The sequence below is a fragment of the Benincasa hispida genome, chromosome 7, assembly GCF_009727055.1.
Source record: "Benincasa hispida cultivar B227 chromosome 7, ASM972705v1, whole genome shotgun sequence".
NCBI lineage: Eukaryota > Viridiplantae > Streptophyta > Magnoliopsida > Cucurbitales > Cucurbitaceae > Benincasa > Benincasa hispida.
Window position 1 is genome coordinate 27,648,827 of NC_052355.1, and position 72,089 is coordinate 27,720,915.

Sequence of the window (72,089 nt, forward strand, 5' to 3'; positions counted from 1 at the left end):
ATTTTGTGTAGGTTTACTTACAACCAACGAATGAAGCATTTGAGAAGAAATTTGCAGACCCAAATAAAAAGCAATTTTCAATGCGGAACATGGCGCCGAGGTTGATATCACGGTCGTTATCAGTGGTGATTGCGACCATATTGGCAGCCATGTTGCCTTTCTTTGGGGATCTAATGGCATTAATTGGAGCATTTGGATTCATTCCTCTTGACTTTATAATGCCAATGCTTTTCTACAATGCCACTTTCAAACCTTCAAAGCGTGGCTTTGTTTTTTGGATAAACACTTTGATTATCGCAATTTCATCCGTCTTGGCTATAATTGGGGCTGTTGCATCCATTCGACAAATCGTTTTGGATGCCAAATATTATCGTTTATTTGCTAATGTGTGAAACTTGTTTTTTTTAGCATAATATGTAACATATATTTTTTTTTATATATATATATATATAACTATAGATTGATATAAGTATGTGTGTACGTATTTGATGAAATATGTGATATCTCACACCGGGTAAATCCTTAACTCTTCCCCCTCTTACTCAAACTATAGAATATTCTTGTAAATTATGGCCAATATCAGGTATATAAGCAGTGATTTCAAATCCTAAGGTTAAGCGTACTCTGTCAACGTTACGTAAGGCAGAGTTTGGTTTTTTGGGGGTGATAGTGGAAAAGTTGACAGTAAATCATCCTTACTGCCATTCAACAGAATCGTACGTGAGATTTTCACCTCATATGGCTCCTCGTTCAATTCTTTCGAAGTCATTGGATCCTTTTCCTCGTTTGAGAATCTCCCCCCTTCTTCCATTCCGTCCCGAAGAGCGATTGGGACCAATTCAGTCACGTTTTCATTCATTTGGAATCTAGGCTCTTCTATGTCATTTCAGGAACAAGCTCGATTCCATAGCATCGTCCTTTGTAATGATCAAGACGGGTAAGCCCATTGGCCCACACAGTAGCCTAACAAAAAGTTTGATCCGAATTGAGTGCCCCATTTAAGCACTAAAAAAAATCCATCATTGATTTGAGATATTGATAAGGTGAATATCCAGACTATTCAATGCTTTTTAAATCATCGATTAACCCAAAAATTTAGGTCAGGTGAAGGTAAATTTAATTTAATTTAAGATTGCAAGAATTTGAACATAGGACCTCTTGTATTGGTATCATGTTAAATTATTGATTGACTCAAAAACTTAAACTGACAGGTGAATGTAAATTTGATGATGTATTATTAACAATGTGAATTAAATATGCAATAGTGATTAAAAGTGTGATATTTAAAATTCATATACTAAGGATCAGTTTGGATTCTTTTTAAGTGTTTAAAAACCTTTTCTTACCCTTAGAAACACTATAAAAATACTTAAATCAATCCAAACAAACTCTAAAGCACACCATCAAAATAAGGTAAAATGTTTACTCCCCATTTGGTTTTAAGTTTTTTAAAAATTGTATTTACGTAACAATCCATATTTTTCCAATACAACTATTATAACGAAAATGCGGAAGATATAGCCAAAACTAGAAAAAAAGAACCTCACTACCAACGAAACTCTAAGGCTCGAAACCACAAGCCAAAATTCAACATCCAAATGTAAAGTACTTTACCAATATCTGAAGAAGAAATAATTAATAATCAATAAAAATAACAACTAAAAACATCTATATCTATCAAAGATTTAATGGAAACTTATACTCATAGTCTATGTATGTTATGTCAGAATGTTAATCCTTCAATCACCATCAAAACTATTACTTGCACTTTCATCTGAAAAATATTTTGAAAGACAAAGATGACTACAAAAATACTCAATAAACAACTTCCACGTCAAGTTCACAATATATTTTGAAAAACAACACATATTGAGAGGATCAATCTGCAAAACGTTTCTTGCTCTTTTGAATCCATTGTTGGACAAAAGTCAAACTTTCAAATAATTGGCTTTTCAATTTTGTAGTCTTTTAGTAAAAAAATCTATCAACACTTTCAAACAGTTTTTCAAGAAAACCAAAGCGTTTTAACAAATTTTCAACACCTTTAAAAACAAAACTTCCATACTTTTAAAACACAAATCTTTCAATGCTTTCAAATGAAAAGCTTTCTTGCAATCAAACAAAATTTTCAATCAGTCAATACTTTACAGCTTTTAATCTTTCAAAACTTTCAGATAAAGAGTAGGAAAGACGTATAATTGAAGTAGCCTAACAGATGTGGTTACCGTTATCAACAAAACAGCAAAAACGTCGATTATCGAGCAACCAAAATAATAGAAACATTGGTTAACAACCAACCAGAACAATAGAAATGTCGGTTACATCCAACCAGAACAAAAATTACTTAAGTGTCAAGCCATGTGGGTGCAACAGACACATGAATCTTCATTCCGAATAATGTCAAACCAAATGTGCCTTCTCACAAATAAGCCTCAATTAGAAACTGAAACCGTTAATTTCAAGTTGGCTACAACAAAACATCATACAATCTCCAAAAACACAAAAACTTGCATATCTGGATAGCCCCAGTCAAATCATTCAAAAACATTTGAAACACAAATATGTAGTTTCAAATAATAATTTCAGCAGCAGAACTCATCAGATCAAATCATTCAAATCTTTCCAAAATTCTAAAAAATAACTAAAACTAAAACAGAAACACTTTCCCTTCAAAATCAGTCAAAACACTTCCAATATTCATTCAAATCAATCATATACTTTTATTTGCAAAATTAACTAAAAATCAACCAAATACATCCACTCAATTCTCAAATCACATAAAAAGTTCTTTAAAAAAGAAAACCACTTAAAACATGTAAACAATTTCAAACAATACGAATTTTCAAACATATCTCAAATTCATCTGACTACAACCATCAAAATTTATATTTTGCAAGAGATGTGCAAACTACTTACCACAGTGACCAATTCCACAATCTCACCCTCAAACTTTCAAATTCAGCTCCTGGATGTTAACTTCCTAGAAACCTATGCACATCCCAAATTTACCAATAAAAAAACCAACATTAAACTTTTATGGGTTTAAAAACTAACCCCAATTTAACCAATCTTAACTACCCAATATTCTCCCAAATTTAACCAATTTTCTGCATAAAGAATTTTGAAAAATAGGGCTTTTGACCCAAAACACAATAGTGAAAAATCTATTAGTAAAGTAAACCCCTTTAAACCTCAAAAAGCACACCCAATTATGTAAATTGTAATGTGAATATAAAAATTATGTAAAAAAAAATGAACGATACCTTTTTAATCTAATGCTTTTGAGATTGAAAAATGAATTTTGAAAAGAAGGAAAAAAAGTCTATCAATTGTCTAGTCTTGTTGCTAATAAAATTGTTTAATTATTTATTAAAAAGGTATATTATTATATTCTAAATGTTACATTATTTATTAAAAAAAGTACATTAGTATATTCTAAATGTCATATTGTCTTATATGTTTTCCTTTATTATTCTTTACATGACTTGGGCTTTAAAACCCTATTAGAGATGAAACATCTGGATAAAAACTCATACAAAAATGTTGTAGATAGTAAGAATCAAACTCCTATTTGCTACATCCAAATAACATTAGACACCGACAAGCTAATTCCATTTTCATTACTCGACTTGAACTTATATATATATATATATATATTAAAAATACAAAAAATAGATAAATTGATGAAGGGCACATGTCTCCGTTGGGCTTGAGTTGAGATAAATGGGCTGAAAGAACAGACTTACTGATCCTTTTGGGCTTTGACAATGCGATGGCCCTTAAACAATACTAGAAACCATCTTATTTCTTCACACAAACACAAAACAACATGCTGGAAGCATAATCCATGTAATGAAGGATCTCGACCTTACACTTTGATGGTTGAGATTAGAACTTTACACTTCTGCTGGTTATGCACTTCGAAAGACTAAATTTTCTTTTCTTTTTGCAAAGAAAGAACGAGAGAAAAGAAAAGAGAGAAGGCTGCAGGAAATCGCAGAGGGCGATGAGTCTTTGGTCGTCTAGGTGATGGGAGGTAAAGCTGGAGGTCGTCTAGACGATAAGGGATAAATCGTCTAGACGATGAAGGCTTTACTGAAGATCGTCTAGACGAAAGCGTCTAAACAATGGTCGTCTACACGATGAGGTTTGCAGAAGTAAACGATCGATGGCTAAAAGCTAGATGATCGTTTGCTAAAAGTTACACGATCAGTGGGTCAGAGGTATACGATAGAGGAAGACGACGAGAAAAAGAAGAACACGATAGTTTTACGTGGTTCGTCCAAGGAAGGCTTACGTCCACGGAGAAGCTGACGAGAGTTTTATTTAAGATTGCTTTAAGATAAGTTTGATCACTCAATTACAATTTGCACTCTTTCACTTTACAATTAGTTACACAATGTATTTAAAGGTAGTTTGATTTGTAACAAATTTTGTAACTGAATGAAGTTATTTTCACCTTTCTGTATAACAATCTCCACCTTGAAATGAACTTCATACTTTCTTTAGCTTCTCTGATCTGACTGTCTCTTTCCTTTAACCTTTGTCTCTCAGCTCAAACCCTATTATATCAAGGAACTTCTGGAGTTTGAGTTGAGTGATTGTTTTTGTCAACATGTCGGAGGCATTCTCTGAAGTATGAACTTTCAGAACTTCAATCTGTTTAGCTTCTATTTGCTGTCGAATAAAATGATATTTAACATCTATATGTTTAGTTCTGTTATGGTACTGAGGATGCTTAAATAAATGAATTGTACTCTGATTATCACAAAAAATCTTCACTATGTTCTATTTAATTCCAAAGTCACTTAGGAGACCCTTTAGCATAGGCCTTCCTTCACTGCTTCTGATAGTGCTATGAACTATGCTTCAATAGTAGAAAGGGCTACTACTGATTGTAAGGTAACCTTCCAGCTTAGGACACACCTTCCAAATAGGAAGATATACCCTGATAATGACCTCATCTTGTCTAGATCTCTAGCATAATCTGAGTCTACATACCCAATTAGCTCTGGTTCACTGTCTGGTAGCTGTTGGTACATTAGTTTAGCATTAGTAGTACCCTTTAGATACTTCATAATCCACTTTTTAGCCTCCCAGTACCTCTTACTCGGATTAGCCATGTATCTACTCACCAGGCTAGTAGCATAGGTAATGTCAGGTCTTGTAGACACCATTAGATACATCAAACTTCCCACAACTTGGGAATAGGGAACTGTTGACATGATTTGTTGATGCTCAATATCTGATTCTTTGGGTGAATTCTCTGCCGAGAGTTTGAAATGGTTAGCAATAGGAGCAGTTACTGCTTTAGCCTCTGTCATCTGATACTTCTTTAACAATTTACTACAGTATTGTGACTGATCAATGCTTAGAATACTAGTTTTTCTGTTTCTAATAATGTCAATGCCTAGTATTCTTGTTGCATTTTCTATGTCTTTCATTTCGAACTCTGATTTCAGTAGATCTTTTACTTTATTCAGATTTTTCATAGTTGCTCCTACTAGAAGCATGTCATCCACATATAGTAACAAGTAGATAGGATGAGTATAGGACTCTGTATTTATGTAAACACAACTGTCATAGGAGCTTTTATAGAAAACATTCTTCTGAACAAAGTCACTAAACCTTCTGTTTCAGCATCTAGGGGACTGTTTGAGGCCATAGATAGATTTTTTAAGTAGGCACACATAATCTTACTTTCCTTTGACCTCATACCCCTTCGGTTGGCTCATGTAGATAACTTCCTCTAAGAAGCCATGTAGAAAAGCTGTTTTGACATCTAGTTGCTCCAGTTTTAGGTTATTTTGAGCCATAATAGACAACAATAATCTGATAGAAGTCTGTTTTACCACTGGAGAAAAAATCTCATTAAAATCAACACCTAGCCTCTGTGTAAAGCCCTTAGCAACCAGCCTAGCTTTAAATCTAGGTCCTTGATCATTAAAGAAACCTTCCTTCAACTTGTATACCCATTTGGATGCAATTGGTTTGCATCCTTTATGCAAAGGTGTCAACTCCCATGTGTTGTTTCTCACTAGTGAATAAACCTCTTCATTCATAGCTTCTATCCACATCTTAGCTTTAGAACAACTCACTGCTTCCTCAAAGGTTGAAGGTTCTGCATCATTAGTTAAATCAGAAGCATTCAAAGCTAAATAGTCTTCATACCTTGAAGGTGGCACAATGTTTCTTCTCTGTCTATCTCTAGCTAGGCTGTAACTTCTCAACTCTGGTGCTTCTTGCTCAAGATCAATAGTAGCATCTTCTACTTCTTCTTCTAGATGAGGTAGTTGATCAAAATATGATTCAGAGCTTGAAGGATCAGAAGTAGGAATTAAAACTTGCTCCACCTCAATTTTATCATTCTTCTCTTGAGGTATTGAAACATTAAGGTTAGATTTCTATATATAAATCTCATCTTCTCTAAAAACCACATCTCTACTAGTTATGCATCTTTTCTCAGTAGGGTGCCACATTTTAAACCCCTTAACACCTTTTGTGAAGCTAAAAAACATACACTTCACAGCTCTAGCAGCTAATTTCCCTTTATTCTGATGAACAAAGCCAGTGCAGCCAAACACCCTTAAGTTATTCAGGTTAGGGGGCTGTTTGGTCCACCTTTCTTTAGAGGTTAGAAGGTTAAGAGATGCATGAGGGCATCTATTCAGTGTATAGATAGTATATGAGGCTGCTTCTGCCCAAAATTTCTCAAGAAGTATAGCATCAGACAATAGGCTTCTTACTCTCTCCATTATTGTTCTATTCAACCTCTCTGCCACCCCATTTTGCTGAGGTATATACCTAACTGTCTTGTGTCTAGTTATACCATGTTGTCTGCAATAAACATTGAACTCCTCTGCACAGTACTCAAGCCCATTATCAATTCTTAGACACTTAATCTGACAGTTAAACATTTTTTCAACCATGATCTTCCATTCTTTAAATTTTTCAAAAACTAAATCCTTAGATTTAAGGAAATAGATCCAGCTTTTTCTTGAGTAGTCATCAACAAAGGTTAAGAAATACCTGGCTCTACTTAATGATTGAAAAGGTGAAGGACCTCATAGGTCTGAATGCACATAGTCAAGGATGGCCTTGGTTGTGTGTTGAGCCTTCACAAAGCTCTACCTAGTAGCCTTCCTTATTACACAATGTTCACAAAAGGATAGGCTCTGATAAACTCCTTTAGGTAGAATACTTTGGCTGGCTAGAGCTTGTAGACCTTTGGCACTAATGTGTGAGAGTCTTTTATGCCATATATCTCCTTCAGTAGGTTGATTTTGACTCATCATCAAAGTTGAGTGTACCTTATGAACTCCTTGCATTACATACACTCCATTAATATTCACCCCTCTAAGGATAGGCTTACTGTTCTCCAAAACTTCACAGTAACCTTCCTTGCCTCTGTATTCACAGCCAATAAAATCAAGCATGCCTAGTGAAATTAGATTTCTCTTCAACTTAGGTACATGTCTGATATTTCTTAAGAGCTTGACTATTCCATCTTCTAGTTTTAATGAGACTAAGTCGATCCCAACCACTGGACATGAGTTATTGTTTCCCATGTGGACAGATCCTCCATCCAATTCTTTGTAAGTACTAAACCAGCCTTTATGGGGTGTCATGTGAAAAGAACACCTTGAATCTAGAACCCAATCTAGGTTCTTATTAGCTTCTTCTTCTGCCCTGCAATTAGAGGTAGCCAAAGCATCAGAATAAAAGTAAGATCCCTCACAAACTGAGGCTTCACCTGACTGATTTGGTTGGACTTTGGGTTGTGGTTGAGATTACTTATTTTTTTGCTCATTTTTCCATTTCAATGTTCTGCAATCTTTGATTAAATGTCCAAGTTTTTACAATACTTGCATCTAACCTTGGACTTCTCTTTCCCATCTTCATTTGAGCTCTGTTTTCCTTTTTTCTTGTTATTCTGTTTGACTTCCCCTTTACAAACAAGCCCTTTACACTAGGCTTGTCTTCTTTACTTGTAATGAGCTCCATTTCTTTGATCTTAAGATCATAAATTATGATATCAGTAGTAATGGAATCTCTCCCATATTCGAGGGTTGTCTTCACTTCTCTATAGGAATCAGACAATAAGTTAAGAAGCACAAATGCTTCATTATCTAGCCCAATTTCTTCCCTTGAGTCTTGAACTCAGTAGTAATTCTCTTGAAATCATCTAGATTCTCTGTTAAAGACTTTGAAGCACTCATTTTGAATGTAAGGAACCTTTCCCTTAGGAAAATTTTGTTGGGCAGATTTCTTGTCTCATATAGCTCATTCAATTTACTCTACATCTTATAAGTTGTCTCCTAATCAATCACTTGCCTTAGGATATTATCTGAAAAGTTTAAAACCAATGTTTCATGAGCAATTAGCTCCATGTTTTCTTTTTCTTCTTATGTTGCTATGCTTGGCAGCTTTGCTGGATCATCTAGAGCCTTATGTGCCCTCTGTTGTCCCAAGATAACCTTAATTTTGGCTTTTCACAACCCCTTTGCTATCAAATTTCTCAATGTCATACCTTGCTACTGCCATATCTGTTTCGAAATTCAACTGAAAAAACTCCAAGATTTTTGCTTCTTTGAATCTTGATTAATCTTGAAGCTTTCTTGCAGGCTCTGATACCACTTGATGGGCTTGAGTTGAGATTAATGGGCTGAAAGAACAGACTTACTGATCCTTTTGGGCTTTGACAATGCGATGACCCTTAAACGAATACCAGAAACCACCTTATTTCTTCACGCAAACACAAAACAACATGCTGAAAACATAATCCGTGTGATGAAGGATCTCGACCTTACACTTTAATGGCTGAGATTAGAGCTTTACACTTCAGCTAGTTATGCACTTCGAAAGACTAACTTTTCTTTTCTTTTTGCAGAGAAAGAACGAGAGAAAAGAAAAGAGAGAACCGTCGGGAGGCTACCAGAAATCGCAGAGGGCGATAAGTCTTCGATCGTTTAGGCGATGGGAGGTAAAGCTGGAGGTCGTCTAGACGATAAGGGACAAGTCGTCTAGACAATGAAGGCTTTACTGAAGATCGTCTAGACGAAGGCGTTTAAACGATGGTCATCTACACGATGAGGCTTGCAGAAGTAAACGATCGTTGGCTAAAAGCTAGATGATCGTTTGCTAAAAGCTACACGATCGGTGGGTCAGAGGTATACGATAGAGGAAAACGATCAGGAAGAAAAAGAATACGATAGTTTTACGTGGTTCGGCCAAGAAAGGCCTACGTCCACGGAGAAGCTGACGGGAGTTTTATTCAAGATTGCTTCAAGATAAGTTTGATCACTCAATTACAATTTGCACTCTCTCACTTTACAATTAGTTACACAATGTATTTAAAGGTAGCTTGATTTGTAACAGATTTTGTAACTGAATGAAGTTATTTTCACCTTTCTGTATAACACCCCCTAACTCCTACGTGGCTCCGCCCATGAAATCATCTATTCTTATACCAACTAAAAGAAGATTAAAACCTAAAGAATAATTTAAATATGAAACTAATAAGTTTAGTTTTTAAATTTTTAAATATGTCTAATAAAAAAAATTTAAAAAATTCTTAAGAGTTCAACGACGTGGAATGAGTGAGAGAATTGAACCTCTGACATCTAGAGTAGTACATGTCAATTGTTGTTGAGTTACTTTAATTTTTTTAAATGATTAATTTGATTATTATTGATTTATTAGAAATAAAATTGAATTATATGTTTAATAGAAGTTTAAAATTTTAATTTTATTTATGTTTAGTAGATATATGAATTTACTAAATAGATATGAATTTGTCTAAAGAGACCCTTTTGAAAGTTGAGAATCAAATAGATACAAACTTGAAGGTTGATTAACTAAACTTGTAAATATAAATTTTAAATTCATTAGAATAAAAAAAATCAAATTTATATCTAATATTTTTATGACACTTTATAAAACTAATTAAAAATGTGTTTGACACTAGTTTGAAATTTAATCGACTTATTATTAGACTTTAGAAAAAAAGTCAGAAATTTATTAGACGAAAATAGGTAACTGTTGATACTTTTTCAATTTACTTAATAAGTAAAATTATATTTCTGAAAAAATGTCAAAAGAAAATATGTGTCTAAAAAAAATCCTTTAAAAAAAAAAATTAAAATTCTTATTAAGTAAATTGAAAACTCTGAAAACTAACGACTTGCATAAACCCTTTGAAGAGAGAGAGCCGAATTTCAAATCTTGAAAACGGAGGGTAAAAAAGGCGCGAACCATCGTACCGGCGACCGGAAACTGTCAACTCCGAACTAGAATGAGTCAACTCGTCCCACCAAGAGGCGAGTGGACTCACCACCGCCTTTGCGATTTTGCAAAGACCGCCCTCATCAAGATCTTCTCGCACCCCTACGTCACGGTCCGTTGTTAAACCCAATTTTCAATTATGATTTAGGTGTTAAGAAATGTATGTAAGATGTAATTAGGTTTTGTTTGTGAAGGTTTGTGATTTGTATTGCGCCCGAGGGGCGGATGCGGAGAAATGGGACGAAGCTCAAATCAGTCATTACATTGGAATTGGTATTTAGGTTTTTCTTTTTTTTTTTTTTTCTTTTTGAAACTGTAGATTCTTTTTCGGAAGAAGTTGCCTTGAGTTGTTTTGTTGGAATTGTTATTCTTTAGATGAATCCAGTTCTGGAATCGGCCAGATGCGAGAGGCATGGGAGAGTCAGAGGAAGTCTTACACTGCTGAATTCTTTGAAGTTGATCCTTGCGTTGTGAGTTTTTCGCTGCTAATTCTTTAGTTTCCTTTCCAATCATTATGAATTTCCGTATCTAAGAAATATCAATTTAGGGAGAGCAATAATAACTTAGGCCAATTCTCAATTAAACTACAGAGTTATATTTAACTTGAGAGGACTGGATCAGTAACCGTACATTAAATTGAGGACAAATCATAAATGCATAGTTCGATCATTGTTTCCTTCCTCTACCAGTTCTGGAGTCGAGTGATGTATCTGACTTTTCAAACTAAATCTGGAGAAATCAATATGTTCACCCGTGTAATGTTTAATTGACCAAAGGAATTTATTGTAAATTTGGATCGTGGAAAATAAACGAATTGTCCTATAAGTTTTTTGGTCACAAAATGTGTTTAGAAGCATTGGGGAGAAATCTTTCTGTGAAACGTTTTCCAAGAGAAACATTATTATCTTTAAAATTTTCCTTTCTATTGCATGCTACTTCTTGAACAAGAGTCTCCTAGACGCTCTGTCTTGACTGTACAATGAATAGATTCCTAAGATATATAGATACTAAGACATTTGAAATTCATTCCATGTAGATTTTTTCTTTTCTTTTCTTTTCTTTTTTCTCAATAGAAACGAAGGATGGTATGCAAAACAATACGAAGCCCCAACAAAACAACCTAAGGGACAAGGGGATAAGGGGATAAGGAATCCCCTCTCCCGAAGGAAGGGTTACAAAACAATCTGTGTTGAGGATTTCATGTAGATTTATTCCTTATACTTCCTTAATGGGAGATGGATAAAGTTATGTCAAAGATTTTTGGGAATGCTCTTCTTGTTTAGCAAAACACCACTAGTTATGCATTTATAGCAAAAAAGTCTTATCACCAAGGGCAGTCTAAGATCTGCATTTGTTTCTACTTATTCCTCTTGCTGCAGTTTATGTAACACTGTTTAATGATATGAAATATTACATTAATGTTTTCTAAGAACCAAATAAGGCTGTTTTTTTATTAGTTATGAACAGTTCTCTTTGATGAATCTTATCAAAGAAGGTTCCACTAATCAGCATGTTGAGATATTGAAAGGGGAAAAAAGAGAAATTGGACAATTGTATAAGTTCTTAAAATTTGAGCACTATCAACTTCACTATCATTATTGCTCTTGCAAGGAATAAATAAGGCAAGAAACAATCACACAATACTACATCAGCCCAGGAAGTGGAAGTGGGAACTGCTTGAACTATATATCTATGTCATTTCTGAATTGTGATTACATCTTCTGTGATAGATAGGCCGTAACTATTAGTGAAAAGCTCACTTGCTCAGGGAGAGAGAATAAATAACTGAGATGTTACAACCTGCTTTGCAAAGTGATTTCTCTTTGATCTTGATGCCTGAAATAATACAAATACTGACTTTTACTTGAAAGAATTGAATAGAAAGCAAATCTCCCTTTTTTTTTCCTTACCCATCTTGCCATCACTTATTAAACTTCAGTAACAAAGAAATGGATTGGAACTCACTTCACACACTAGCACGTGCATGCTTTTTGATTTAATTATTCAAGTATCTAAACCATTATCATCCTACGAAATGCTAATTCATTTGGTCCTCTATTTTACAGATTTGATTTCAAAGGCAAGTGTTAAACTTATAATACCATTAGTGTAAAATATGATTACATTATTAGATAGAATGTAACTAGATAGAATGTAACATTTAAAACTCAGACACATCAACTTTGTTGCCTGCTATTTTCTTTTTCTTATTTTCCTGCTAACTATATTCTATTTTGACAGGAAAATATTGAAGCTCATTTGAAAGACAAAACTGAGATAGCTGATCTAGTCTCCTGCTTGCAGCATCTGCAGGTCCTACACTGGAATTTCTTCTTCTTGTTTTTTGTGGATTAGGGGTGAGAATGGATCTTGTCTTCCTTGTATTAGATGATGTGTGCTTTTTGCAGATGTGTTTTGAAACCGAGGAGAGAGCACAGAGACTCTTACATAATGTGTCAGCATTGCTTAAACCTGGGGGCTACTTTTTTGGCATTACTCCAGACTCGTCTACAATATGGTATGAAATAATAATCAAATCCGGTTGTTTTAGGAGTTTGTTGTTATTTTCATATTTTTGTCTACAATTTTCAGTCTGATGTTTTATTCATATGTATATCATTCATTCTGCCCAGTCACCCTTTCTTTCTAGCACTGTAAGTTTTGGATGCGCAATGTGAACTTTCATTACTCTTTTTTAGTAAATATTTTACCAATAGCCTATCAGAATTTAAGAAGTATCATGAAGTTCTTGCAATGATCTAACCCAACACTAATTGAGCTTCGACTCTTCATGAAAATTCCACCACGGAGTTGGCGTGGGTGCAGCTCCCAAGAAGTAGTCCCACTTAAAAATTTACAGATTCGTGAAATGTGATTGCCAGCCGATGTGCTATATTCTTTTGGCTTTTTAAGCATCTACTCTGTCTAAATTTTTATCATTTTATTAGATATTTGTTAGAAGTTGGATATTTTATTCTTGTTCTTTCAATACTAATAGAGGAATATCCTTCGCACCACATTATTGCTAAGAGAGAAAGAAAAAGTTCTGAAATATTAGATTGTTTTACTTTTATAGGGCAAAGTATCAGAAGAATGTCGAAGCATACCACAATAGGAGTGCTGGCATGAAGCCTAATATAGTACCCAATTGCATAAGATCGGAAAGCTACATGATCACCTTTGAAGTGGAAGAAGAGAAGTATGTATAATTTAATAATTTTAAAATATTTCTTAATCTTCAGATTGTTTTAATGAATAGTTTTTGTCAATCTATGGTAACTGAAGATATTGAGTATTTCCAGGTTCCCTTTGTTTGGAAAGAAATATCAACTGAAATTTGCAAATGACCTCTCTGCTGAGACTCATTGTTTAGTCCATTTTCCAAGCTTTATCAGGTTTAATTCTTTTTTATCCATCTCCAACCGCATTCTTTTTTATCCTATAATATTTCAGTTCATATACATCATCCTTCTAATTTCCATCAAGTAACTGCAGATGTGTTACAAAACCAAAATTTCTTCACATACTTGAATAAAACTTTTTCCTATATGTATTTACTGACATTTGTATGTGCCAATATAATCATCCCAAATATCTGAATGAATTTTGCTAACTGGTGGCTATAACTCACTCAGGTTGGCTAGAGAAGCAGGTCTTGAGTATATCGAGATTCAAAACTTGACTGAATTCTTTGATGATCACAGGTTTTTGCAGTTTGCTTTAAAATTCCTAGTTTTCTTTAACTGATGAAAAGCTCACAAACTAATTTTTCCGGGCGAGGCTGATTATTTTGCCCTCCGTGTTTTGATTGCCCCAAAAAGAGCACAATTTGCAGGCATGCTCATGAATTTTGGTCAAAACATTCTGGATCCCAGGGGGAGACTTCTTCCTCGATCATATGATGTACTAGGTGATTTTTTATTTTATTTCCTCTAAGTTTATTATCATTTTAGCAATAGCATAGTGTTAATATGTTTTTTTGAAACTTTCTTTAACAGGTCTGTACACAACATTCATATTTCAGAAGCCAGATCCAGACATCACTCCACCAATTATGACCCCCTTATTGCCAGAAACTAGTTATGATCACGAAGAGGCAAGTTTCTGTCTTTAGAAATCCTTTACAAATATAGTATAAAGAAATTAAGGAGATAAAATTCCAACTGTCCTGATTTCTTATTTGCAATCCCTGTAACAGATTAATTAACAGAAGAAAGAAAAACCGTCTAAAGATATATAAATAAAAAAAACATCTCAACTGAAGTCGTTCATGCATCTAATTAAGATAGAACACTAAGAAGGAAACTTACACTTGACGTCTAAATTTGGTCCACGGGACTTGTCGCAAGCTCTTCGTTTAAAACTTTTCAGCATTCAGTCTTGCCTCTTAAAATGATGATGGTTACAATGACAGCGCTAAATCTTGAGAATTGCAAGTGCAATGATAAATGTTATTTCACTTCTTATTACTTTTACTTTGAACTTATTACTTTTTGTTATTTTAAATTAACCCTTAATAATAGTTAACTATTATTGGCATAGTACGAGATTCGATCCCCCACCTCACATGTTGTAAAAAAAATTATATTTAACTAGATACATTACTAAGGTGATAGAATCAAAAAGGTAAAATCAGTGTAGATAAAAAATGTGACAAATCTGAAACTCCTTAGTTTTTTATAATACTTTCATTATGTTTCCAATTAAGCTCGGTGGTATTTGGTAATCTGGCTTTGTTATTTGGTTTTGTAGATAGAGTGGCAGGGGAGTGTGTGGCGAGATGAAGAAAGAAGTGTACAGCCAGATCATGTTTCCGGTCCGGTTCCTGTTCTTGTTCCTGTTCCTGTTCCTGTTCCGGTTGCGGTTCCAGTTCCGGTTTCAGTTACCGTTCCGGTTCCAGTTGTGGTCCCAATCTCCATCCCTGGGCTAGGCAAGATTAGTGAACAGAAGGGGATTTTGGGTCCTGGCCCTGCAGATTTACGTTTTCCGGAGGCTCTTTAGCCTTAGCTTGATTTTTCTCTCTTTCTTTTTTGGTTTTTTTTAGGATGAAGCTTTAAGTTGAAACTGAATCTGTATAAATTTTTGCAAGAAAATATATGAGGCTGAAAAACAATGCTCATTTTGAGCTAAGATGGTGGTTGATTATCTTTTAAAAATGCAAAAAATAAAACAAAGAAATTTATAATTGAATATGTGTTTGTATTATTTTATCTAAAAAGAGCATATAATTATGAAGTTGGAAGGTTTATATATATTCGATTTGAAGTACTATAATCTTATTTCTACCCATAGTATTAAATTTATATCGTAGATATATTATCTACAGGTGAATCGACATTAGTATCATCATCTACCTGATATTACTATTTTAGTCCATTAAGCTATAGACATGAAAGGAAAAATAATGCACACACGCCCAGTGGGACTCGAACCCACAATCGCCTGATTAGAAGTCAGACGCCTTATCCATTAGGCCATGGGCGCTTGTTTGAAGATTAATACTTATCCAATAATAATGACTTATTGGAAAAATGACATATTTATGCTTCGGAGAAATTCAACTTCTTGTTTTTATTTTTTTTTAATCTTTCTCAAAATAATATCAATATATTTTTGAAAAAATTCAATTCGTACTCATTAAAAACTCTAAATTGATAGTTATACTAATTTAAGGCTTAAACTTTTAAGGTTGATGTAGACCCTTTGTTAGGGATTTTATGAGTAAATTTGCACTAAAAAAGGTACAAACTAAACTCAATGGTATTCATGCTGAAATGGGATAATAGACAGGACCTAAAACTAAAATCTCGTCCAATGGTCGAACTCAAATGGGCCTTGGGCCAGGTGAGCTTCAAGGTCCATGAAGAGTCATTCTCGAGGTGTGCAATTTGCACTCTCATTGCTAGAACCAAAAGTGTTTTACTAAGTTAGGCATCAGACAGTTTATGGCAAATACCACACACACCAGTGTCCAGATATTCCTTGTCTTGCAGGTCACATTTTACTCGAATTACAAATTCACCTTCTTGTCACATAATTAAAGTCCATGCTCTTTGGGGAAGGATGTGTGTTTTTTTAAAGGACTCAACCTTACATGGAAGAATATTTTCCTTTACAAGGATTTATTGTTCTTTTATGTATCTCTTCTTATACCCTGTTGAGTTCATCAAGTCAAATAAAATACTATATTGAGTTCATAAGATAAATAATTAAAGTAGTGTAATCTTTACAAGTTAGTAAGTTTATTCTATTATATTGGTGACAATTTGTCCAAATGAACATAATTCAACTAACATAAAGCTTATACTATTGATCTCGTCAAAGTTCGATTTTCATTTCTATGTCAATTTTTCATTAAATAGTTTTTTTTGTTTGTAATCTAGTTCCTTATTTTCTCACTTCTCCTATTTTGCTATAAAAGATTTTTCATGACACTTAATTTAGTTTATAAATCATGTCTAGGCTATTTGTTGATAAAGGATAGATTGCTTGATGTTGATACTTGTCCAATGGGGATAAACATCTCCTTCCAACTTGGGAAAAGGATTGATTCATTTTCATCCACTTTAAAACAAAAGTTATTCAAAATACAAGTTATTTAGAGAATTTTTTTCCAAATGTAAAATGATGAAATACTGTTTTCTAAATTAAAATAATAACAATAATAAACAGAAGAAATACTGTTTATTAACCCATCAGCCTTTATTAAATATATAACTTTAAATTAGAAATTAGGATTTTTTTGTATCAATAAAAATCTCATTCAAAAGTATGAATATTGTGTAGCATAAAATAAATAATAATTTTTATTGAGGGATTTTTCAAAAAAGAGAAAAATAAGGAAGATATATACACAAAATAGCAAAATTTTAATCTTTCTTTGATAGAGACGGATAAAGACTAATAAAAGTTTATCAATGTCTATCGATGATAGATACTAATAAACATAGAAATTGATAAAAGTCTATCAGTATCTATTAGTATTTTTTTTTCTTGCTATTTTTTGTAAATAGTTTGACATTTTTTCTACCTAAGAAAATTTTTCTAATTTTTATAGTGATTCGAATTTTACCTGTTGTGTTGTTTGAAATTCAAATTTGAAATGGTGTAGAATTGAGTCACTAGCTTTTGGATCCTTTTCAATTTTTACTTCTATTTAATTCTCTAGAATGTCAGCCATTATTATTGGGAAATTTATTTTAATTTATGAGAATTAAAATACTTTAAACTAAATTACAGTGACTAACTTTTTGAAGGAAAAAAATATAGCTTTATTGAAAAGATAGATTTTCATTTTCATTCTTATGTTATTGTGTTAAAACCATAAACCATAAATTATGCCATATAATCTCAACTTTTTTATCAAATTCTTACAATTTTAGAAGATAAATTATTTATAAGACAGTTTCTAAGTTGACTAATTACTGTTTTCATTTAGGCAACCGACTATTATCATATTATGCAATTTTAACATTCATTAATAACAACTTTAAAATAAAAAAATAATAATAAAATATTTGCCGAGGCCGCCACAATGTGATAGGCATATTTGCCGAGGCCGCCACAATGTGATAGGCATTTTTTTTACAGATGAATAATAAGAAAGAAATACTTCGATTTTATATTCTCGATAATTATGAAGAAGCAATAGATTTTTTAATTCATGTCAATATTATTGTAGCGGCTTCGTTGAATAATTTATCCAATTATAAAGATAATTTCTCTCTCAACTTAAATATCAATAAAAGTTCCCACAAGATGAACTAAAGTCTTTGGCTCTCAAAAAAGCTAGGACCCTAGTTAATCAACCAATTAGTAGTCTTATATCTGTATCTTCATTCTCTCTTCACAATATCTCCTCCGGACGTTTACCATGTCTCCCGAACAATCTCAGAATCGGATCTTCTTTATATATGTAAATTCCTCTGTCTGCGAGTATGAGATGAACATAAATCAAGTTGGTTATTCTTGAATATGGTGGTACCCTAAAAATCATGTTTGTTTTTGTAAATGAGCAAAGCCAAGGTGCTGTTATTTTTGTATCATAAGGATGATTACCTTTCATTATTGACATACAAAAAAAATACTTCCATAATATATATATATATTCAAACATAAAAGAAGAGTGAATTTGAAGTAGGTGGATTTTCAAAAATAGAAAAATAAGATAAACTATTTTCACAAAATGGCAAAATTTTAATCTTCTTTGATAAAGACTAATAGAAGTCTATCAATGTCTTTCGGTGATAGAAACTTATAGAAGTCTGTCATTGATAGATGCTGATAGGAGTTTATTAATGTCTACCATTTTTTTTTGCTATTTCTGTAAATAGTTTGACATTTTTTCTATCTATGAAAATTTTCTTTAAAAGTAAGGAACTAAAAATGGTAGGAACAACAAAACACTGCCAATTCTTCAATATAGCTTAATTAGTTAAGGTATATAATTTTGACTCGAGTTAGAAAATTGAATTCTCAATTTCACATGCCATAGAAAGAAAAAAGATAAATAAAAACATATATATACACTTTAAATTAGGGGGAAAGACCCAATTTATATACCCATTTGGGATGGTATCAAAATTGACGTTAAAAACTAATAATTGTATCAATTAAAGCCTTCAACTTTTATGAATACATTAATTTATACTATTTACTTTAGAGTTGAATTTGTTTGGAAAATTTTAGAGAAAGTTTATATAATTGTATCAGTTTAAACCCTTGAACTTTCATAAGTGAGCAAATTTAGACCTCTCTGTTAGGATTTCTTTTGAAAATCATTCATGTATCAGCTCTCACACATGTGTACACCTTTTCAAATGTCAAATTAACGTAATAAGCAATTTTTTATCCTCCTTTTCCCCTTTATTTTTCTCTAATAATTCAGGAAGAATTAAAAAATATTTTTATTTATTTCTTTCTTTTCTTACTTTAGTAAGATTTTTGGTGTAAGAAACGTATTATTTGGATAAATTTAAGATGATTTTAAATAAACCAAGTGAAAATAATTCTAACGACATGTATTCTTCAAATAATAATAATAATAATAATAATAATAATAAAAACATATGTCCATTTCAATAACATCAACTAATAATTATGGAGAAAAAAAAAACTCAAATTTTCATACTCGATGAAAAAATTTCAAAATATTAGAACCTAAAATATTTATAGGGTATAAAATGATTTATTATTATTTTTTTCCTTTCAAATTATTTACATTGTATTAAACAATTGGTAGGTGTACGTTAATTTTCATTAGCGCAGCATCGTATTTGGCGGGAGAACGAAGCAACTCAAAAATAAAATTAAAAAATAAATGAATAAAAAGAAAAAAAGAAAAAGGCCATTCTTCCGATCCGTCCACAAAAAGGGCAATTCTCTCACCTTCCAAAACACAGATATTTCCACAAGGACAAACGAAATATTGTTCCGATCAGCGGCGGCGCCGGAACCGGTGATCTTACGACATGGCTGAGAACAGAGAATTTATTCACAAAAACCCTAAATTGCCCAAGTCTTTGCTAAAAAATCTGCAGAAATTAGGGGAGAAGAAAGAAGAAACTCCACCTCAGAAGCCTATCGTCGTCACCGTTCCGGCACCGGAAGTGGTTCCTCCTCCGCCGTTGGTGGCTGAGTGCAAGCGCCCTGGCAAGTTTTCACATCCGGCAATCCGGTGGTCGGTATGATTCGTTCTCCATTTTCTCCTACTCCTACTGTGTTTTTATTGCTCAGTTTATTTATTTTTAGTTATATATGTCAAATAACTTATTAAACACAACTTTTAAGTTTAGGTTTTCTAAATTTTGTTGATATAATGATTTTATTTTCTAAACTTTGGATTGTTTTTCAGTTTTTTTTTTTTTTTAAGAAATTATATTTAAATCTTAACCAAATTTCAAAAATAGAACAAAGTTTTAAAATTAACTATTTTAAATGATAAAATTACTAAAAAAAATATTTTTAAATATACAAAATATGTCACAATGACATTTTGTTATATTTATATATAAGTTGATTCATTTAATATCGAAAAAAAAAACACTTGGAACTTTGCTTTATAGATTATAAAATAGAATAACTAATTAGTGGGAGTAGTGTGTTTGTATAAGCTAGCTTAATTTCTCAAAATAAAAAATCAAGTTTCTCTTTAATATTAATTTGTTTTTTGTTTTCTATTTTTAAAATTTATGTTCTCTAATTTTTTTATGGTAGTTCTTATAATATTTTTAAGAAATATTTGAACTTTTAATCTAAGTTTAAAAAAATAAACTTTTTTTTTAATTTCTTAAATTTTGCTTTATTTTTAAAAAATGTGAGTTCATAGAGGAAAATAGAATAAATAAACTCAAATGGTTTGTTAAGATGCTTCTTAAGACCAACTTGGAGAGATTTTAATTAGAATAATACATTTATTTAAAAGAAATTAGAATAATACTCAAGTGTTAGACGAGTCATTTTTTGCAATCAAGCTATGTGGCCAATTACATGGCGCAATTCTTTTTTATTAATATTTTTAAGTTTATTGAATTCATTAGATAGTCTTAGAGATGTCCACGAAGTGAGAATAGGGACGGAGATGACTTTTCGATTTTTATCTCTGCCCATTTTATTCTCCATCTTAAAAAATTCTCTATTTAATTTTGCGGGGGTCAAGACATATTCAAAGAGGAAATTTGTGGTGGTTTCGAGTTCTCAAGAAGGGGATTATTCTCCTTTTTATTTGTTTAGAAAAAAAAAATGATGCAAAATTTTTTAAGCAAAAAATTCAATTAAATAGTTTTTTCCATCGTGAGTTCTTATTTAAATTGTGAATTCCTTATGAGTTTCCCTTAACCAAAATTCTTAAACCTCTTAAATAAAATAGAATAGGACTTCAGTTTAATGTGTTTCCTTATAAGTTATTTAATTAAGTACACATAAGAGTTTAGAGATAAGTCATTAAACTTATCAAATTATTCATACAATATCATCATCTCTATAAGTAAGAGTTTAAATTGATTCACATTTATATACATACCTTTACAGGGTCATTTTTAAATATAGAAAAAATATAGCAAAATTTTAGAACTATCAATGATAGACACTGATAAATCTATCGGTGTCTATCATTGATAGTTCTAAAATTTTGTTATATCTTGTAAATATTTTCAACAGTTTTACCCTTTGAAATAATTTTCCATCTTTTATATGTATGTGTATATATAATTTTTTTAAAATAATAATAATAATGAAAATAAATGAGGCCAGGAACATGAATGGAGAATACATTCTCCATTTCCATCTTCGTTTAACTCCTAAAAAATTTTCTTATCTCATTCTCCCTCTTTTTTTCATTCATTAAAGACGGACTCCCACGGGACTTCAGCTCTAAAAAAATGGACATCTCTACGCACAGCTCAATTGTTACTCATTTAAATTATATGCAAGCGGTTTTCACAATTAGAACTCAATGGCTTCTATACTTATCAAGCAAATTGCAGCTTTGAACTAAAAAGAATAATAAATAAATAATACAGCTCTTTGATTGTAAAGAAAGAAAGAAAAAATTGCTTTGATGTTAGTTAATTTCATCTGCTTTCAGTTACTTGCTTTAGGAGGAGTTCTTATCATAGGGTGGGCTTGGAAAAGATGGAAACCTGAGGACGACGACGACAAAAAGTAACCAATAAGGGTGCATCTATTTATTGTGCAGCTCAAACCACGTTTAATAAAGATATGATAAAAACAAATTTGAGCCAAGATAATAAGGCTTCTAATGATATTCATTAATTGCTATGATTACTGTAACAATTATTATACTAAATATTGTTTTAAGAAGTAAAAAAAAAAATCGAAATTGATTACAATTATATATGTGGAATGGATTTTTTAAGTACAATTGGAGATAAGGAATTTAAACTACGGATCTCTTGGTTTCTAGCATATTTAGATGTTGATCGAGTTATGCTCGATTTGACATGTGTGAAATAAATTAAAGTATCAACAGCTTCATATCTCTCATTGGAGATTTAAACTCTACCTCACTCACTCATTGCTTAAATTTAATTTTTTTTAAAAAAAAAAATCTGTAGTATTTAAATAAAATAATTGTGACTATATATATTAAAATTAAGTTTAAGTCTCATTTTAGTCTTCTCTGAAAAAGTTTATCCGATTCTACTCAACTTTCAAAAGATCTCAGTTATTATGATATTATATAGTTATTTTAACTTTTGAAAATGTCTTATTTAGTCACTAAGCTTCAAAACAAAAGGGTTATTTTAATTCTAATTATTAGTTTACTTTTGAGCAATCTTATTTATTTTATTTTATTTTTTTACTTAATACACTGTAAATAAGTTGGTCCAATAAAAAAAGTTTGGGTACTAAATTAAATTCATAGACACAAAATTGAAAATTTAATGTTACATTAGACATAAAATTTAATGTTAATATTTAATATATCAATTAATTTTTTAAATCTTAAAATTTATAAATAATCAAATAGACACAAAATTAGAAAATTTTAAGAATCTATAATATATTAGACACAAACTTGAAAGTTTAAAAAAACCTATAAAAATACTCTTAAAATTTCGAAAACAAAATAGACACAAATCTCAAAATTCATAAACTAATCCATAATTTAACCTAAAAATCTTAATATCAGAATTTATTTTTAAAATAAATAAATAAATATTGGAATTATATATGTATATATATATATAAAGAAGGACGGTGTGCGTGATATATACCTAGTTTTGTATGAGTGAAAAATCCAGCCGTCTAAACCTTTAAAAGGATAACTAGGGCCTTATACCCTCAAATTGGCTATATAAAATTGGGTAACATAATTATGCAACAGATGCTTAAGAAACAATGTTTTTATCAGAAATATAGCAAATTAGCCATACAAAATCTGTGTATGGTACAAAGAAATTGATTCTCTATGGCCTTGAAAATACTCTTTGTAATTTATTCCAAGTATTCCCTGCAAATAATACATCATTTCAACAAATGATCGATAATCAAATAGTAACCTCCAACCATAAAAAATGACCCTAAACCACAGCGAGCCATTCGCAATCCTATGCCACGAAACAGGAGACTTCGATCTGCAGGATGAATCCCTGTAGTTCTCTCGAATCTATTACCCGGTCTTCGCCATTTGAGAAACTTTCTCTCCATGGCGACATACTGCAACAAAACAACCATGATCAACCAATTGCTTCCATGTAAGTTGAGAAACGTAGAAGGGATGCGTCATAGGAAATAAATGTTGCATGTACATCTCCTACTCTAAATGATCCTGCTGATTGTAAAACTTGACATTATAGTAATAGAGAAGACGATACATATGGAACACAACAGCGAGAATCACACAATGCGAGTAAATAGGGAGAGAGATAATATCTTGTGCTCCCCTTAATATTAACAATCTTCAGTTTCATTCTTGAACTTTAAAACAAAATTTTCTCAACTCTAGTTGTTTCAAAATTACTTCATTAATAACTCCATTTTACTATGCAAAAAGCCTATCAACAGAATATATGGATAACATTTTTGTGTACAACACGTTCATGATATAAAGGATAATCTATGAAGTTGATATAAAATGAATATACTAGGTTCTGTTTTTGAAATTTATGGTTGTTCCTCTCAATTTTCTTACTATATTTTCAACATTTTTTTCACAAACATTTGAATCCTCGGTTAAATTCCAAAAACAAAAACAAGTTTTTAAAAAACTACTTTTTTAGGTTTCAAAACTTGTTCGGTTTTTGAAAACATTGATAACAAAACAAAAAAACATATGGGTAAAAATAGTGTCTATTAACTTAATTTTCAAAAATAAACAACCAAATGGTCATAAAGGGAACCTTTAACTTTTTGTGTATTCAAAAGTAAAAACAAAAGTTAATGTATGATTTTTTGATAATATTTGAATATTCTACCTCCAAAAAAAGGTACTTCTAACGGTCAAGATCCTCATCGAGGAAAATGGATCGGGCGGAAGAAATGTTATATGAAACGTACTTTTTGTAGTGTTCAATTATTAAGAACTAAAAAATGATTCACATCATCTTAATGTTTTAAGACAATAGGTGTGAACATAGAATATAAAATTTTGCACTAAATAGGAAAATGTTTCCATAAGGCTAAATTGCATATAGGAAAATTATCGTGATGGTTTTTTTTATCAGAGGCTAAATTATAAAAATACCCCGAAACTTTACCTTTTATTTCAAAGTATCCCTATTTTTCAAAATTGGCAATAATACCCTCGAACTTTCATAAATATTTCAAAACTACCCTTAAAATAAAATTCCTTTAAAATTTCAAATGGAAATAAAAAAACACCCTGAACTTTACCCTTTGTTTCAAAGTATCCTTATTTTTCAAAAGTGACAATATTGTCCTCGAACTTTCATAAGTATTTCAAAACTACCTTTAGTTCATAATTTCAAACGGAAATTGGGACCTAAAGTAGAGTGGTGATCCAATTTTCTATTTTAGGTCACCGCTATACCATTTTAGATTTTCAATTTCCAAAATTCTAAAGGATTTCTACACTAGTGATAATTTTGAAATGTTTATAGATGGTCAAGCATAATATTGCAACTTTTAAAAGTTTCTGACTACTTTTTGCAAAATTCAGGAGTACTGCCATAATTTTAATTTTGTTCATCAGACAAGCCCATCACAACAAGTGCACTATAATGATTTCCATGTCTGAAACTATACTGCACCGAACTCTTCCATTAATGATTTCCATGTTAAAAATTAGTGCAAACTTATTTTGCAAGTTATTAATTAAATTAATTTTTTCTTTTAACTTTTACTTAGGATAGTGCCTCCTAAATTAGAGGATAATAGCATAATGGTTTAGTGGATTTATTAAGGGAGATTTTCAAGATTAGTGGTAGAATTTTAAGGTTAGTGCATTAGTGGGTAGTTTATTATTTTTCTATAAGTACTTGTATTGTTTCCACTTCAATGAATATATATAACTCGATTAAAACACTTTGATCCTTCGTGCAATATTTCTCTATTGTTTCCATATTCCATTCTCTTCAATTTTTTGTTTTCTTTACATAGTATCAGAGCATTCAGGTTCTTTGTTTTGTGTTTGAGTTTAAATACTCAGTGAAGATGAACGGTGGAAATAACATTTGTATAGACAAACTTACTACTGATGATAATTATAACTATTGGAGGCTATGTATGGAAGCTTTTCTTCAAGGACAAGCTTTGTGGGATCTTGTTTTCGGAGATGATTCAATTCCAAAAGATATTCTAGAGAACGTTGCGGCACGGAGGAAGTGGAAGGTCAAGTGTGGTAAAGTTTTATTTGCTTTGCAAACTTCTATCAGCAAGGGGTATATAGAGCACGTTTGTGATGAGAATTCTCCAAAGAAAGTGTGAGACACACTTGCAAGGTTGTTCACTCAGAAGAACACAACAAGCTTGCAGTATTTGGAAAACAAACTTGCTAGAATGACTCAAGGTAATTTTTCGGTTTCAGAATATTTTCTGAAAGTTAAGACTTTGTGTTCTGAAATTTCAGAATTTGATAAAGAGGAGCCCATTAGCGATGCTCGTTTGTGTCGTTATCTTATTCGTGGACTGCGAGAGAAGTCCATTTATCTCTTTGATACAAGGTTGCGTAGATCAGCCTTCTATTGTTGAGTTGGAAATTTGCTCTCAAATCAAGAAGCATTGTTGAAACAAATGCTTGGAAACAAGGTGGAAGCTATTCTTTATACAAAAGACAAGGGAAGAGTCAATTATTCTTCCAAATGTAATTCAAATGACAGCAATGATTCCAAGGTTGAAGGGCAGTTAAAGGGAAAATTGAAGGAATGTTTTAGGTGCAGCAAGCCAGGAGATATAAAACGTGATTGTCAGGTGAAGGTGGTGTGCCATCGTTGTGGAAAAATTATCATGTGGATCTCAAAGAAGCAGAAGCAAATGTTGTACAAGAAAGTAACAAATCTAAGCACATTAAATGGAAACAATGTTTATCAATTTAAGCTATAGATCAACCCATTATTTTGCATGCTAATGTTTCTATAGATTACATTGATTCTGGTTGTTCTCATCATGCAACTAGAAATGTTTCTCTTCTCTCTAATGTATGTGCTCACCAAGAAGGAAAAGTAATTGTGACTGCTGACAATTCCTTACACCTGTTACTCAAGAAGGGCATGTTAATGTTGAGAACGATGGTGTTTCTCTTACAGATGTTTAGCATGTTCCAGGTTTAGAGAAGAATTTGATTTCGGTCTCTCAGATTGTCGTCTCTGAGAGGTATGTTCTTTTTGGACCAAATGATGTGAAAATTATTTCTGATGTTAAGGAATTTGAATGTGATGTTTTGTTCACTGGAAAGAGGTCTCTCTATGTTTTGTCTGCAAATTATGCGTATGTTAAAAAGACAGGTCAAAATGATGTTGCAACACTTTGGCATGCTTGGCTGGGCCATGTTGATTACCAGCTGTTGGAAAGAATTTCTATGACGAAGCTTCTTGATGGTGTTCCTCTCTTTAAAGAAATACACCATGATGTGGTTTTCCCTGGTTGTCAATTTGGTAAGTCACATCATCTTCCTTTCTCAAACTCAAATAACAGTGCATTGTAATTAGTTAATTAAGATTAATGGGACCAACTAAAACACCCAGCTATTCTCGTTGTTGTCATGTTATGGTCATTATGTACGATTTTCCTCATTTCACTTGGGTGTATTTTTTGGAAACTAAAAGTGATACTTTCTCCAAGTTTATCCAGTTCAAGGAGTAAGTGGAGAAGCAATTTAAGTTGTCTATAGAGTGTCTTTGCACAGATAATGGGTGAGAATAAATGTCTGATCAGTTTCAAAATTACTGCAAAGAGCATGGGTTTCAACACCAAATGAAGTGGTCTGACACTCCACAACAGAATGAAATTGCTTAACGTAAATTAGCAAATCTTACCTCCATGTGTTTGTCTTGGCTGCATGCAAAGAATCTTCCAAGGAAGTTGTGGGCAACAGCTATTCAATCAGCTTGTCATGTCATAAATCGCTTACCTCCATGGACAGGATCGAATCTATCTCTTTTTGAGGTACTATATCATCAGAAATCCGATGTGAGTTACTTCGGGTTTTAGGGTCAATTTGTTATGTTTATGTTTCAAAGAGTAAACGTACTAAATTAGACCTAAAGGCAAGACGTTGTATTTTTGTTGGATATGATACTCACAGGAAAGGGTGGAGATGTATGGATCCAAAGACGAGAAAAGTTTTTGTTTCTCGAGATGTGGTGTTTGACGAAGTTTTGTCATACCAAATGGATGCAAATTCAAAGAAAGAAGATATTGTTCACGTGTCGCCTTTCTTTACCAACGATGTATCGAATGAGAAAGGTATTAATGTTAATCATGGAGAAAACGTTGAGGCAGATGAAGATAGTGAAGTTGTTCGTAGTCTTCTAGACCGAAAATACGACCTCATTATTTATCTGATTATAAGGTACAGTTAAATAATTGTACATTTGCATCTTGTTTTTAAAATGAGTGATATTTGTGAAGATGAGCCCCGGTCTTATAATGAAGCTAAAGGAATTTTCGAATGGGAAGAAGCAATGAAGGAGGACATTTTGGCTCTTAGCAAGAATGACACGTAGGAACTTGTTCCAAAGCCAAAAAATGTCGAGTTGGCTACTTGTAAATGGGTTTACAAGTTAAAGAAAAAGGCTGATGGTACTATTGAAAGGTATAAAGCTCATCTTGTAGCTCGTAGTTTTTCACAGCAATATGGTCTAGACTATGAAGAGACATTCAGTCCTGTTGCTAAAATGATGACCATCAAGACAATTATTTCATTAGCTGCTTACAAAGATTGAAAATTGTGGCAGATAGATGTGAAGAATGCTTTCTTTATGGAGAGTTGGATCGAGACATTTTTATGGAACAACCTCATGGTTTTATTTCTAAGGAGTTTTCAAATTTTGTGTGTCGACTCGAAAAGGCTTTGTATGGTTTTAAGCAAGCTCCTCGTGCTTGGTATGGTAAGATTGCTCAATATCTTGAATTTTTTGGGTTTAGATCTTCAAATGCAAATTCAAATCTATTTGCTAAAAAGACAACTTCAAGATGTACAGTGCTACTACTCTATGTTGATGACATGATCATGGCAGGTGATGACGAAGTTGAAATTAATAGTCTCCGAGATGCTTTGTCCATTCGCTTTGAAATGAAAAGCTTGGGTGAAGCAAGATATTTTCTTGACTTGGAAATTGAAATGTCAGATTGATACTTTGTCTCACGGAAAGAATATGCAGCGAGTTTATTAGATCGTTTTGACATGAATCGGTCAAAACCAATGACTACACTTATGGATCCGTCCTTGAAGTTGATTAAGGAAGAAGGAAAACAATTGGCTAATGCAACACCTTTTCGAAAACTTGTTGGTAGTTTAATTTATTTAATTATCACAAGGTCTGACATTTCTTATTCTGTAGGTGGTGTTGCTCAGTTTATGGATAAACTATGTGAAGCTCATTTAATTGTAGCAAAGATGATTCTACCATATGTAAAAAGCACCCTATGTCTTGGCTTGTTGTATAAACAAGTTACATCTTTTGGTTTAAATGGTTTTGTTGATGCAAATTGGGCTGGTAATATAAATGACAAACATTTCACAATAGGATACTGTTTCAATACAGGTTCGGAAGTTATTTCATCGTGCAGTAAGAAGCAATCCTTTGTTGCTCTTTCAAGTTGTGAAGTAGATATGTAGCAGCTACTATGACTACTCAAAAGTGTATTTGGCTAAAAAGGCTTATGGGAGAAATATCTTTCAGTTTAAACTATCCAGTTTCCATTTTTTGTGATGATGAAAGTGCAATCGAGCTTGCAGGAAATCCAGCGTTTCATGCTCATACAAAGCATATTGAAACACATTCTCACTTTGTTCGAGAGAAAGTCTTGACACAAGATATTCGATTGGAAAAGATACATTCCAAGGAGCAAGTTGTTGATATACTTACTAAGGCTCTTGGTAAAGTCTAAGTTTGAGGAATTTAGGAGCATACCTAGTGTTGTTGAACGTTTGTTTGCACTAAGAGGAAGTGTTAAAAATTAGTGCAAACTTATTTTACAAGTTATTAATTAAATTAGTTCTTTTTTTAATTGAAGTTAATGGCTTTTATTTTGGGTAGTGCCTCCTAATTTGGAGGACAGTGGCATAATGGTTTAGTGGATTCATTAAAGGGAGATTTTCAAGGTTTGTGATAGAATTTCAAGGCTAGTGCATTAGTGGGTAGTTTATTATTTCCTATAAATACTTGTATCGTTTCCACTTCAATGAATGTATAGAACTTAATTAAACCATTTGATCCTTCGTGCAATATTTCTCTCTTCTTTCCACATTTCGTTCTATTTGATTTGTTATGTTCGTTACATTCCATACCTTGGGCAACACGGTGCATAGTGATCGACTCTTGGCAGTATCGAAACCATGAGAAGCAGCCGCAGCAACTGCACCAGAAAATCCAGCTGCAAGACTAACTGAAAATGGAGAGAGCGGGCCTACTTCATCATTTGACCTGGAAAAAGAGATCAAGAGAAAAAATTGTTTATCATCTCAAGCTAATGAAAGGAGACAGTAAACATATAATAATATTCAATATAAGTGAAAGATGCCACAGCCAGACTTTTATATCAACTAGTTAGATCAAGATTTCGACAACTATATATTGGCTCAGATACTCAAACTTCACCAAGCAGTTCAAGAAACTAGGGACAGTGGTCAAGTCCATAATTGTGTTCTTGATATCCAATGGAAACTCTTCGATTCAAAGTGAAAATTTGAAATGGAAGCAAATTAGACATAACTGCAATGGAAGTCTAGTATCAAATCGTCAAACCTGGGTCGTGAATCCATATTGATGCTCTTCCAAATAAGCATAGATTGGTGCAGAAATTGCCAGGTTGAGAAAAATACGCCACTAAAGATGGAATCCCTCGCGATCCCAGATCGTAGACCTCTCCAAAATGCACGCCATCCTTCTAGTGAAATGATATCTGATGTCCTATGCACGTTGCTGACTGCAGGTGGCCTCCCGGACCCTGTCATCATCCATGGATACTCTTGTAAAGCACCTTTTATGTTCGGGTGCTTAGTTGTCAGGGTGGATAAAAGACCAACTGAATGGTTTAAGGCTTTTTGATCCAGAGTATAGCCATGAAGAAGTCTTGACATAGAAGGTGCAAGAGCTCTTTCTTGTCCGACAGGAGGAATTGGGCTTCGTACACGAATTGCGGAGGTCGCCTGGGCACGAAGTTTAACAAGCTCAAATGGAGAGCATATCAATGATTCCACAGCACCAGCCATAAGCCCAGCTAGCAGAGCCTCTGACACATGCACGTAATCATCTTCCCGACCATCTGCCATGTATGCACTAACGACCGTCACGAAAACAAAATTTATTGATAGTATATTTGAAGTCTCGTTGAAATGTTGAAGTCAGTCCAACAAAAGATGAATTTTGTAATTTCCCTTCCTTGCATATTTTTTTTATCAATCAAATTCATTTCATTAAATAATATTTGGGTTGTTGGTTTGAATACTTCGAGTTAAGATTGCAATGTTGGACACATTCATAGATAAGATATAAAAACATACTTTAAACTAGGATATGTGATTTACCTTTATAAAATGCTGTCACAATTTCATATATTCCAAATCTAGCTCCTATACCAAATAGTCTCCCAAAGGCCAACCATCCAAATCCACTATACAGACCTGCAATCTTCAGTCAGTGTAAAATTAAACTCTAAATAATATGATCCAAGCAATATGTTTTCAAGAAAGCAGGCAATTACCACGTTGAGTAAAGGAATATATAGAAAAAGAGATTTGGGGTTTCAAACCTCTGACCTCTTTAATCAAAGATACATGTTTTATGTCAGTTGAGTTATGCTCACGTGATACATAAAAGCAAAGGTTTGAGAACCAACCATTTGATACAAAACAAAATACCATTATGACTTCATTTTACTATTCTCTAACTTTATATTCTCGCAAACTAATAAAAGCAAAATTGCCATAGTGCAACATTCGTAAAATATTATTTCAATTTTATGGGCTTGTTTTTTTCTATGTTCATTGTATACTCTTTCACTTTCCCCAATGAGAGCATTGTTCCTTACCAAAAAAAAAAGGCCAAGCAAATACTGAGATGTTTTAACAATATATATTGTGATAACCACTTTTTTCAACCATAATTAAGTTCTCTCTGACAATTTTTTCCTTCGTTTTTTTCCTAGAGAAAGGATTTCCGACTAAATAAGATGTTGCCTAGGAAATAATAACAAAAAGTCTTCAAAACCGAAGCTCAAAGTGAAACACAAAACCTTGCTAGGGTCCTTATTCAGTGTTTTAAAATGTCCAAGGCGCATTAAGGCACAATGGCTCTCTGGAGCCTAGGCATAAATGCACAAAAAGGCGTGGACACAAAAAATATAAAAAATATATAATATACTATATACATGTTATTTACACGACTAAAACATAGATGGATAGAAATGTGAATTAAAGAAGAGCAAAAAATTATGTGTGTGATTATGCGAGGCGCGCCTCGCCGCTTCGTGGAAGGCGCTTGAAGGCACGCGCCCGGCCATGCCTTTCAAAACACTGCCTTTATCCACACTTCTAAACAATCTATTGTTCCTCTTCTCTCAAAGATCCCACAACAAAGCGCACACCCACAAACCACAAAAAATGACCTTTCTCTTTGAAAGGGAAGAGGAACTCTCCAGTCATCAAACGAACATCTCTCTAGCAAGCTAACACAAAATTAAACTCCTAAAGAAACAATTCAACCCATACCTCGCAAACTGACACTCTCAGAGAAGGTGATCTAGGTTTTCCTCAGCCTTCCAACAAAGGATACAACAAAAAGGGCCCAATAACAAAAGCATCTTACTCAACAGACTATGATAAGGACTCATTAACGGAACCTAATCATGGTTTTGGGTCATCAAAGAAGGACCAAAACCATGGTTAGGTTTCATTAACCTTAATCCGGGGCACATGCACACACATATTAAAAGAAAAGGTTACACTTCGCCATTAGGCATTAGTTCAAAGAAACTAATATCAATTTCATCCCATGCATCATGTTCATTCCTTCAAGTGGAATAGTGGGAATTAAATTGAATGCCTATTTCCAAAAGAATAACAGTCTTTTTCGTCTAAAACTTCTTATCTCAGTCCAAAATCTAACAAAGGGTATAAAAGATTGGGAATGGAAGTTAATGAACTCCTTAACGTTGAGAGCTTACTTAAAACAAAAAAACAAAAAAACAAAAAAAACAAATAACAAATGCTAAAGATTTACTGAGACTACGATTGAAGAATGGATTTTCAGATAACAAGACAGTGCAGCCAACCTTCAACCGGCTCAATATTATAATTCAAGAAAAATTAAAGAATCACCTGAATTTCCTGAGAGAGATTGAATTCTCTGTAAAGCTTGAGTAGTCGTCAACTGTTTACCAGATCCTAAAGGATCAGAACCAACCTATTGTAGAGCAAATAATTAGTTCAACTCATACAGATATACTTCCATTACAGAAAATTTTCACAATAGCAAGATATTAAACCTGAATAAGAGTTTTGATAGTGTCAAGAGGGTAAGTAAGAACTGTGCTCAGTGTCACTGAGCCTACAGCAGCAACTGCATGAGTTGCAAAGATTTGGTTCTTCAAAAATTCATCCATTCTAAGCATTCTAGCGGATGAATGACCTCTAATCAGCTCGGCTCATGAATTAGCTACACGAAATGGTATCAAAATTGCATATCAACTTTGCAAGAACGAAACACAGATTCTGGGAACGAAAAAACGGCGAACTGGACGAGTGGACGAGAGCTGCTGGCGGAGAGAGGTGCGCCGGAGAGTGAGAAACGGAAGAAGAGGGGGGGAAACACGGGGGAGGAGATGGGAAGCCTTATGGCTGACGTGTGCTAACCGCTAAACCCTAAAGTTTACGTTTAACTTATAATTTAACCGAGTTTTTGGTTTGGCTCGGATTGAACCGACCAAAATGACAACCAAACGCAAGCCGAACCGGTTTTCCAAAAAAGAAGTTACTCAATCCAAATTTTGCCGGTTGAGTTGGGTTGTATGAATTTTTCGGATTCTTTGTCATTTAATTAACCTAACTCGATTTTGAAAAAGGTTAAAATCGTTTTTGTCACTTTTAAAATCACTTATAAATATATTTTTAATATTTTAAAATCAATTTTGATACTATCAAAACATATTTTAAAGTATAAAAGTAATAATTAGTTTTTTTTACTTTTAATCTCAAATTAATTAATTAGTTAATATTTTGAAAATAACAAACCTACTTTTATTTATTAACAATTTGAGTGTTTTTTAAATGTTCATTGTGTAGAATTTGAAACAACGATTTCGATGCAATTTGAATCACTCAAATCAGAGTAGTCAAAACAAACTTAACGAAAAAATCTCATGTCTTATAATTTTTCTCATACCAACTTAAATGCACTATTTGGAGTAATAGAGGAATGACACATGGTAAGTTTTTTATTTTTGGATTGGTTTTAAAAATGAAATGAATTTAAAAAGAAAATTAATTTAATATTATTTCATTTTCATGTCTAATAATTAGTTTTAGACACATGGTGAGCATTTATCTTTTTGTTAGGTTTTAAGAGAAATTACTTTAAAAGATAGATATTATTTTATTATTTTTATTTGTGTCTAATAACTAGTTGAGTTTAAATCTCCACCATTTGATTTCCTTTTACTACTATCCAAAGCCTCAAATTGAATGGTGATTTTCACCGACTTCTCCCTCTTTTAAAACACTTCATCTTTTCCAAAATTTTAACAACAATTTCACAACTTTTTACAATCCTCCATGATTCATTAAGCCTCTATTATTGTTTTCTTCTTTTTCATCTTATTCTTGAGATAGATTTATGTATGGTGTGGATTGATTTGTTATAACCTCAAAATTTGTAAATTCACTATTTTAGAGAGTTTCTTGAGTGTGTTCTAATTCTTGTAAATATTTTGCAAGGGTTGCTCTTAATCACAAAAAGAGTTGTCGTAACGGTTTGTTCTTAATCCGTGGAAAAGTTTGAGTTTGCTCTCGAACTCACAAAAATAGTGGTGTAACGATTGGGCTCTAATTCGTGGAAATAGTTGATAAGATCCTTATTCAAAATCCCAAGAGGCGCTTGGAAAAATGATGTAAGTCGAGTTTAATTAAACCACTATAAAGATTTTCAATGTTAATTTCTCTATCCCTATGCTATTTTAATTTTACAATTAATGTGTCATTATAGTTTATTACATAAAATTAATTGCTCTCATATTTGTATATTTTGGTCTAGTTCTTAAATTTCTATATTCATTATCAATTTTGTTTTTAGAATCAAATAGGGTACTTTATAGTAATGTTGTTAATTTCTTTTATTATTTTGAGTTAAATTTATTTGCATGAATTGATTGTTTAAATCAATTGTTAACAAAAAGTTTGTTAATTTATTTAATTGGACCCACATCAATAAAAAAAAATAATTGGTTTGATTAAACCATATTCACCATTTTATGATTGTCATCCTACAGTAATATATTTCGAAATTAATTTTGATACTATCAAAACATGTTTTAAAGTATAAAATAAAAAAAATTAAGTTGATTTTGGATTATTAATCATAAAAAAAATTAACAATTTCAAAATCATTTAAAAACATACCTAAGATAAAAAGACAAAAATAGTATTTTAATATTCTAAAATATATCATTGAGCTCCGTGGTCAATTTTCCCTTTTCTGTTTATATGTCATTTTTGTCTCAATATTTTCGACTTTTACTCCATTTTATTTTCCATATCTTCAAATGGGGTTTTTTTTTTTTTTTTTTGTATTTTTAATTTTTATTTGTTTTAATCCTTCTACTTTCCAAACTTTTGTTTTGATCCTTGTACCAATGCAAATTAACCATTTGATACATATTTTCTTCCTTTTTTTTTTTTTTTTTTCCTTTTTTGCTGGTCTGATTCCATATTATTTATATGAAATGATTTTAAGTTTGAATCTTTTAAATTCCTGTAAAATAATTAATTTGTTATATAAAGAAAAAAAAAGTATTTTTTTTTTTCAGCCTCAAAAGGAGGCATCTTACACGCTTTTCATCTTAATCAAAAGTTCATTTATTAAAAAGGGGACGAAGTAATTTCCTTTCCCCCCCCCCCCCCAAAAAAAAAAAAAAAAAAAAAAAAAACCATTAATTTATATTTGGCTAAATTTATAAAATGGGTGCTAATTTCAAGTAATTAGCTTGGTGTTCAGTAATTTAAAATTCTCGATTTTACATTTGATATATTAAAATTCCCCCTTCAAAAAAATTTTTATTTTTATATTTGACCCATGATACTCAATCATCCATTCATCAAAACTCGATGTACTGAATGACAAAATAATCTCTCCTAATAGATTAGGTTAAATTATCAATTTAGTTCAATTAGACTTTAAGAAATGTTTAATAGCTTATTACATTTTCAAATTATATATCTAACCGATCGAGTGATCCCTTACCAACTAAATATGTTTTCACATTTCATGAATCTTATCATACATAAAATTGAAGAGATTGGATAAGAAAGATCCCTTTAATTTTTACCTTTTCAAAAATTATCCTTGACCAACTCTTATTACCTAATCTTTTTTAAACTACTATGGTAATTTGCAATTTATAATTAAATATTTAATATCATAAAGTTCAAGTAAACAATGCCAGAAGTCCCAAGTTAAAAAGATGTATAATCCTATGTTCAAAAATGAAATCAATTCTGTGGCAACTCACAGATCAAGTAGTCATAGACACTGAAATTTTTTCTTTTTTCTTTTTAAACTATTAGAGAGAACAAGGATTCATATAATTGTATAATAGGAAATAATTTGATGAGTAAATTTCATTGATGACTGGTAGGTATCTTCAATACATGTATTAATCCAGGCCATATATAAAGACTAAAGGCAGAACTGCACATACAATTCCAAAGAAATGATTCAATGATATAAAAATATCACTCTTTCTTCTTCTTTCTTCCAGCTTTCTTCTTTTGGGGTTGATGGAGGGTGTGGATTAGCTGATATTTTCTTCCAACTATATAATAGCTCCCACTAAATAAATAATCCTAGAAAATTTAAGTTATTGATGAACCTCACTTTCTTTTTTCCTCTTTAAAATGTAAACTCTTCCAAAGAATGTGTCACCACAAACGATTCATCGATTCTGAAGCCCCTCGATCGCCTTCTTCCACTGCCAGGCTCGCTGTTTCGCATCCTCGAAAGAGGCAATCTTCTTTGGCTGAAGAATGAACTTTGGATTAGAACAGTTGAGAAACATAACAACTGAGCCATTGGCTTTGGCAACAGAATGATAAGCATAACTGAGCCAATTTGATTGATTGCTTGTTTACTAATAATTTGTTTTGTCAAATAATCTTTTTCTTTAAATATATATATATATATGGAACTCCTTTTCAGTTTTTGAGACACGTCATTTTCAGAAAGCAGAGGAGAAATCTCCGAAAACATAAAACGGAAAAGAAATGTTTTATCAAACAGGACATCAATGAATATTCAAAGTGATCAGGAAAAAGAAATACTCAAAATTGGCAATCTACATTGATAAATCTAAAATTATTTAGAAAGAGAAGCATAGAGTTGATATGGCATACTGTGCAAATCTTGAAATGTGAAGGACTAGTCACTTGAATGTTGAGGTCATTAGGATTGTCAGACCAAATAATATTCCCCTTGACAATGAGCTTTGAAGGATCAACATAAATCAACTTTGGTTTGTTGGTGAGGATGAGTTGAACCTTTTTGCTTGTTAGCTTCTGAAGTTTTTTCACCATTGAAATCATAAGAACAGATTCTCCAGGTTCAAGGAATTGTTGCCTGTTAAGACGAAAATTAACATTTAGACATTTCTTAGTAAGTATAGCAAAGCAAGCCAAAATAGAGATCGGTATCGCTGCTATAATCACAACGAAGTCATTGTCTTGAGCAATATAATATAGTAAATATCAGGAAGAAAACAAATACCATTTTGAATCAAAGGAGTCGATCGATGCAAGCCGAGTAATATGATGTGATCCTTCGGAAGTTGATGCAGAACCAGCATTCCCATCATTTTGTCTTGATGCACCATCTCCAACATGTGAAGGATTCCAAGAGGACTCAGAGCCATCCTCGTTCTCATTTGAATGACTCTACATAATCGAAAGCGAGATAACGTATTTGACAAGAACAAGTGGATCAAATAAATGATGACAAGCACTTTTGATAGCAAACAATACCCCTGCTTCTAAAGCAAGTCTGGGAGGAGTTTGTGCTCTTATGTTGTTCCAATCAACCCCCTCAAAGAAGGGATGATTCTTGAGAGAAGTATAACCCTCGGCTCCCGCACCCGGTCTCTTGATGGGATCTAAATCCTGAAATAGACAAAAGATGAGTTAAGGCCGAACTCATGCATATAACAAATTTATGATAAATATTTCGATCACAAAATCAAAAGATTTTAATGCAAAAATGCAGGAGATTTCTCATTAAACTGGATTAACAGCTACCCAAGGGCATCATTTAACAATTCATACAGTTAATGAAGTCTGAAAATGCTAAAATGAACTGGAGGACAAAAAAACGTACATACCAATAGGTGGTCGATGAGATCCCTTGCTTGCTCGGAAAAATAGCTGGGGAATTTTATATCTCGTGCTACAATTTTTTGGAAAATAAGCCACTCACTTGCATCCTTAAAAGGAGAAGTCCCTGAAAGCATCTGGTACAAGGTGCACCCGAGCGCCCAAAGGTCATTTCTGTTTTCAAATCCAAAGAACTGATTACGTGGAGTATAAACTAAAATGGACAGATGAGTTACGATACGAACATAAAGGCCAACAAAAGCTCTTGAATTTCAAGACCCAAAAAGACAGAAAAATTATTCAACGAGACCATCACATAATGATTGCTCCCCTCTAAACCCTAGGTTACATGGTGAAACCGTGATTTTTGTTCCTTTATCCTACATTAAAGGGGAATAACACTGCCAACCATATTGTACCTGTGCCAACCATATTGTACCTGCCTCCTTGGATAATTGCTCGGATAAAAACATTGATGTAAAGTAATATTTGATGTAAAGTAATATTGTTATGAACAGGTAAGTACAACGAACTCGTTACCCGAAAGTTGCAGGGGAGGAATTAAGGACTTCTGGAGGAACATATGCAGCAGTTCCCACAAATGTACAAGCTTTATCATCTACAAGGAAAATTTGGTGCAATCCATGTCAAGATGTGCTTCGAATATAATTTAAGTTTTTTCTTTTTTTTCCAGTGATATGAACCTGATGCTGCATTCGGGAGAACGGTAATTCGACTATCCACCATAGGCTTTACACTCCCAAAATCAGCTATTTTGATATGTCCATCAGTCGTAAGTAGCAAGTTTTCAGGCTGTAAAAAAAAAATGTTTATTTTTTATGTGCTATATGTCCACAATAATAGAGCAAACAGAGATAAGAAACCTTGATATCTCGGTGTATCAATCCCATGTTGTGTATGTATTCAAGGGCATCGACCACTTCTGCAGTATAAAACCGAGCTTCATCCTCTGACAGACGACCTTTCTGTTGATAAACTACTCTAAGTTTAGAATGAAAAAAACGAAAAATGCCAATAAGCATATACATATAAATTACTGACAGTATGACATATCTTTTCTCCAAAATGCAAATGCAATATCACAGCCATCCAACGCTTCAAAAGTGATCAAAATTTAAAAGATACGTGAAACCATATGACTGAAAATTGATTTTACACTTCAAAATATCAATAACAGGGGAAATTTTTGAAAGGGGAAAATGAAACATGTACCATATTAAATAAATTACTAATAATTACTTGAACGACCAAAATAAACATGCTAGCAAGCTTTCACCAAAGACTTCTCTCCAAAAGTATTTGGAGAAAAAAAAAATTTAAGTAACACCCCTTGGTCACAAAACTTGAACGTCTAAACAGAAAAATATGCATAGATTTATCAAATTATCTAGTTAACTCAAATTTAATGTTTACGATCACAAGAAATAGCAAAATTTGAAAATGTATTCTAGGGGGATTTATAAACTTCATGAGAGAGATCGGCATACAAACATTTTAAAGTTCTTTCAAATTAACTTACCCTAGTTATCTGATCAAAAAGTTCTCCACCTTCACAAGACTCCAATGCCATGTCTTGACATCAAAATCAAGAAGAGTATCAGTAAGAAAACAACGTGGATAACAGAAAACTGTGCAAATAAATAAGTTCATAGTGACTTTTGATCAAGCAAACGAAAAGATATGGATTCTACAAACATTCACATAAAAAAGATAAAATGATATGCATAAGAAATACATACACAAAGAAAAAGTATCCTGAAAGGTAAAAAATAGTCTGACAACCCCAGGATGGTCCAACTGATCAAGTACAATTCTTTCCAACTTCACATAAGCAGTTTTATTTTCTTTGGTGATGAATTTTTTGTCCATTATCTTCAATGCATATACAATTCCTGTGTCCTTCTTCTTCGCCCTCACAACCTGGTGAGAACATTTAGAAGGCCATTTACAAAACAATAGATAAAACACAACAGTTGATATCATGATACTCACCCTTACAGATAAAGATAATGATTGTAACGAAAGCAAAGAGCTAAATATACTAAATCATCCTTAATCTTTTAAAGTTCTTAATTTTGCTCCAACTGCATTAAAAATTATTCATTAGTTTTTCTGTTAGAAAAAAAATATATTAAATTTGTTGGCAGTATCTTTAAGGCCTCATTTGATAACCATTTGGTCTTTTGTTTTTGGTTTTTTAAAGTAGTGCTTGCTTTCTTACAACTTATTTGCTAATGTTTTCATCTTTCCTAATTATACATTTGTATTGTTAGCTAAATTCCAAAAACAAAAACAATATTTTAAAAATTGTTTTTTTAGGTCCCATTTGGTAACCATCTGTTTTTTGTTGTTGGTTTTTGAAAATTCAACCTATAAACACTCCTTCCACCACTAAATTTTTTGCTTTCCTATCTACTTTTTACCAATGTTTTCAAAAACTAAGCCAAGTTTTGAAAACTAAAAAGGTAATTTTTAAAAACTTGTTGTAGTTTTTGGAATTTGGCTAAGAATTCAACTCTTGTACTTAAGAAATATGCAAATCATTGTAATAAATTGAGAATAAATAGGCTTAATTTTCAAAATCCAAAAACCAAAAACAAAATGGTTATCGAATAAGACCTAAATAGTTATCAAATGGGACCTAAATTGCTGTTTTATTCTTATCATTGAAGTTAAACACGTGAACATCCCACTGGGAAAAAATAGATTTTGTTAATGAGTGCTTAAAATTTTGTTGATGGGTGAGTTGAGTTCTATTCCTCAAGTAGCATTCAAGCAAGATCTTTTCCATCCAACACAAGGCGGTTTGGAGCGGACATGAAAACAGAAAGAAATGAAGAAGGTAAACAAAACAGATGTTCCAGTTTATATGAATTCAAGGGATCCTAGATTCATTTTGAACCCTATTTCAAGTTTCTCCAGCTTGAGATGTATGGCTGCCCAGTTAAATTTTTTGGGTAAAAAGAAAAAAGAAGCATAGGACACAACCTTGAATACACGGAAAGAATGATTGGAGTCTAGATAAAAGAAAATTGATACTTGTTCATAAGATTTAGAATGTGAAAAGGAAATATTAATCACATTCTATAATATCTACAGATTATCACTCCAATACTCAATTTATCACAGAACCAACCAAATCAAAATGTAAGTAATAACAGAATCATACACAAATTAAAAATCTCCATAATTTCCCTGGATTGGTGTAAATTACAAAACAAGACGATTGATTAATTTTTAAAAAGAAAAAAATGAAACAAGAATAAATACCTTGGAATATGAACCAACCCCATAAATCTTTCCCAATTCAAAATCCTGGATTGTGAAATTCTCCTGAGGAGCTCGAAAGGCAAAGCTCTTGGATCTCTGAACATTGCCGCCATTAGAAGCGTTGCTCTGAATCATCAACTTGGCATCAAAATCCTTCTCCATTGCCAACATCGCTATCTTCAAAACCCCTTTTTTCTCTACATTAAACTCACCCACTTTCTCGTTCTCAACACTCCATTTTTTTTTAACCCTGTTCTTGGGCACAGAGCCAATACAGTCAACAACAGCAAGAACAAGAACAAATGAGAAAGAAGAAAATTGATTCAGAGTTCTAAATTTAAAAAGAAAAAGAAAAAAAAAAGTGTTTTTGTTTTAACAGTTTCTTGTTTTTAGAAAGGGGGTGGGAAATGGGAAGGAAGTGCTGATTTTAGAGGTGTTGTAATTAATTATGGAAATCTGTGAATGTTGAACCAGCTTTTTTAGCTTTGTAACAAAATTTCAAAACCCTAGAAAGGTAGTAAAGGATGAAATTGGGAAATTTAGACATGGGGAAAATGGAGGAGAGAGAATGTGAAGGCAAATTTTTCATGGAAGAGAGAGAGGGAGAGATGTGGGGATTAGAGAGAAGACAGGAGAGAGGTTGAAGCACATGGGATTGGATGATGATCAACCATGTATTTTTATTTTTATTTTTTTAATTTCTCTCTTCAATTTTTTCTCTCTCTAAGCTTTCTTTCTCTCTCCTCATTGGCCTAAACTTGGAGGGTTACCTTCATTATTTTGAAAACTTTTGTTGTTAGTTCATGAATCTTAGTCTACAACCATTTAGTTTCTATATTTTCAATCGGGTAATAATTTAGTTTTTATTTTTTTTTCAAAATTATAACAATTTAGTCTCTAATATAAAAAAAAAAAAATCATTAAAATTAGGTGTCAATTTTAATATTTTATAACATAGACTTTGTATTTTTTTTAAAATATTGAGTCTTTAATAAGTTTAATTGTTTATTTATGCATAAAATATCATTAAATCTTGATATTATGTTCTAAATCATTACAAATTTTGAAGGACTCGTTATAAACGAAAGTTCATGTTTATTTAATCGCCGTTTGGTAACCATTTGATTTTTTGTTTTTGTTTTTGAAAATTAAGTCTATAGACACTATTTTCTACTCCAAATTTCCTCATTTGTTATTTACTTTTTGCCAATTGTTTAAAAATCCAATCCAAATTTTGAAAACTAAAAAATGCAGTTTTTAAAAACTTATTTTGTTTTTAGAATTTGGCTAAGAATTCAATAATCGAATTTAAGAAATATGCAAATCATTGTAAGAGATAAGGAGAAAATAAACTCTATTTTCAAAAATCAAAAATAGAAAACTAAAATAATTACTAAACGGGATCTAAATTGTTATTTCTCTGAATGTTTAGGGACTATAAATGTTTTTTAACCTAACTTTTACCCTAAACGTTGGAATTGTATCACTTTGAGCTTTAAACTAATAATTGTATGATTAAATTTGGTATTGAACTTTCAAAATTACAAATTTAATTATTAGACATGCAATTGAAAGTTTAGGATTTTATTAGACATAAAGTTCAAGTTTATATCTAATAGATTAATTGATTTTCAATAATTTCAATATATGGTATAGACTTATTGGACATAAAAGTGAAAGTTTAAGCCCTAGAAAATTAAACCAAACGTCTCTTCCATATCTGGATTTCTTATTTTGTTATTTACTCTCTACCAATACTTTAAGGTAAGTTTTGAAAACTAAAAAAAATAGTTTTTTTTTTTTATAAAAAAAACTGCTTATTATTTTTTTAAATTTAACTAACAATTCAGCTATTGTACTTAAAAAAGATGAAAATTATAGTAAGAAGTTGAGAGAAAAATAAGGTTAATTTCTAAAATTAAAGTATCAAAAGTCAAATGATTTTCAAACTGAACTTTAGATATCTATTAGACACTTTTAAAAGTTAAAGAATCAAATAGACTCGAACTTCAAAGTGTGAGATTAGACTTATAATTTAATTTAATCATATCTACCAAACCTCCGAATTTTTATAAATGAATCAATTTAAACACTCAATTAGAATTATATTTTAAAATTGCTAATATACAATTTTTACATATATGAAATTTCTTTAAAGATATAATGATCAAATAAATAGTTAGCCTTTCATATTCTTGTCTTACTCCATTTTTCTCTGTTTATTTTGAAAGAATTACGTGATATTAACTCGAAAAGAAACTTTGAAAAATTAAGGGATTTTTCTATGGCAGATTATATATATTTTTTTTTTCTTTTCCTTTTTATTTTTTTTTTTCTTTTTCTTTTTCTTTTTAAATGGTTGGCTGTCCCTTAACTAATTCAAAATGTGTCATTTCAAGGCTTGTTCGATTCTAATCAGTTAATTATTAGCTAAAAGTACTCAAATTCTAATATTAGCATATTTCTACAAATACTTGTTGTTGTATGTTGTTGTTGAATGAATATCAATTTATACCTTTAAACTTTAGAGATTGTATCCATTTAAATTCTAATAAGAATTGTATCAATTTAAATATTAAACTCTGGAGATTGTATCAATTTAAATTATGAATTACTTCGGGTTTTGTATAAATTTAAATTAAAGCTAATAGTTATATCAATTTAAATCTTGAACTGTGCATCAATTTAAACCCTAACATTTATAAGTGTATCCAAATAAAACATAATGGTAGATTTAAGTTGATACAATTATGAAATTTTAAGGTTTAAATTGATAAAATTATTAGTTTGAAGTTAAAATTGATATAATTCTCAAATTCAGTATTTAAACTAATATAATTATTATTTTAGAGTTTAAATTGATACTATATCAAAAGTTTAAGAGTATAAATTAATATTTGTCTTTTTTTAAAAAAAAATTTAATGTTTTTATTGTTTTAACTTTTAAGATTGCATTTTTCTTTGACGTATTTAACTAAGATAGATTCATTTAAAAAAAAATGAAAAAAGAAAAAAGAAAAAAAGAAAAACTATAGCTCAAATTAAAACTAAATAAAAAAAAATCACCAAAAATGAGTTTAACTGGAAGATAATTAGCATAGTCTTTATTCTTAGAAATTGGAGGTTCGATCATCAATTGTTGTACAAAAAAAACTCAATGAAAAATCATTACAGGTAAAAAATTACTGCAATTTTTTTTAATAGGTAATATTATTATACAACAACAGGAAGATCCCATAACCCGAGATCAAGGCACCACAACAAGCAAAGAAACAATAAATACTGAGCTCTTAATAGAACCAGAGATCAAAAGCCATAACAAAAGAAAACAGAATAACGAGAGAAACCATCACGAATCAAAACAAACCCACAAACTAGGGGAAATGCCCAAAAAAAAAAAAAGACCGAACCCAAATTACTGCAATCTTTGTAATGAATTATATTGACAAATGTTTGACTTTTAGAAAAAAAAATTTCTATTTTAATCTTCAAATTTTTAGAATTTTGATTCTAGTCCACCAATTTTAGTTTTCAATATACAATTTTAATTGTATAAGTTATACCTTAAATAACAATTCCAGACCCAACTCTTCTTCTTCTTTTTAATAAGACAAATCTCTGAACTATTGAATTTCAAGATTTCGGTCTTTTAACATTTATAATTATACATTTAATTTGCGAACTTTTATTTTTCTAAGGAAAAACTATTGATCTATTAGACACAATATTAGAAGTCTAAGAATTTCATTAGGCATAAAATATACAACAATTAGTTTTTAAAAGTTTTAAATTTGTCAGAAAAACACAGACCATAAAGTTTAGATAGTAAACTTATAATTTAACCTTGAAATCTTTAAAACTTCACTCAGTTTGGCAATTATAGGATTATTATTTAAAATATATATTAAAAAATCCTGATATAACATCATTCATTAACGTATCTAATTACTTTCCAAATTTAGAAACTAAATAGCAATCCACACCTTGATTATAATTTAAATACACAAATTAACTAAAATTGTAAAATATCTTAATAAAATTAATTCTCATTGTTATTTCTTCCTTCCTTCATCTACATCTAAATTTTAAATTCACCATTCAAAATAGATCAATTGATATTTTTAACATGGGTTTAATATACTACTTTAGTCCCACACTTTGGGTTTTTGTTCATTTTGATTCCTATACTTTGGAAGTGTTCATTTTTGTCTCTTTACTTTTAACTTTGGTTCATTTTTGTCCTTATACTATCGAATGTTCATTTTGATCATTGGAATTTGAAAAAGTAACCATCTTAGTCCCTACATTTTCATTTTCATTTCATTTTTTAATGATTTGGTCACTTTTTGTAAGTTTAAGGACCAAATGAATCGAGACTGAAAGTACAAGGACCAAAATAAATAATTCGAAAGTATAGAGACTAAAAATGAACCAAAGTTGAAAATATAGAGACCAAAATGAACATTCGAAAAGTATATAGACCAAAATGAACCAAAACTCGAATATAAAGACGAAAGTAATATTTAAACTTTTTTAACTCGCCATAGAACTCTGATAATAAATCTAGAGATCACAAATAAAAAGATAAGCAATATCAACTTAAACATATCAAATCCCCACTCCACGTTTAGTGCAATATTTATCAGAAAAATTGAGGTAAATACCAATGCATTGCTTCCTTCAACTAGTTTTTAGACATTTTGTTTAAATCTATACATCAATCATAAGTTGAATTATGAGTTACCAAACGAATAAACATTTTAGAAGTAAGAAACAAAAAACGAAAAACCTTTTAGAAGTAAGAAATTTAGTAAGAAATACATTTTATAAACTTGATTTTCAAAAACAAAAAACAAAAAACCAAATAGTTACCAAACGAAATATAAACGTTCACTTTTGTCTCTAAAAACAAAAGGATATAAATTTAGTCTAATACATATCCATTAATTCTTAAAAAATTTTAAATATATAAAAAAATCCTACTAAATAGAAAATTAAAAGCTAAAAAACTCTTTAGATACTAAATTGAAAATGTAATGATCTATTAAAAATTTTCAAAAGTTGAAGAACCTTTTAGATATAAACTTAAATGATTGGATACTAAGCTTGTAATCTAACCTTAATAAAATTGAAGACTCTTAACATTTCCATCAACATCGGCATTAAATCCAAGATCTGAGGATGTAAATCCAAGATCTGAGGATGTTTTTCCATTGATAGAGGATGAGAGGGACAAGATATGGAAATAATTCTGAATTTGGGGGCCACAAACACCCATAAAAAATAAGCCCATATGGGCTGGTTTCTCCTCCTTCCTCATCCCATTCCCATCACCATATTGGGGGAACAAGCATCCTTGTGTTTGTTTATTTTTTCACTGTTAAAAAAGAACAAGCATCTTTTTCTTTTTTTTTATTTTTCTAATTAATATAAATATATATATATTTAAAAGAAAAAAAAGAACCCATTAGCCCAGCTAGCAAGTCACTGTGGCCCCCAGAAGCAAACAGCATAAGGCTGGCCCATGTGGGTTATTTTATTTATTTTACACTCTAAAGTTGTTTGGGGGTTTGTGGGCTCTTTCTCAAAAGCAATGGAATCATCAACCTCCCCTACATTTGTCCCACATCTTTCCCTCTTCAACCCATATCCTAACTTTCACTTTACAGTCAAACATATCAAATAACCATAAAAAAGATAACCATCACATTGAACACATTAATTAATAGATTTAATTATAAACCAAGTCTATTAGATAAGTTTTTACAAAGTAAGTTGGCATGATATGACAGACAACTAAAACACTATATTAATGTTGTTGATGCTATGAACTAAATAGAAAGCATAATCTAAAGAAATGTAGAAACCTTTTTAGAGTTTTTTTTAAAAAAAACAACCTAAACAAACATAACGTTTAAACTACCAAAAATAAGAGCTGGATGATGAATCAAACAATACACTCATTAATTGGACAACTAGATACTAGTTTCAGTATGCCTACCCAGAAAGTGGAAATTAAAATTTCTAGCAAAAAAAAAAAGGGAAAATCTATAAATTAGAAAAAGGCATCCATGATAATTCAGAGCTTTCTTTTGGTTACCCTTTACCTTTTTGTAACTACGGGCCTAGGGTCCTTCAAATCAGGGCAAATGGTACAATTGAAGCTACAACAAGTAGAGTTGGAATGGAACTGGCTGATCTGGGAGCATCGGGGTGCTGAGTTGGCAACGTCTCAGAGCCAATCAGGAAAAGCCATCTGGCACACTCCGAGTGGAATCGGTTTTCGGAACAGGCGAAACAAACCATGACAAAAGCAATGTACATCTCACTGACTGAAACTATAAATATCCAAACTCCTCAACTAAATTCACAAGGGGGAGGAGCCTCAACACTGGAAGTTCACTAAAAATGACTCGGGAGAGAAGACCAGCAATGTTGAACATAAGTTATAGACCTTTTTTTACAGGAGAAACTCTTTCGTCGGTTACAAATCCCAACCATCTTTGCGCCCGTTGAATCCCCATTTCCGATCAGCCAAATGTACATACAATTCAGAGAACTTATTGAGACATTCACTTCTTAGCTGATAGTGAACTTGGGTATTTTTGCTGATAGCGGCACCAGAGAATTTTGATGTGTCGATTGCCCAAGCGGGTCTCACATATTCTACTGTTTGGGATGAGCTTGCATTGGCATAGAGAAAATTCAATAAAACATCTTCACAATTAAAAATCTTATCAACCAAATCCCTGCCTGGCTTAGCAGCTGCACTCCAATACCTTTGAAAAGCTAATTGACTATCAATGAAAGCTGCCCCTGTAAGGATCATATTGTACCCTTTATTAGCTCGGGCGTATTTCTCGGCTCTATACTGCAAAGGATTTCCATTAACAAGCCGCGGATAGAAGCCTACGATGCGATCGGGATGCTGACGCCATACCCTAAAACCTCGCTCAACATCATCACAAGTCATCATGATGTCATCGTCAAGCTCCAAAACAGCTCGAGTTTTTATTAAAGGATCCAACTTAAACCGGTTATTGAGTGAGTTCTTCTCTTCTGTTCTGATTTTCACAGGCACAACTGAATCCAAATCACTCATTTTTGGAGGTGTTCCCTTGTTCCACACCACAACGATCTCTCGAACAGACGAGCATCTCGAGTAATGCTTCACGTACATTTTCAAATTCCAAAGGCGAGCATCATAAGTCATCGTGAGTAAAGTGAACTGAGAGTAGTGGTCCTTAAACGGGTAGGCTTCTTGGGCACCATTGCCCCCGTATATATATTTCACTGCAGTACACATGAGTGCAACTCCAAAAACAAATAAAATAGCAAGAACAAGTCTGCCAGTGCAAGTATTAGATTTTATCCAACTTCGAAGGATTGAAGGTGCTCTGTTCACTCGGCTACAAAACCGCCTCACTTTCGAAGAAAATAAATTCGACTTTTCCCAAGTTAAGATTGCATCACTCCTCTTCCCTGAAGTATACACGCACCAATTAAGGGGCACGATGCAGTTCACTGCTCCGAGTAACACACCCAGTAACACGACAAGAACAGCAACAACAGCAAATGAAGCACAACCAAGAAAAAATCGATGAATAGAATCACCCGAGGGTACCCGATCTCCGTCCATCACCCCAATCCATTTACCAGAACTAAGCTTCTGTGCATCAAGATGGTGGTAGCGAACACCATTCCAAGCATTGCGACCCTTAACAGGTTCTACTAAGCCCAATGAAACTTCTACTTCCTTGTATTCATCTGTTGTAAGAATTTCGATCTTGAAAATACGAACTTTCTTGCCGTAAGTTTCACCACAATCTTGACCAATGCGATAAAGGCTACCTTCATGTAAAAACGGTCTGCCTCCGTTACGGGCACCAAAGCTTTTATCTACATTATAGATAGGGTTCCTCTTGTGTGGCTTCCAAGGACCAAGGGGTGAGCTACTATACCATATCGCCAAATGCCCATTTCTTTTAGTACCAAGCCCTCTATGATCCGACCCAAAAAGCCAATACATACCATTGTGGTTGATGATGACTGAATCAACAAGGGGCTTCTTGAGAATAATTCTATCCAATTTCCACTTCAAAGGAAAATTAACCGCTCGATAAAGACGAACTTCCCCTTTCTGACTGCTTTCCGGCATCATGTATATCTGCAAGAAATAATAGAAAACTTATCAAATTTTGGAAGTGGTTCAATCAAATAGACACGGTAAATCTAGCCCTTTGGACAACCATTTATGGGAGGCTGGGAGCCTCTCCTTGTATTTTGCTCATGGTCCATCAAGTGTCTGAGGTTTTTCTTTTACTTTGTTTTTTTCCTTTTTTTTCCCCCTTTCTTTCTTCTTCTTCTTTTCCTTTTCTTTTCTTTTCTTTTATATATATTTATTTTATTTAAAGAAGAAGAAGAAGAAGAAGAAGAAGAAGAAGAAAGAAAGAAAGAAAAGAAACCCTAAGGTAAAAAAAGAGTGCCAAGTTTCAAACGTGAAGCTTGAACTCAGAATCATGGCTACAGGGCACCATTTTAATAAAAGCTTGGTTTAGAGATCTAAAACCAACATTACATATGGTCTTGAACATTTAGGACTTCAAGTGTCAATTTTTTTTTTTTTAAACAAAATTATATGTTAGGTCTTATTGTTCTTGACAGAAATCCCTTCCTTCCTTTGGTGGGACTATAATGGGCCTGTTTTTTCTGGATACCCTTGTATCCATTCCTTCTATCTCAATGAAGGTTCGGTTTTTTATCATATATATAGATATAGTCCAAAATATTTAGGTTATATGCAGAAGAAAGATTGAATTTAGCAATGATAATACACCCATTTCATTTTGAGGAAATAGGAAAAGAGAAATAAAATCTCTTACCTCACCAAGATGTTCAAAGACATAGGGAAAAGAGAGATGCCATTTCTCGTTCAAAGCAACACCTAGTTGCTGCCATGTTGCTCCATTATCCACACTCTTTGCAACACCTATATCTCCTTGTAAGGATACTGAGTTCTTGGTTTCATAAAATAAGTAAATAACATCTCCCTGCCAATATATTAAACACAACGATTATGTTAATCGTCGTACACATATTATAATTGAATGGCAAGATTGATTTGTTTGTAAAATATGTAAACATGCTCATAAGTGGAGAAAAAATCTGATAAACCATTTCAATCTTGAACATCTGTCCTTGTTTCATTTTTGGTTTATATATATTATTCTGGTCCATTAACTTTACATAAAAGCATAGTTTGGTCTTTCCACCTAAACTTTTGTTTGTACTTGAGAGAAATCTAAGAATAGCACCTTACGAACTAGTGCTCTAAGCCATATGTTTTCAATCTAATATCAAATTTGAATGCACGTCTTAAATTTTCTATTAAATGCAATATGAAAATTTAACCACAAAGATTAAAACGGGTACTTATAAAAGTATAAGGATCCTTAAAAAAACATTTTGAAGTGTAATGACCACCCCAAAATAAGGATGAAAGTTCAAAGACCAAAATTACCAGACACCAGCCAACTCGAGCAAAGCTCAACTGATGAAGGCATAGACTCTCGACAAAAAGAATAGGAGGTTCAAATCCCCCACTCCAGATGTTGTTGAAATCAATACACACACACACAAAAGACACTGAAAAGTTGCTATAGGTAGATAGTTAATCTAATAGCTTTCAAGAACCGCAATCTATAATGTTAATTTCAGCAACACCAAACTATTGTAACAAAATCTGTGTTAAACCAAGGGTTGGAGCCTAACTAAAACAATTTGGTAATAAGAAGTAGGCCAAGTGGCCATAATGGCTACATCCAAAGTCACCCAAACCTAATAGATATCACATGGTTATTTCCTAATAACATTCATGACATTATAACATTATAATGTTATTTCCTAATAACATTTATGACATTATACTGTATATTTCTGTCTCAAAACTCTTTTAATTTGACATAATGTAGTTCATTTATCATGATTGAAGACTCATTATCCCACAACTACTTTATGATTGCATCATCATTACAGCTACTTTGTGATTGCATCATCATTTTCTTTATGAAAAATCTTGATTTTCATTGAAAACAAATGAAACAATACGTGGGCATACAAAAAACTCACAAAACAAGAGCCAAACAGCAAGAAAGGGTAAGCAAGACAAATAAGATCTAGCCAACAATACTTACAACTTATTTGAACAAGAAAAAAAAGAGCCCACTATTTCATCATTGCATCTATTTAAAATACTTGAAACTAATTTTAAAAATTAAAATAATAATAATAATAAAATAAACATCTATACCATCTTACACAAAATGTTAAATAAAATTAAACAGGAGGATTTCTAAAGAGGTCTGCAAAAAGCCAAGCAGATTTTGCAAAAACCCACTTGCATGGATTGAGAAAGCTCACCTTGTTTATTCAAGTATTTACTAACTCTTGCACAATAACTAACGTTGAGATATTGATAGTGCCTTAAAGTTCTTTCCAGAATAGAACCATAATTAACTTAACTGTTTTGAACAATTTAGCTATGCTCAGGATTGGCATTTAATATTAATAACTAACTTACTTGTATCTATATCTAGAGTGAAGATTAGCATTCAATTTGGCCTTTTAACAACTTTGCAGCATCCCCGTGAAAACTTATGAATATTAAACAACCCACTCAAAGACAGTGAGCCTTCCTGCTCGCTTGAAAGAACCTCCAAGGTCCAATTTTATCAAATAGTTATGGACTAACACAGAACCAATACCAAAAGGCTGATCATTGGTTGAGTCCAACAATAAGTGTGGGTGTGAGATTCAAACGTATGACTTCTTTATCAAAGGCATATGCCTTAACCAGCTAAGCTATACTCAAATTGACAAAACCTGTAAAAGCAAAAGGCTGATGATTATATTTATGAAGTTTCGCTACTGGTTTCTGTTTTATATTCTTCATTATATCCATTTATTTACATCTGTCTTGCCCTCAAAGAACACTACGGTCTCACGACAAGTTAAAACCTAAAAGCCCACTCAGCTTTATGAATGCTTCTTGAAGGAGCTGCTAATCAATTCTATCATGCTGGGAAGCTGCTGCCGCAGGACCGTAAGAATGAAACAAAAGACAAAAGATCATTTTGGAACAAAACCTAACCTATTTATCCCTAAGATTACAGAGCAAGAAAACAATCGAGAAAGAACTAAGAAATGTACATTCCCCTCATTATTTCGCGATCAAATCCAAACACACATCACCACCACTGCAACACACATTTAACCCTGAACCCCGCACTGATTTCGAGATTCAGACTTGCGATATGTTAAAATGGCTAAATTTCGAGCCAACCAAACAAGCCAACAAGCTACAAACTGATTTGGTCGTTGTTCTTTTCTTTTTTTTCTTTTTTTTATCTTTGAGTATCCGGATCAGCTTCTAATCTTACAGGACACCCAGCCTGACCCTACAACATTTTGGTGTCAAGAAAACTCGTAGGATACTGAATGCTAGGTAGGTGGCCACCATGAATGGAATCCATGACCTCTTAGCCTTTCATCAAGGAGATGTTCCCTTATTTACCACAAGGTCAACCCATGATTCAGCTGTTCTTCTCTTTATTTCAACAACAAGGATTCCTCATATGAGCCATTTGAAGTTGTTTACTGACCAATTAATTTTTTTCAGAAACAATCGAGTAAAAAAAAATCGTACGTGGGATTCATTCTATTAAAGAGTAACAAACTTAAAAGTAGATCATAGATATGAATTCTACAGCCAACAGAAAGACAAAGAAACAAACGTGCTTCAACGAGCTCCAGAACTATCAAAGGACCATAGAATTGAAGGCTGATGAACAATACAATTCAGTGAATCGAAAAAAAAAAAAATCGAAGGATAAAGAACGTTAGAATGTTATTCAGGCGCCAAAAAAGGAAATTAAGAAGTAATAAAGAGTTACCTGAACAAAAAGAAACGGGTCAGCTACAAAATTACTAGGAAAGCCAGCATTAGAAACTGAAGCACAAGTGACAACAGGATTAGCAACTGGCCAGGCAGCACTTTCGTTCCTCCATACATTCGCCTGCACTCAATTAAATTCCCACTTAACTAAAAGCAAAACGATAATCAAGAATCCATCTAATAATCCAGAAATTTCAAAATTGTCAAAAAAAAAAAAAAAAAAAAAAAACCAGCTGAGTTAAGGAATAATAAGCAATAATATAACCATTTTACATCAAGACCTAACTAAATGAGTTAAGTACAAGAATAGAAACTGTTAGAAAACAGAGGAAAATAGACGAAGAAGACGAAGAAGACGAAGAAGAAGAAGAAGAGTTGAGATGAACTCACAGCTTCAATGGGTTTAAGGGAGAAAGGAGAATCGCCATAAAAGACCCCAATAGACCAAGAACCTTCATTATCTTCTTGACATCCAAGAGATGAAACGCCGCCGATTGTACGAACATACTGAGGGGTAAAAGCTAACCAAGCGTAAAGTGTAGCAATCGATCCAAACAAAACGAAGCATCCAAAGAAGAAGACGAACCCTGAAGAGACAAGTCTGATGTGTCTCTGTTGCCACTTCCATCCGCAACCACAGCTACTAGTGGAGGAACCATTGGCACCGCCGCCGCTAACTCCAGCGCCGCTAGTAACGCAATTATTCGCTGCTCCACTCACACCGGTCCCAATTGGACTCGAACCCATCTGGAAAATGGGCCCTGAGATGAGTCAAAGGGGCCTGTCCGTCGTCGGTGAGATCTCACACCGCCATCACATCGCCGGAGCAACGACGAGGGACACTCAATGGCATTTCGACAACACAAAATCCCTCAGTTTAATTTGTTTTTCCCCCTTGATCTTTCCCTTTTGGGTTCTGATTTGTTCGAACTGCAGTTTGGGTTTTTGGCGGAGTCAACGAAACAACGCTGTGGTCCCTTTCGTGAATCGGTGAATGCTGGAGTTCGCAAATGAGGAATTAGTAAATTATTGAACAAATATATTTGGTTTTTTTTTTTTCAATAAATAAAACAGGGAGAGAAGAATGAATGATATTTCCTAAGGTAGGTTTGCTGGTTGCTACGGTGGAAACTGGAAAGTTTTGTACAAAGTCCAAATTGAGGGGTTTGATTTCTCTGCGTTTGGAAATTTATTAGTACTCGCTGTCTCCAGCCTCACACGAGTGCAATACACGATACGTGTTTGATGACGTCAGCAACAACACGTGAACGCATGATTGCATTTTCGGGGTTTTTCCATAGTTATTTAAAATATCATTTTGAATCTTCTCAACGGTTTAATTTAGTGGAGAGATTCAAACCACGAATGGTTATTAATACAATTAAATTATGTTTGTTTTGGTACTTAATTATTTAGTTTTACTCTAAGTTAACTTCTTTTTTTTTTTTTTAGATAAGTTAAATAATAATAATAATTTTTATGTGAAATATTACACTACGAAAATATATTTTAACCATTTATAAAGACGATGATAAAAAAGATTATCGTTGTTTTTTTTAGAATATCAACAAGTTAAATATTTATAGAAAGTAAAGATATTCGAATTGAAAATCTGAAAAATGTTGAGATTAAAATAGAACGAAATCCAAAACATAGAGATTGTAAACTATAATCTTGGTCCATAAATTTTGAGATTTGTCTTTATTTAATTATTGAACTTTCAAAACTATAAATTTAATCCTTAAGGTTGAATCTACTAAACACAAAATTGAAAATCTATGATTCAATTAAACGTAATATTCAAATTCTTATTTAATATATAAATTTACTTTTTATTTTTCATGGATTAAATAAAAAATTAAAAATTTAAAGATATATTAAACAAATTTTTAATGTTTAGAAACCAAATAATATCACATATGTTAGTTTAAATAGCCTCATTTTGGTATCCACATCTCATACTTTAAAATATGTCTTAAGATTTGAAGATTTATTCTTACATTGAGCTTTAAAATATATATATGTGTCTAATAACTCTTAGATTATTTATATCGTAATTTAGGCGTCTTTTTAAATATAAAAGATATTTTAAAATGTTTAAAATGTTCCAAAATCAATACCATGGAAGAAATGAATAGAATTATTTTATTACAAATTTCAAACTTTAATGGTAAAAATGAAATTTTTGAATGTCCAAAGATGTAATTTTCACCATAAAATGTAGGGTTATTATATATATATATATATATATTCAAAAAGGCCTCAAGGGCTAGGGAGGAGTTCTAGCTTTTATGTCCACTCCAAGTGGAAATTTCTATTTGTGTATAGTAGAGAACTAATTGCGTTCATTATGTAAATTGTTGTTTATAGGTTAATTATTCGTGTTGGTTAACAAGTTAATCGATACTGATCCATTAATAAGATCTTCAAGTTATGTTTTTTGGACGTTAAGTCAATTCCTATATGATATTAACAATATTTTATAAAAGATTAAAAAAGATTAAGAGTCTTAATTTATAAATATCTAGATATCAAGCATTTAGTAGGGCTCGTATCCTTTTTTTTTTAATAATAATAATTATTATTATAAAAAAAAAAACTATGACCCATTTGATAATCATTCAGTTTTTCATTTTTGTTTTTGAAAATTAAGCCTCCTATATACACTACTTCTATCTTCAAATTTATTTATTTCCTATCTACTTTTTACCAATTGTTCAAAAAAACTAGGCAAAATTTGAAAACTAAAAAAAATGATTTTTAAAAAATTGCTTTTGTTTTTGAAATTTGGCTAAGAATTCAACCATTATATTTAAGAAATATGTAAATTATTATAAGAAATAGTTAGATGACTTAATTTTCAAAAACTAAAAATAAAAGATAAAATAATGTTTTAATTTGTAAGTTATAGATTTAAATTCTAACCTCTTACTTCGTAATACACTTTCACGTAATTGGTGTGATTTCTAAACTACGTTTAACATTTTTTTTTTTTTTTGCTTTTAAATTTGATTGGTTTTTATAATTAAAGTATCTTTACTAGAAAAAAAAAACGAGTATTCAACTCTGATTATTATTTGTTCACATTTTTATTATATTATTTTATTAATTCAAAAATGGTAAAATAGAGATAGAATCATTGATTGTTTAAAAAGTCATAATAAATATGTTATGGATCGAGTTGGATTTGAATTGACATTTATCTTTTTAATGTTCTAAAAAAATAAAGCCTGAGAAAAAAGGAATACCGTAAGAATTAAGATATAATTTAGATGCTCAATAAGTTATGTGAAATAAAACAAATAAATATAGATTAATTTTGTATGTATTGATTTGATGGACGAAATTTCCTGATTTGAATTTTAATGGGTTTTCAAATTAAATATAAATTCTTCAAAAGCAACCGTGGAATGGATGCTTCCTTTGAAAATTCAAACCAAAATCGCTAAGTCCCTTTTATTTATTTTATTCCAAAACAATTTTTTTTCTTAATTATTTAAATCAAATTTACATAGACACACAATCAACTTTTTCTTTCACTCTATTTCATTTAATACTTTCAAATATATTATTTTTGTCGTAAATTTTTATTAAAACAACAAATACAATAGAGAATAAGAATAGATCGTTTCATAGATTTTTATATTGAATATTTTAAATTTTATGGTCAGGATATAGTTAATCTTTTGAAAGCAATGAAAACAACATTTTACTACTATCGCAAACCACTTGTTGATATTTTTTTAGAAGGTGAGCACGAACACGAGTGAAAGAGTGAGGAGAGATCGTATTCAAGAGCGAAGAGGAGTACAAGAAAACAAGGGAATGAGGGCTATAGTGTGTGAGAACACTATTGTATTGGATTATTTAATACGAGTACAAAAGTGAGGGAGGATGAATGCAAGCTTGATAAAGTGACGAAAACAAAAAATTTATTTGTTGATTATGAAATTTGGGACATTGGTAAAAAAAAAATTAAAAAAATTAAGGGACATTTGCGGCAAGAATTTGGTTATTATAGTTTCAGGTTATTGTGATTGAGTTATAATAGTCTGTGTTTAGAGTGTAGATTATTTTATTTTGGATTATAATAGTATGTGTTAGAGGCGTAAATTATTTTAATTCAAGAAGAAAATAGTAAATACCGTAACATAAAATAAAAAAATAATAATGAATGTTAAGTAGTAGACTGTGAAATAGTATGTGATTGTAGCTAATTGAGAATTACAAGATAATATTTCCTGTAACAAGAAGTAATTATTATAATTTAGGATAATTTTTGTCTCAAACGTCCCCACCTGACTAACATTTTTTTTAACCTCCAAGAAAGTTTGCATGGTAAATTACATATTTAAGTTTAAAAAATGGGTGTTCAGTTAAATAAAGAAAATAAAGTTTATCAATCACTGCAATTACCAAGTTTCTTTTTAAATATAAATTTAAATATGGTAAAAAATCACTCTTACACCCTTCATTTTCATAGAAATAACGATTTAACCCCTAAACTATGGTTGATAACAATTTAATCTCTATATTTTAAATATTGTAACGATTTAGTCAATTAACTTTATTATGCAACAACTTATTCTATGTACTTTAAAATTCGTAACAATTTAATCTCTATTGTATAAGTTAACGATAAAATCTAATGTATAAATAAATCGTTAAATTGATTAGAGACTCAATGTTTTTGCAAAATATAAAGTCTAAATCATAAAATATCAAGGTCTCGTTTGACAACCATTTTATTTTTTGTCTTTGTTTTTTAAAATGAAGCATATGGACACGACTTCCACCTCCACGTTTCTTTATTTGAAAAACCAAGCCAAATTTTAAGAATAAAAAAAGTAGTTTTTGTCTTTTAAATCTGACTAAGAATTCGACAATTTTACTTTATAAAAATGTAAATCATGGTAAGAAATATAGATGAAATAGACTTAATTTTAAAAAATAAAAAATAAAAAATAAAATGATTGTCAAACGAGGTTTAAAAATTGATATGAAATTTTGATTAAATTTTTTATGTGAGGGACAAAATTGTTACTATGCTAAAAGTAGAAGGAAAAATTATTAAATGCTAAAATCTAGTGAGGAAATCCGATTTTAGTCTTTAAAAGAAAAAATTGAACAAGGGAGAGTGACTTTTAACCTATTTAAAAAATATAAAAATAAAGGAAAAAGTGTGGGGTGGGATATCATCATTACGACATTTGCAAGTGGTTTTTGGGGAAAGTGTTTTGCTCAGTCAGAATGGATGCATTCTATATTATCCTGATTCCTGAGGGGCTGATGGTCAGATTTCATGGATTTTTTTCGTTTGCATTTTAAATAATAATAATAATAAATAATCTGCCTTTTAAAAATGACAACAATTGGATGATTTTGCTTTGAATTTGTTTCTGCTACCATGTTGCTAAAATCAATATCTTATCTTAAAATTCTAATTGCTCCATACTTTCATTAAATTCAATTTATTTGTTAGTAAAAAATTCGAATCTTTAACAAGAACGAATACAAGTTAATTACAATAATCTAATATTTTTATAGACATTAAACTCAAACAAAATATATATATATATATATATATATATATATATATATATTTTGCTACTTACTTTTGGAAAATTGTTCCGGTAATTTTGGAAATATTGGAATATGGGCAGATGAGTGGAACCAAAATTTTACCATCAAAAGTAAAAATTGTTTTCTTTAAAAAAAATCGATTGCAACGTTTAATATTTAGAATATGAAGAAAAACTAAATTTTTACCGATTAAAGTTTAAAGTTTAAATTGTTATTTTTATGAAAATTTAAGTTCGTTTGATAACAATTTGATTTTTAGTTTTCAGAAAATTAAGTCTATAGACATACTTCTACGTTCAAATTTCTTAATTTGTATCTACTTTTTACCGGATGTTTAAGAAACCGAGTCAAATTTTGAAAACTAAAAAAGTAGCTTTTACAAATTTGTTTTTGTTTTTGGAATTTAGCTAATAATTCAACAATTGTACTAAGAAATGGGGAGGAAATATACTTAATTTTAAAAAATCAAAAACAAAAAATGAAATGATTACCAAACGGAGTCTTAGGAAACAATAATGTTTTAGTCTACCAAATATAAGAAAAATATCATTTTACACTTTTAAATTTTAGGAGTCATATTAATTTAACCCATGAATTTTCACGGTGTTTCGAATTCGACCATTCATTATTTTGCGTGAGTAAGCTAAAAATGTGTATGGGTATAAAAAAATGATTTAAAAAGAAACAAATACATTCTAGAATTTGGTTCTTAATTAAAATTTCAAAATTATTTTTAATTAATTACGTTGATGCAGAGGTTGGAATCATTTTTACCAAAATAAGCATAGTTTAATTAAAATGTTGTTTTAAAATTCAGGACGAAAATGGGTTAAAGTATTTCTTAATGGTGAATTATTTAACACCCAAAATGATATTAAATTTAGTTTAAAATTTTTTGAAAATGCTAAACTTTCATTTTCAAAGTATATACTTATTTAAATTGTGTGACCAACCAAAAAAGAATATACTGTTACAATTTGTAGTGATAATAAGGACAAGGTTCACAAGGGAGCAATAATTTCAGTTGTGGGTCAATTATCACCCACATGCTGTCCCTCTTTGGCAAGTATTTGAACTTAATTAACAAACTCTCTCTCTCTTTTTTTTTTTTTTTTGGTTTTTTTGGGTCATTTTTAGTTCAATAATGATCAAGTGAAAAAACATTAACGGACCCTGAGAATGATTATAAATGTAATTTTTATTAATATATGCTTTAGCCTTTAATCGGCCTCTTGTAATTTTATCATGGCAATTAATGACCTTGATTAATCAATTCTAGATGTAATTAATATCATTTTAAAACAGTTTAAAAAATTATGTAATAACACCAAAATATATTATGATTTTCAGTATTACAATATAAGCAATCTCATTTTGAGATAATTACATCTACAAAAATTAACTAATTAAGATTAGAATAGTTAAGAAAACTCATGAGTTTAATGCAATTTAAGATTAATTGTGAAATATTTTGAAAAGCAATTAAGATCTAGATTAGGGTTAATTGTCAAATATCTAATTAAGACATTAGAAATTTATTCTTAGAACTATTGAATAATCTAATTGCATGACTCTTTGTTAAGTCAACTATAAATTTGCCTGGTTTACATAAAATCCCCAAAATTTCATTTCAATTGAATCTTATCTCATAATCTCTCTTACTTCTCTCGTTAATAAATTTCCTATATCAATTCTTACTTTTTCACTTAGTTAATTTCTAATTCTTGAAAACAAACAACCCCGTTTAATCTTTTGCATTTTTGAATTCAAGTAGTCTGTTTTAGACCAATTAATAGAGGTTCTATTGGGATCAACCTCTTACTTTAGATCAAACAAATTGATATACTTAATTTCTAAGCATCTTTAAAACCTTAAACCAAACAACTCTACAAGTTGAGATATGTGTAACAATTATTTAGATTGGACTACATTTTCTAATTTCTTCAAAACTTATAATGAAATGGAAAACAATGTATCTATTTAAAATCCTATTATACCAAATTAAAAATATTTATAATTATTTATTAATTGTATTAAAAAAAACATTGATAGATTATAATGGTGACAGAATTGAATGTGGTATTTGAAAAAATTGTGGCGAGAGGAAAAAGAATTTGAAAATATATGACAATTTTTCCTAACACATTATTGGTAGGCCAATTTTATTTTTTATATATAGGAAAGTATGGTCGAGCTTATGGATAATTAAATATTATGATGAATTCATGAATTCTCCAATTAATTTTTTTCAAATTAAACGTAGATGCTGCGTGGAAATCATTTCTTCCTTCCACAGGTTTAAGTGCCATCATTATAAATCATGAAGGAATTCTCATAAATATGATTTTATATTACACTGTTTAAATAAGTTTGACATTTTGTAAGTAGAGCCCAATAAATAAAAGGTCAATAATTTACCATATGAAGGCCATATATCTCATATTTGAACTATAATATATACTAAAAAAAAGTGATTTAATCCAATAATAATAATAATAATAATAATAATGACATGTTGCTTTGAGAAAATAATAACAACAATAAATACGTATCTCAACTTGAAAAAAGTCAACATTAATATGTATGTATATATATATATGGAAGATATAATAAATTCCATACAAAAATATATATATATATATATATATTTTTCCTTAGACAAAAAATAATGGACTATATACCATATGACTTGGCAGATAATTAAATATATAATGTAAGAATAACACGTGAATGTCCCATAAGAAAAAGGCTAATTCATAAGAGTCCCCATTAAAAGAATCTCAAACCATTTATTTAATATGCAAATAAATACTATGACCAATAATTTAAGATATAAAATCAAAGTAATGGAGCAATTGGTTGTCAATAATGCAGGCCATGTTGATAGATCCTATAGACAGTTTGATATTTTGTTTTTATCAAATGATTCCATTGAAGCATAATCTTTACACTGGCATTGGCATCCTTTCAAATTGTTTATTTCTTTTGAATTTTTTACTTCTGTTTTTCCAAAGAAATGAAAAATAAAATGTGAAAATTGAGCTGGCTTCATTTCTCCCATTTCCAGATGAACCAGTCTACAATTGAAATATATAGGTTAACATAGGAAAATAGGAAAAGAAAAAGTCAAACTATTTACATGAATAATAATAAAAAAAAATATTGATATTAGCGTCTATTACATACTATTAATGATAGACTTTTATCAATTTTATCATTAATAGACACTGATAGACTTTTATCGGCTTTTATAAAAAAATATTAAATTTTTTTATTTTGTGTAAATAATTTTTCTTATTTTTTTATTTTTAAAAATTCTCCATTAACATATTATTAATTGTTATATTTTGGATTCTTGTCATTTTAGGATATGTACTTTTAATTGTTCAATTTCAGTTCGAGTATTTTTTTCAGTAAATTTTAATTTTTATCACGATAAACTTTCCTATGTTCTATTTTGCTTGCAATGCAGTTTTTTTTAGAGGCCTATTGCTTAAAAGAAAGGAAGTCTAAAAGAATTGACCAGATCACGTAGGAACAAGGTTGTTTTAAATTTAATTCTTATAGAAATTGGTTAAAATAATAATAATAATTTTATATAAGAAAAGACCACATGTAATATTTTCAAAACTTATTTAAAGAAGTATTTATTGAAGCAATAAAAATTTAACAATAAACTAAATACATTGACTAATTTTAAGATTTATTGAAAATTCAACAATTAAAATTGAATTAATTTTAAGTTGTATGGAAAATACTATGACTAATAGATAAAATTAAGATTTATCAAGAATACGATGACTAAAATTAGATATTTAAAATTATAAAGAATCAAAGTTCTAAAATAGTATTTAAAAACTACAGATTTTTTTATAAATAAAAAAATTCTAAAAAAATTTACTTACTTTGTACTTTTGAAACTTTTTATTGTAAAGTTTAAATATTTTTAAACATTTTTTATATTTAAAAAGATCCTTTAAACTAATACATATTGTGAAAATGCCCAACGGCTCCTGCATATATTCACGTGGACAACTACGTAATTTCACACATTTAAGATTTTTTGTTCTCCACATAATGCAAATGTAAATCTGCATATTATTTATTTATTTTTTTAAAAAAGATTTAATTATAAATAACACTAGCTGTAGCACTTAGAAAAATGCTTTAAATCACTCTATTCAGTATTCACATATGGTTTTATAAATTACAAATATGTTTTTTTTATATTATATATTTTGAAGTTTTTTAATGAAATATTTTCAAAATAAAAAAGTAAGAAAAATTATTTACACAAAATAACAAAATTAAAGGTTGATAGAAGTTTATCCGTCCATGATAGAAATTGATAGAAGTCTATCCCTAATTGAAATGATAGAAACCTATTTGTGTCTTTCAATATTTTTTTGCTATTTTTGTAAATAATTTGACATTTTTTCTATCCATGAATTTTTGTATTTCGGTAGATAGTTGACATTTCTTCTATTGATGAATTTTTGTCATTTCTGTAAATAGTTTGACATTTTTTTTATAGGTGAATTTTTGTTATTTTTATAAATAGTTTACATTTTTTTCTATCAGTGAAAATTTTTCTTTTCAATAGTTATATATATATATATATGTTATTCTTCAAAAGTAGTTTTTAAATTCATTCAATTTTTTAAAAGTGTTTTTTTTTTTTTAATTTATTGTGATTAAATAACCACGTTTCATCAACTAACATTATTTTTATCAACTATTCGGAAGGTCCTCGCAAAAATAGTTTTTTATTTTTAAAAGGTCAAGTAACTAGTTTGACAACTATACGTGTGTATATATATACATGTCTGTTCACTTTTAAAAGATTAAAAAAAAAACTTTATTCTACCTTTTTTTAAATTATTTTCTTTTAGTAGTCAAAAATTTAAGATTTATTGAATATTTAGAGACTAAAACTAGACATTTATGTAAGTTTTAATGTCATGATTATATAATAAAATCTTATATTGTATTAAGTAATAAATGCCAAAATCTTAAAACTAGATGATTTCACAATAACATTTGTTAGAATAACATACCTTCGTCTATGATAATGGTCTTCTAAGAGATTGTTTCTCTCACTTGACCTTCCTTTAGAACTCAAATAAGTTTCTTGATGAGGAGAAAATAACTACTTAATGAAGCAGAGCGAGGATCAATCCTTAGAGTTTTATCTTTATATAGACATCTCTCTTCAGGATGTTTAATTAAGAAATTATCTTTTACTTAATTTAGGAATTATCTTTTACTTAATGGACCCAATAAAATAATAGACCTAAAAGATAAAATAGCAGATAATACACATAGGCCATATTAATAATCATATTAAATTTAAATAAAATCTAACATTCTCCCACTTGGCCCATTTGACATTTTGCTACATAAGTTCTTAAACACAATAAGTAGAGAAGATAATATATATATATATATATATATATATATATATCTTCATATCATGATATCAATGTCAAGTCAAGAAACTATTAAAGGATCATGGCGGTCATACATATATCATTGTACTGAAATACTCCCTTGCATATATCACAAAATTATATAATAAAGATAATCATAATGATCCAACAATAAGTGTTTTTATCAAAAGATAATGTCCTATTTAATTTGCGTTATTCATTTATGTATATACAAATCATAAGAAACAGAATCGTAAAATAAAATCAGAAACAATAAGTAAATGAACTTAGAGTGTCAAATAACATAAGCATAATATAAATGATGGTATCCACTAATGGCCATATGTTCGACATGTTCAATAAATGTCTTTGGTGGCCATCCTTTAGTTAGTGGATCTGCAATCATAAGGTTAGTGCTAATGTGTTCAATTGACACTATTATTCTTCTTTAATGTCTGTTGGGCTACGAAGTCTGGGATCTCACCACACAAGCCCAAAGTTAACTCCATAAGTCAAGAATGTAAGAAGAAAGCCCACAAAAGATAGCTTGGCCCAAGGACTGCTCTTGGTAGGTGAAAAGAAAGGTTGTGAAGAAGCCAGATAGAGAGGATATTGAGCAAACACGTGTAGTTGTGATTAAGCTCTCTAAGACTAGAAATGGTTTGATTTCTTTCAGATGGTGAAATCTCTCTCTCTCTAGCTTTTTTTTTTTTTATCTCTTAGAATGAATTCCTCTAGTAGGGTTAACTCTTGTGTGAATTTTTTTTACATGGCATAACAAGAAGAAAAAGAAGGAGAAGAGAAGAGAAGAAGAAGAACTCAGGTCTTTTACGTGGTTCGGCCAAGAACATGCCTATATCCATGGGAAGATAATCTTTCAATCTTGAAGAGAATACAGATGAGTACAATCTTTTTGTTTTTCTGTCTATATCTGTCTTTTGTAATCTGAGAGGCCCCTTTTATATTTTAAGGGAGGTCAGATTTTACACGTAAAGTTTAAAACATAACAAGAAAAATATATAAAAGTAGATGTTGGATTTACTGTTTCAAATCTCCACCTTAAATCCAACTATTGTATTTCTTCAAGTATCTTCCAGATCTGACCGTTATTATCCTTTTTCAGGGAAATCAAAGCCTATCGGCTTGAAGTACTTGTGGAGTTTGAGCTTTGATGCTGGTTTCATGAGCATGTCAGTTGGATTATCAGAGGTATGAACCTTTAGAATTTCTATCTCTCCATTCTCAATTTTCTCTCAAATGAAGTGGTGTTTTATATTAATATGCTTGGTTCTGCTGTGATACTGTGGGTTTTTGAAAAGGTGAATGATACTTTGATTATCACAATAGATATTGACTACTATTTGATTTAATTTGAGATCATTCAACAACTCTTTAAGCCACAAACTTTCCTTTATTGCCTCTGTTAATGCAATGAATTCTGCCTCTGTTATTGATAAAGCTACTATAGATTGTAGGGTAGCTTTCCTGCTAGTAGGAATATATATCCACATAGGGATCTCCTTTTGTCATTATTCCCATCAAAATCTGAATCAACATAGCCAAATAGGTGAAAATCTGATTCAGTTGATCTCTGATAGGATATTTTAGCACTCTTTGTCCATATTAGATACCTTAGTATCCACTTGGTAATGAAGTAGAATTTCTAGCTGACATTAAGAGATGGCTGGCTACGCAATTCCAAATGAAAGATTTGGGAGAAACACAGTATGTTCTTGGGATCCAAATAGTTCGGAATCGCAAGAACATAACATTAGCATTGTCTCAAGCATCTTATATAGACAAGATATTGTATAGGTATAAAATGCAAAATTCCAAGAAAGAAACATTGCCTTTCAGACATGGAATTCACCTGTCTAAAGAACAAAGTCCTAAGACACCTCAAGAGGTTGAGGATATGAAACGAATTCCATATGTATCAATAGTAGGGAGTTTAATGTATGCAATGTTGTGTACTCGTCTCGATACATGCTATGTCGTTGGAATAGTCAGCAGATTTCAGTCCAATCCTGGATATGATCATTGGACTTCCGTTAAGAACATTCTCAAGTATCTTCAGAGAACGAGAAATTATATGCTCATGTGTTGTGCTGAGGATCTGATCCTTACTAAATACACTGATTCTGACTTCCAAACCGATATTGATTATAGGAAATCAACCTCGGATTCAGTATTCACTTTGAATGAAGGAGCAGTTGTGTGGAAAAGTATCAAGCAAATTTGTATTGCTGACTCCACAATGGAAGCTGAGTATGTAGCTGCAAGTAAAACAGCAAAAGAAGCAATATGGCTCAGAAAGTTCCTGACTGACTTGGAAGTAGTTCCTAATATGCACCTGCCTATCACTCTCTATTGTGACAACAGTAGAGTGGTTACAAATTCAAAGGAACCTCGAAGCCATAAACGAGGAAAGCACATCGAGGGGAAGTACCATCTCATCAAGGAGATTGTACACAGAGGAGACGTGATTGTCACACAGATAGCCTCACAAGACAACTTAACTGATCCATTTACAATGGCCCTCTTGGCTTAAGTGTTCGAGGGTCACCTAGTAGGACTAGGTCAACGAGATATTTATCACTAGGGCAAGTGGGAGAAGTTATGGGTATCTAATGCCCAAGTTTATTGTATTTATACTTTTTGTTCTCTTTGTGTAAACTCAACATTGTATATATTTGTATATATTGATCCACTGGAGTTTTAGTCAAAGTGGGAGTATTGTTGGGTTTTATGTCCTAAAATTCGTAGTTTGTAAAGTTAAACATATTCTATTATCAATAAAGATGTTATTCAACATTTCTTCAAAAAAGGTATTGAATCTATTAATTGCATTCATAAAAGTCTAAATCTAATGAACTAAGATCTATAGCTATTATATGAATACTTGAACTTTATGTAGAGACATAGAGATGGATCAAGTTCGAGTAAATAGCCAAAACAGTCTATAGTACATGATTAAGATTGAATATCTTATTCTGGTAACACTATTGGATACGGCCTACTCTGTAGTTGTTACAAGATACTACAAATGAAGTGATCTAGATTCATTCATGTACTGACATGAGGAGTGGGGGCGTCATATGCAATGAGTTTGCATAAGATCGGACCAAGAAATAAGTCACTCTTACTTTATTACGCTGTTTACTGTATAAGACTGACTATTTCGCTTAGGTGACCTAGGTAACTCGATCTTAATCCTGAGCTAATTATGAACTCCTGTTTATTCGGTATTATCCTTAGATTTGCATAGGTGAGGGTTGACTCAACAACGCCGCCTCAATAAGCCTCCCATTTTAGGGGTAAGATCGGGTAGATAGTTGGGGACATAGGGTACAAGATGGAATTCACGCCTACCTGATTTAGGGATAGAAGAAAGATTGTTTTCTTAAGTACTGAATTCAGGTCTTGAACAAGGGGTCCCACCCTCTCACTGGGTTTAGAGAGATATGATTTAGTGACTGGATCATAAACCAATTGTTCATTAGAGGATTAGTAGGAACTTAAGGAACAAGATGTAATATCGGGGGTAAAACGGCATATTGACCTAACCGTTATTACGAACAATCTATGAAGGGTTGATTTTCTAGTTATGGTTAAATCATGTGGACACAAATATATCTACAGTGAGGAGAGTGCAACTATTGAGCTATAGTGGTGTGACTTGATAGTTAACGAATACTTATTAATTTGGTCTAAAGAGTTTTAGCCAATTAATCTTAATCGTTGGAGCTCATGATCTGTAGGTCCATAGGGTCCCTCTACTAGCTCGTAAAACATGGACAGATTGAATTATTAAATTAAGTGAATTTGGAATGATATCAATTTGAAATATTCAAATTGAAATTAGGGTTTGAATTTGGATAAGTTCAAATTCAAATTAGGGTTTGTATAAATTATATTTAATATAATTATTTAACGTTTAATTTATTGAAATTAAACGAAATTGGAGAGTTTATGATATTTAAATATCAATTACATGAATTAGATTCATGTTTAAATTTAATGTGTAATTAATTTGATATTAGATATTAAATTAATTAAATATGTTTAATTAATTAAAATTCAAATTCACATTTCCAATTTAAAATTCAATTTAAGAAATTGAATTTTGATATTTGATTAATTATGAATTGATTGAATCAACTTTTGATTATTTTTCTAATTAATTGATTATTGAAATGAAAAATTAGAAAAACTGGATTATATGGGTTTTGTCCACAAAACACCTTAAGTAGGAGGTGTTCTTTCTACAAGCATACACAAATCTCACTTGAATTGAGAAGTAGGTGCTGGTCATTTGATGGCTGAGGAATGCTTGTATGCTGAAGAAATATAAAACTCTCATTTTTTAGAGAAGATCTCGGTGGTGCTTGAGCTGAAAAGAGTTTCTGCTACTTCATCTTCTTCCTCACAAGAACCCTTATTATCCTTCACCAAATTCACTCAAATTCGAGTTCCACCACTCAAATTCAAGGCTGAGAATGGTAAAGAAGATCTCTTGGTGGTTCACTGTCAATTTGGAGCTGATTTGGAGTGAAGAGCATCTTGGTTGGGAGAAATCATCAAATGTATGTTCTTCTTGAAACCCTCTTTTGAATTTATGAAATAGCATGCTTTAGAACTCAAATTAAATGTAATTAGAGTACTTATTGATTCTGTTTGCTTCTGTTGCATGCTTGTGTATTCCATCAAGTTTTAACTTCATGATTTTACAATAGAACTTTAATATTGTATTAACTAATAAATGTTAATATCTTAGAATTAAATGATTTTCACAATAACATTAGTTACAATAACAAACCTTGATCCATCATAATGGTATTTTAAGGGATTGTGTTTCTTTCTCTTAATATTCCTTTAGAACTTAATTAAATTTTTTTTTTATGAGGAGAACTACTTAATAAGGCAGCGCGGGGACCAATCCCTCGGTTTTATCTTTATATAGACACCCTCATCAGGGTGTTTAATTAGGGAATTATCTTTGACTTAATTAAGGAATTATCTGTGACTTAATCAGGGAATTATCTTTTACTTAATTGGTCCAATAAAACAATAGGTCTAAAAGATAAAATAGCAGATAATATACATAGACCACATTAATGATAATTTTAAATTTAAATAAAATTTAACCATTTAAAAGTATATGGATGAAATGAAACAGAAATTAAAATACACGGTTCAAAATCAAAATGATATGTAAACTTGAATTTTATAGTAAATAAAGAATGATTCTAAATATGGGAAAAAAAAAGGGGGAATAATCCCACATATAATACCAACATTTGTAAAAACAAATAAGTTTTAAAAATTAAAATAATATATAAAGTAATTTTTTAAAAAAACATAATCACTGAAAATATTTTTAAATATAACAAAATAACACTGTCTATTCGTGATAGAAATTTATTAGTGTCTATCACGGATGGATAGCGGCATTTTACTATATTTGTAAATAAGTTGACTCGTTTTTCTATATTAGAAAACGATCCTAATATATATGAAAAACATTTGAATGCATATTGGAATTCATGTTTTTTTATTCCACTTAATTATCCAACCACGACTTTTCACGTGACAAATTTTTTGTTTTCTTTATAAAGTATATTTTAGATTTTTTTATTGCATGGTTAGAGTGATAAACTCTTATTATGTTTTTTGGATTTTGTTACCGTGTTGTTAGAGTGGGTTGAAAAAGTAGTTGTAGTCTAGTACACCTAAATATTGATCTTTTAGAGGTTGTTTTGGATGCTAAATTGAGATATGATTGTCTAAAGTTCATATGTTTGTGGAGTTCATATGTCTGTGTTTGGGGTCCAGAGTTATTTGGTCTGAGTTCACATGTCTATGTTCGGGGTGCAGAATTGAGTTCATATGTCCAGGGTATCCGATGCAGTTTTTTGAACTCTAAATAATCTACTTTTACCATTAGCAGTTTGATGTACACGATGCTCTGTACTCGTCCAGACATCTGCTACGCTGTGGACATAGTCGGTAGGTATCAGTCTAACCTAGGCCAAGGTCACTGGACCGCAAGGAAGAACATCCTCAAGTATCTTCGGGGAACGTGGGACTATATGCTTGTATATGGATTTACGGATTTGATCCTTACTGGATACACGGATTCTTACTTTCAAACTGATAAGAACTCTCGCAAGTCCACGTCAGGGTCATTTTTTACTCTTAACGGAGGAGTTGTAGTATGGCGAAACACTAAGCCGGGGTGTATCACCAACTCCACTATGGAGGCGGAGTACGTATTGGCTTGCATAGCTGTTAAGGAGACTGTTTGGCTCAGGAAGTTCTTGATAGAACTGGAAGTTGTTTCAGATATGTCTAGGCTCATTACCCTCTATTGTGATCATCGTGGGGCAGTGGCGAATTCTAAGAAGCCTAGAAGTCACAGGCGCGATAAACACATAGAGCGGAAGTATCATCTGATCTGCAAGATAGTGCATCGACGGGACGTGATCATCACGAAGATCACTTCAGAGCACAATGTTGCTGACCCATTTATGAAGGGTCTCACAGCTATAGTGTTTTAGGGTTACCTTCAGAGCATGGGTCTACAGGATTAGCCGCGGCTGGACTAAGGAAAGTGGGAGATTTTCTTGTACTGGATCTTTATGCCCTAGTTTATTGTTTTGTACTAGTTTTTGTACACCCCACTTCACTTTAAACAAGTGGGAGATTGTTGGGGTTGATGCCCTAAAGTCTCGTGTCCTGTAGTTTGTAAACAGTTTGTACGAATGCTTGTGATGTATAATATATGATATTTTACTTCACTTCTTGATTTTGCTCAGTTGTTTGTTTTATTTACTTTACCACAAACTAATAAACCTAAAATCCATGGTTATCTATATGTAAGTTAAGCATGTATGTGGTGACATAAAAGTGGACCATGTCTTAAGTGATAACCAAAATGGTCTGTAGTATATGGATATAGAAGAAAAACCTTATCCTGGTAACGCTACGGATGCTGCCCGCTTTGTGGAATGGTCACAAGTATTGTAACTTGTCATAGATGGTCTGATCCTGATCATTCGTGTAGGGGACATGCGAGCGGGGGCGTCCTATACAAAGAGTTTGTATAAAACTTGACCATGAACTGTTAACGGCTCATTATATAACACCATTTTGTTGGCATTGATACCCTAAAGTCTCGTGCCCTGTAGTTTATAAACAGTATATACGAACACCTGTGATTATTAATATATGATATTTACTTCACATCTTGTTGTTTTACTCGATTATTTGTTTTATTTGCTTTGCCACAAATCAATAAACATAAAATCCCTGGTTATCTGTATGTGACTCAATCATGTATGTGGTAACATACAATTGGATCATGTCTTGAGTGATAACCAAAATGGTCTGTAGTATATGGATATAGGAAGGAAACCTTATTCTGGTAATGCTACGGACACGGCCCACTTTGTGGAATGGTCACAAGTGTTGTAACTTGTCACAGATGGTCTGATCCTAATCATTTGTGTTGGGGACATGCGAACGGGGACATCCTATACAAAGAGTTTGTATAAGACCTGACCACGAAGTGTTAACGTTTCGTTATATAACACCGTTCATGACAGAGACTTCATTTCACTAGGATGACCATAGGTAACATGACCTAAATCCTGAGTGAGTTGGGAACTCCTGCTATTGAGAGCGGTTCTTTGATTTGTATGGGTGCGAATGGCCAGGTCGCCGATTCAAACCTACCATTTTGAGGATTCGTTTGATTTGGAAGCTGGGAACTCGGCTACACAAGATGAAATTCACTTCTTCCCCGAGGCAAGGGTAAGTAGATAGATGGCTC

General features: G+C 31.4%; 5 protein-coding genes and 1 non-coding gene across 7 annotated transcripts in view; 2 read left to right on the forward strand and 4 right to left on the reverse strand.

The window, feature by feature from the left end:
• The window catches only part of LOC120080837 (GABA transporter 1-like), a 6,923-nt gene extending 6,454 nt beyond the window's left edge, over positions 1-469 (forward strand). The window contains exon 7 of the mRNA XM_039035488.1: positions 12-469. Within this exon, the coding sequence (XP_038891416.1) occupies positions 12-392 (381 nt within the window). The 3' untranslated portion in view covers positions 393-469. The remainder of the gene's footprint in view (positions 1-11) is intronic.
• A 9,705-nt stretch (positions 470-10,174) lies between these two features.
• Positions 10,175-15,468, forward strand: LOC120081215 (mRNA cap guanine-N7 methyltransferase 2). The gene is made up of 11 exons (XM_039035917.1): positions 10,175-10,396; positions 10,479-10,557; positions 10,660-10,754; positions 12,526-12,597; positions 12,693-12,802; positions 13,361-13,483; positions 13,587-13,679; positions 13,920-13,988; positions 14,106-14,194; positions 14,283-14,380; positions 15,037-15,468. The coding sequence occupies exons 1-11, from the start codon at positions 10,295-10,297 to the stop codon at positions 15,283-15,285; spliced, it is 1,179 nt and encodes a 392-aa protein (XP_038891845.1). The 5' UTR covers positions 10,175-10,294; the 3' UTR covers positions 15,286-15,468.
• A 227-nt stretch (positions 15,469-15,695) lies between these two features.
• Positions 15,696-15,768, reverse strand: TRNAR-UCU. Its single transcript has one exon. It is a non-coding gene; the product is annotated as a tRNA-Arg (tRNA).
• Positions 15,769-23,102: 7,334 nt separating this feature from the next.
• On the reverse strand, positions 23,103-33,270 carry LOC120082087 (probable S-adenosylmethionine carrier 2, chloroplastic). 2 transcript variants are annotated; one of them, XR_005483037.1, is made up of 7 exons: positions 32,914-33,270; positions 32,747-32,831; positions 30,956-31,051; positions 30,174-30,693; positions 29,717-29,852; positions 27,240-27,372; positions 23,327-23,463 (listed from the first exon to the last, which is right to left on the reverse strand). XR_005483037.1 is itself a non-coding variant. In XM_039037308.1 (6 exons), exons 1-6 carry the CDS (start codon positions 33,037-33,039, stop codon positions 23,272-23,274), a joined length of 1,155 nt encoding a protein of 384 aa, XP_038893236.1. In that variant the 5' UTR covers positions 33,040-33,270; the 3' UTR covers positions 23,103-23,271. The 2 variants fall into 2 exon arrangements, 1 of the variants encoding a protein (XP_038893236.1); XM_039037308.1 differs by lacking the exon at positions 27,240-27,372 and having other exon boundaries at positions 23,103-23,463.
• Positions 33,271-36,226: 2,956 nt separating this feature from the next.
• LOC120081895 (3-phosphoinositide-dependent protein kinase 2-like) lies at positions 36,227-41,944 on the reverse strand. The gene is made up of 11 exons (XM_039037073.1): positions 41,291-41,944; positions 39,760-39,940; positions 39,540-39,592; positions 38,884-38,985; positions 38,704-38,812; positions 38,540-38,618; positions 38,008-38,173; positions 37,655-37,789; positions 37,401-37,567; positions 37,031-37,253; positions 36,227-36,657 (listed from the first exon to the last, which is right to left on the reverse strand). The coding sequence occupies exons 1-11, from the start codon at positions 41,459-41,461 to the stop codon at positions 36,574-36,576; spliced, it is 1,470 nt and encodes a 489-aa protein (XP_038893001.1). The 5' UTR covers positions 41,462-41,944; the 3' UTR covers positions 36,227-36,573.
• A 5,196-nt stretch (positions 41,945-47,140) lies between these two features.
• On the reverse strand, positions 47,141-54,366 carry LOC120081392 (glucosamine inositolphosphorylceramide transferase 1). Its single transcript, XM_039036222.1, has 4 exons — positions 53,634-54,366; positions 53,242-53,364; positions 50,173-50,340; positions 47,141-49,457 (listed from the first exon to the last, which is right to left on the reverse strand). The coding sequence occupies exons 1-4, from the start codon at positions 53,988-53,990 to the stop codon at positions 47,775-47,777; spliced, it is 2,331 nt and encodes a 776-aa protein (XP_038892150.1). The 5' UTR covers positions 53,991-54,366; the 3' UTR covers positions 47,141-47,774.
• Positions 54,367-72,089: the final 17,723 nt, after the last annotated feature.

What these genes read in the sequence shown, in the direction of transcription:
- LOC120081215 (XM_039035917.1), top strand. Translation starts at nt 10,295, where the DNA reads ATGAGTCAACTCGTCCCACCAAGAGGCGAGTGGACTCACCACCGCCTT. An exon ending in TTGAAGTTGATCCTTGCGTT is followed by an intron (nt 10,755 to 12,525) that starts GTGAGTTTTTCG and finishes CTATTTTGACAG; the next exon opens with GAAAATATTGAAGCTCATTT. An exon ending in CATTTTCCAAGCTTTATCAG is followed by an intron (nt 13,680 to 13,919) that starts GTTTAATTCTTT and finishes TAACTCACTCAG; the next exon opens with GTTGGCTAGAGAAGCAGGTC.
- LOC120082087 (XM_039037308.1), bottom strand. Translation starts at nt 33,039, where the DNA reads ATGCTTAGAATGGATGAATTTTTGAAGAACCAAATCTTTGCAACTCAT. An exon ending in ATCTCTCTCAGGAAATTCAG is followed by an intron (nt 31,052 to 32,746) that starts GTGATTCTTTAA and finishes TGAAGATTGCAG; the next exon opens with GTCTGTATAGTGGATTTGGA. An exon ending in TGTGACAGCATTTTATAAAG is followed by an intron (nt 30,694 to 30,955) that starts GTAAATCACATA and finishes CATACATGGCAG; the next exon opens with ATGGTCGGGAAGATGATTAC.
- LOC120081895 (XM_039037073.1), bottom strand. Translation starts at nt 41,461, where the DNA reads ATGTTGGCAATGGAGAAGGATTTTGATGCCAAGTTGATGATTCAGAGC. An exon ending in TTTTTGATCAGATAACTAGG is followed by an intron (nt 38,986 to 39,539) that starts GTAAGTTAATTT and finishes GTTTATCAACAG; the next exon opens with AAAGGTCGTCTGTCAGAGGA. An exon ending in ATCTCATCGACCACCTATTG is followed by an intron (nt 37,790 to 38,007) that starts GTATGTACGTTT and finishes TGTCTATTTCAG; the next exon opens with GATTTAGATCCCATCAAGAG.
- LOC120081392 (XM_039036222.1), bottom strand. Translation starts at nt 53,990, where the DNA reads ATGGGTTCGAGTCCAATTGGGACCGGTGTGAGTGGAGCAGCGAATAAT. An exon ending in CCCTTAAACCCATTGAAGCT is followed by an intron (nt 53,365 to 53,633) that starts GTGAGTTCATCT and finishes AATTGAGTGCAG; the next exon opens with GCGAATGTATGGAGGAACGA. An exon ending in TCTTTGAACATCTTGGTGAG is followed by an intron (nt 49,458 to 50,172) that starts GTAAGAGATTTT and finishes TATTTCTTGCAG; the next exon opens with ATATACATGATGCCGGAAAG.